Source organism: Rutidosis leptorrhynchoides, unplaced genomic scaffold, assembly GCF_046630445.1.
Source record: "Rutidosis leptorrhynchoides isolate AG116_Rl617_1_P2 unplaced genomic scaffold, CSIRO_AGI_Rlap_v1 contig154, whole genome shotgun sequence".
Lineage (NCBI taxonomy): Eukaryota > Viridiplantae > Streptophyta > Magnoliopsida > Asterales > Asteraceae > Rutidosis > Rutidosis leptorrhynchoides.
The window spans coordinates 29,069-92,497 of NW_027266405.1; the positions used below are offsets into that span (position 1 = coordinate 29,069).

General features: G+C 35.2%; 6 protein-coding genes across 6 annotated transcripts; 1 reads left to right on the forward strand and 5 right to left on the reverse strand.

Moving 5' to 3' along the window:
* The first annotated feature begins 19,316 nt into the window (after positions 1 to 19,316).
* On the forward strand, positions 19,317 to 21,546 carry LOC139881433 (cytochrome P450 71A1-like). The gene is made up of 3 exons (XM_071865903.1): positions 19,317 to 20,306; positions 20,530 to 21,116; positions 21,207 to 21,546. Exons 1-3 carry the CDS (start codon positions 19,317 to 19,319, stop codon positions 21,544 to 21,546), a joined length of 1,917 nt encoding a protein of 638 aa, XP_071722004.1.
* A 5,034-nt stretch (positions 21,547 to 26,580) lies between these two features.
* On the reverse strand, positions 26,581 to 27,910 carry LOC139881434 (COMPASS-like H3K4 histone methylase component WDR5B). The gene is made up of 2 exons (XM_071865904.1): positions 27,260 to 27,910; positions 26,581 to 26,871 (listed from the first exon to the last, which is right to left on the reverse strand). The coding sequence occupies exons 1-2, from the start codon at positions 27,908 to 27,910 to the stop codon at positions 26,581 to 26,583; spliced, it is 942 nt and encodes a 313-aa protein (XP_071722005.1).
* Positions 27,911 to 29,879: 1,969 nt separating this feature from the next.
* LOC139881435 (F-box protein SKIP17-like) lies at positions 29,880 to 38,665 on the reverse strand. Its single transcript, XM_071865905.1, has 14 exons — positions 38,454 to 38,665; positions 34,968 to 35,063; positions 33,083 to 33,467; positions 32,828 to 33,003; positions 32,166 to 32,360; positions 31,967 to 32,077; positions 31,412 to 31,497; positions 31,212 to 31,333; positions 30,819 to 30,883; positions 30,629 to 30,701; positions 30,480 to 30,542; positions 30,320 to 30,384; positions 30,167 to 30,241; positions 29,880 to 30,087 (listed from the first exon to the last, which is right to left on the reverse strand). The coding sequence occupies exons 1-14, from the start codon at positions 38,663 to 38,665 to the stop codon at positions 29,880 to 29,882; spliced, it is 1,932 nt and encodes a 643-aa protein (XP_071722006.1).
* A 621-nt stretch (positions 38,666 to 39,286) lies between these two features.
* Positions 39,287 to 41,373, reverse strand: LOC139881431 (uncharacterized). The gene is made up of 2 exons (XM_071865902.1): positions 40,519 to 41,373; positions 39,287 to 39,715 (listed from the first exon to the last, which is right to left on the reverse strand). The coding sequence occupies exons 1-2, from the start codon at positions 41,371 to 41,373 to the stop codon at positions 39,287 to 39,289; spliced, it is 1,284 nt and encodes a 427-aa protein (XP_071722003.1).
* A 3,568-nt stretch (positions 41,374 to 44,941) lies between these two features.
* Positions 44,942 to 45,412, reverse strand: LOC139881436 (putative lipid-binding protein AIR1). The gene has a single exon (XM_071865906.1). It carries the CDS (start codon positions 45,410 to 45,412, stop codon positions 44,942 to 44,944), a length of 471 nt encoding a protein of 156 aa, XP_071722007.1.
* A 7,796-nt stretch (positions 45,413 to 53,208) lies between these two features.
* Positions 53,209 to 60,115, reverse strand: LOC139881437 ((-)-kolavenyl diphosphate synthase TPS28, chloroplastic-like). The gene is given in 16 exon segments (XM_071865907.1): positions 53,209 to 53,259; positions 53,261 to 53,419; positions 54,346 to 54,513; positions 54,882 to 55,008; positions 55,737 to 55,991; positions 56,195 to 56,293; positions 56,422 to 56,537; positions 57,133 to 57,359; positions 57,449 to 57,491; positions 57,493 to 57,562; positions 57,863 to 57,983; positions 58,223 to 58,449; positions 59,125 to 59,308; positions 59,439 to 59,742; positions 59,838 to 59,929; positions 60,046 to 60,115. Coding segments are annotated over 14 exon segments (2,115 nt in total). The 5' UTR covers positions 59,707 to 59,742; positions 59,838 to 59,929; positions 60,046 to 60,115.
* Positions 60,116 to 63,429: the final 3,314 nt, after the last annotated feature.

Sequence of the window (63,429 nt, forward strand, 5' to 3'; positions counted from 1 at the left end):
CAGAACTTAATTTTTGTAGGGAATAAACGCCTTGCTAGAACTTAGTGCAAGCAATTATACAAAAGAATCTCTCTCTAGTCTCTTGCTTTGTGCCCTCTTTTGGTGTGCAGAATGTTCAGCTTCTTCTTAATTTTATATTAAAGTTTGTCTCGGTGTACCAAATCCTTGCATGCCTAATTAATAAGTCCATGCTCATGGACAATACCAAATCCAACTTAGTATTTTCATTAATTAATTATATTATATTAACTTTAGAATATTCGACAATATATATGTTGAAATATACACGAGGATCATGAAGGGCCTTCTCTAGCTAGCTAAGCTATAGGTTAGTGACTAATATGGAAATTAATATGTGGAGTGGGATGCAATAATAAAGCACACAAAATTAAATTTCGGATCTGGTGCCCCCCCAAATTTCATTTTTCCTTTCTTTTGTTGTTTTCATATTTTGCATGAAAAACTAGTTTTCTCTTAATTAACAACCCTCATTATGGCTAGACAAGTGATAAATCGGTGATTATGAGTTAATGGATAAAATATATATTTTTTCATGCAAGCCATGTGGATCCATACATATAGTACTGGTACATATATATATTAATTGATCGTTGTTACTTTTTTTCTTGGCTAGACCAAATTTTCAATTTCGTGAAACTCAGTACTCCTAATGATTTTGTATGATTCAACATGTTTGGCAATCGATCAATACTGGTAGAAAATAATAATAATAAAGAGATGTATGAAGAAATTTAGATAAAAGGTACCATGTCAAAAGAAAACACAGATTAGTTATAAGAGGATTAATTAGCCATGTCATTGATGAAAATTTAGGTATTCATTTTCATGAATAATTATGGTGACTTACTGACCTTATGACTAGTTGTACCTTGTTTTTAGTGGCAAGTCTTCGGGTGGCTATTGGTTAATTAATTTATATACTTATTAGATTGGAAAGTGCGTTACACGCAGAGACTTCTGCAGCAAGCTGGGAGGCCCTGGAATTAGCCAGTCGCTTGCAGGTGCGTCGGGTTGTAGTCGAAGCTACGTGACTGTCAAGTGCTTATTCGGGAGCTGCAGTCGATCGGCATGAGCATGGTTAGGGGTGGTGTTTTAATAGAGGAGTTGAAGTCCTTAGGTCAACATTTCGATTTTTTGCAATTTCATTTTAATAAAAGAATTGATAATAAAGTGGCAGATTGTATTGTCCACTCGTTTTTAGACTGCACTAGCATTTCTTTGGTTCAGAAGAACAACTTACCAGTTGATGTACTGTTTTTCCCGTCCATGTGAGGACGTTTTGCATTAAAGAAATTCCTATGGTTAACATATAAAAAAAATAAGACAAAATATTCTGTCAATCTCACATTGAATATTCATCAAGCAAACCCAATATTTATTAAAATGATCAGTAACTTAATACTCCAATTTCCATCAAATATATAGATATATGTGAAATATTATGAAATTGTATAAAAATTTCAAACTTAAAAGGAGTGGGTCAGAGTAATTCTATTCAAAGGCAGGCCTCTCTAAATTCTTTTCGAGTGGTATAATTAACTCTTTTTTGCGAGAAGGATTACATTCGCTTATACTCCCTCCATTATTAATTAAGTGTCGTTTTTTAATTAAGTGTCGTTTTTCCTATCCAAATTAGATAAGAAAAACGACTCACGGATGGAAGTAGTAGTAGTCTTGAGTTTTCGACAAATTAATCACGTGGATTATTTTGACTAGACATACAATAACAGTTTGGCACTTCATGCAAGTGGTTTCTTGTTCAGTGCAAAGGTTCCAAACATTAATTTGCATCATATTCATATCCTAGTTGTTATTTGACAAAAAAAATAAGCCAAGTTCAATGGCATGAAAAAGGGTCCTACAAAAACCAAAGAAAGAATAGTAGTGGGCTAAGCAGACATGTTCAACCTTTTTGGCCTCGGTGAATAGTGGTGTACTGATGGTCGAGAAAAACGTGTATTAAATTTTGAACAATCCAAAAGCAATTACCATCGTACTTCCTATACATCTAAAATTATAAAAGTATTATTTACTATACTTTCAACTCACACATAATAAAAAAGAATTATTACCATTTTTTTTTACTTTTCTTTACATTACTTTATTACAGTTAACAAACTTCAATTCAAACATGGACCAAGTGTAAAATGAATAGAGTATTTATACAACTTTTTGGAATGGGCTATAAGCTTGCACCAAATTACCTAAGCCTATCAGCTAATTATTGTTAAATGATAATAGTTAAGTCTTAGTACTAAAAGAACTCGATTTCAACTCAACTACCATCATTGATTAAAATACAAACCAACTAATTTTCCATCTCGGTCATTTCGAACTTCAATCATGCCCGACGAAGAACGGGAATTCAGTTGTAAGAGATCAAGCAGCAGCAAAGATTCTCCGCTCACCGAGGGTCCAATCTCACGACCATGAGACCAACCACCGGCAACTATATTGCCTTTGCAGTTACCACCAATCTCGGCCAATACACCATGCTTAATTAACCACCCCCTACATAAATAGTAAAAGATCTATGGTTAACACATGATATGGTCATGTACAATTATAATTGTTTGGACACATGTAACTTTGTTTCCATAATATACACAATCGTAATGTTATAAAAAATTTATCAAAATATATAGACCAATCTATGGTCTGCATCGGTGATCCGATCCAGAACGATACCACTAAGGTTATACAAAAAAATAAAAAATGGAGAAGGACATGTATTAATTCAAGCAAACATAAAAATAGCAAAGTGACTAGTATCGTAAGTCAAACGAAACAAAACAAAAACCTCTTGGTGTCAATCAATTAGTTCTCTCCCTTTATATAGAGCACATGTATAGTATTGCATACCACAATCCCATGGATTATAATGTTGCTTAGTTTCAATTGATTGTCAATATAGAAAGCAATTAATATTGGCATAAGAGGAAGCAAATAAATATTGAAACGGTAAACAGTAAAAATGAAACATTACCTTGTATGGTGAATCGTTGTTGGCTAGTATAGGAAGATTTGTCTCTCTCCGTAATTCAGCTACAGTTTTCATCCCTTGCCAGGTCTTATCACGAGGTTGCAAGGCAGTGGTTAATGGATTGTAAAAACGAGGAACTTTAACTTGAGCCCATATTCTCAGGAAAACAATGTCGCTCATTAGGATTCTGTCCTCGAATGTACACCCTAGAATGTACATCTCACAATTCCTTCCTTGGCTAGACCAGACTTGATTTTTCCAACCTACCAAATGAAATAATGGCACATGGTTAATTTTAAGAACGAAAAAAACAAAAAAACCAATAGAGATATCAACAGCTGAGAACATGCCAATAAAGTTCAAGGAACGTTCAATAAGATGCACATGAACATTCATCACCAAAAATTCCACAACTTCAAAACACAAAGTGAAAATAGAAACAAGGAACACAAATTATACTATGGAAAGCATACCTTTTTCACCTGACCTCAAATACCACTAACAGTACGAATAGCTGCTCCTTGAAATCGTGCAATCTCGAGGTCTGAAGTGAACATGTCCTTGATCAGTGCAGTTTTACCTATGATTTTGTAGGGTAACCAACAAACTTTAGTTTTTTCATTATCCGTGCAACATGATTGAATTGTTCGACATTGCCAGTTCTTGTGATCCTGAATCCTGCCTGATACATAGGAAAGTCACTCGATGATGAAAATAATCATTGGTTGTAGTGCGCCAAACGAAAGAATTATGAACGAAGCATATGCATCAAAGATATATTCAAAATACATGACCCTTAATGGAGACAAGAAAGTATTGTATAGTGTTGGTGGGCTTAGTAGCCACGTTCCACCTTTTTGGCCTTGGTGAATAGTGATGGTCCAAAAAATCTGTTCCAAGGTGAAGATAGTATATACTCCTTCTATCTGAAAATAAAGAGGCATGCATTTCCAAACGGATGTAGTCTTATCATTAAGTCTTGGTACTAAAAGAACTCGATTTCAACTCAACTACGATTCACCATCATTGATTAAAATACAAACCAACTGATTTTCCATCTTGGTCATAAGAAATCAAGTAGCAGTGAAGATTCTCCGTTCACCGGGGGTCCGATCTCACGACCAGAGACCAACCACTGACAACTATATTGCCTTTGCAATTACCACCAATCTCGGCCAATACACCATGCTTAATTAACCACCCCTGCATAACTAGTGAAGGATCTGTGGTTAACACATGATATGGTCATGTACAATTATAATGGTTTGGACACGTGTAACTTTGTTTCCATAATATACACAATCGTAATGTTATAAAAAAATTATCAAGATATATGGACCAATCTATGGTCTGCATCGGTGATCTGATCTTGGACGATACCACTAAGGTTATAAAAAAAACAATGGAGAACGACATGCATTAATTCAAGCAAACATAAAAATAGCAAAGTGACTAGTATCGTAAGTCGAACAAAACAAAACAAAAACTTCTTGGTGTCAATCAATTAGTTCTCTCCCTTTATGTAGAGAACATGTATAGTGTTGCATACCTCAATCCCATGGATTATAAGGGACCGTGTCTACAAAAATTGATGCGTACAATTATAGAATTTTGATCCTCAAAGTTTTACAAGAAAAATGCAAATTGATAACATGTTCAATGAAGAAATGAGCTTGAAGTTATGGGTGAGTCGGTCATTACCTAATGAAGTTTCTAAAGTTGCAGACAATGAACTTCTTTTTTAGAGGAAATGAATAATTAAATTTAATGTCAAAAAAAGATTGTGTTTTATCTATTTTTGAATTAGCCTTAGAATGGTCCGCAGATCATCTAGAGCAAAGGAAGAACATGAGAGATGTTGTTAACATATTGAAGAAAATGAAGCCAAATATTTGAGAGATGTTGGATTAATTAGTTACTAAACCATCAAGGATAAATTCGGAGGAAATAATATTCCAACTAAAGTGATTTTTTTTTTAATAATAACTAAAGTGATTTTTCCATTTGGTTAAAATTGCTTCAAATGTGTGAGTAGTGGATGTTGAAATGAAATCACTTTTTTCCGAACAATTTCGGTAGCTATGGTGCTTTCCTAAAACAAAAACTCGTTTCTTTTTCTCCACCTAATCGAACCCTTACCAATTGCTTAAAGACGTCCTAAATTTGAAATTTGTGAATGTGCAATTAATCTATCATGCACACCTTCAATGCTACACCATGCACGCCTACACCTTGTCCTCCGATCCACTACAATTGTATTCATCTCTGTGAAGATAAGTTCAAAGACAATAGTGATTGATTAATCATTGAGAAAAGTAACATCTTTTGGTAACATTGAGCGACTGCTCGAAAATGCAGCCATTCAATTGACGAATCTTTACAGAAATTTAACGACAAGTACACGTATAAAACTATCAAGCTAGTATTGCCTTTGAATCTTTGATCATGTCAGTCAAAAACTAGAAACACCATACAACAATTTGATCGATCTATTCAAATTTTTCATCACTCTCCTCGGATAGTCTTCTTTGGGTGGCATTGTTGACGAATTTTAAACTTTCTTTACCATGAACCCAGATTCTTGTACAGTCCTATTACCTTGACGTCCAGCAGAAGCAATTTTATTCTCGCTTGGATGGCAGGTGAAGGAAACAACTATATCGGTGGGGCCTTCAAGCTTCTGCAACAATATTGTTTCGGCATGCAAGTCCCAAATGTAAACGCAGTGATCCTTTGAGCCACTAACAATGTATTTCCCATTTGTCACTGAAAATGTAGACGTTCTACAATATGTTTTGTTCATATGGCCTGCATATATCTTCAAGAACTTACCACCGCTATAGTTCCACAATTTATGATTATGCGAAAAACAGAACAAATTGAGCAATCAGATGAAACCAAAACATCTTTCACAACCGTAAAGGAAAATACAACATCACCGACAACAATCAGCCTCTATTCCACCGAATGAAGTTGGATATATGAATCCTTATGTTTAAATCCAAAAATAATATGTAGCTCATATCGTGAATCATACAATAATATTAAGCACATATATAATATAAGTCCTCTTTAAATGCAAAGTTGTGACTAGTATAAACATCACGTCTATTATTTTGATATAGACTTATGATATGTTTTTCAACTGGTTTTTGTTTAGTGCAAAATTTCCAAACATTGACATGGCCACGGTCAGGTTTGGTTTGATCCAGTTCCTATTTAAAATTGACAATTCACGATTCTTAAATTTATGGAATCGAATTGAAACTTCAAATTTTATAGAATCAAATCAGAATCGTAATTTTACGGTTCTGTTCTTAAGAGTTCCAAACCGTCTCGAGAGTAGCTCCTTTGGATCTTTCTCGGGTCGGGCTGGTTTGGTTGCTAACAGATTTAGCTGAATCTATTCTCAACAACTACTCTGGCGTGCTCTCTGATTAAGCGACAATACCCCAACAACTCACAATTTCAAGGCGGTTCATGCAAGATCCGGTTTCGGATCGTCTACTAGAGTCAGAGCACGACCGTTAAAACGACGTGACTCAGAATCAGAGCTCCACAATTGACGTTCTCGGATGGATCTGGAAACTATGGCCATGACACCATAAGTGATGTGAAGCTCTGGTAAGAATGGAGGTACGACAAATCGACACTTTGCCCGCGAATGTAGGGAATACGATGGAGGCGAAGGTGAAGGGGAGGGTGCTGCTGAACAAATCAGCATAAATAAAAGGACAATTTTGTCTATTCACAATAAATAGCTTGTGACCAGCAAAGAATTGGCGTGCTAATAGACACACCCAAAAAACCCCTCTTGATTATAAAAAAAAAAAAAGAAGAAAAATAAGGAAAAGAGTGCAATTATGCTTATATTCTTACATTAGAAAATGCATTTATATTAACCTATCTCTAAGTAATCAAGAGCAACTTACTTGATTAATTGTTATTACATAATACAAACATTGCGGCAATTGCCTATCGCTTCGTACGCCGACAGTTGGAACGAGAGATTAGTCTCGCGGATGTCAGCTGTGAGGATACTCGAGAAAAAAAAAACACAATACAAACATGGCATCACGAGACTAAATTAACTTATATAGATAAAGAGGCATCTGACATAGCTAGCCTTGATAATACATTGAATGCATAACATTAGGATGTAAAAGGAATACAGTAACTAAACATTTAACTTTAATTACACTCAAATGCAACAATATGATTACATAACTAAATTAACATTAAACTCTTAATTAAAGACTCCTCTAGCTAGCTAGCTAGATAAGCTAATTATTTGTGACTTTTTTTTTTTTTTCCTTTTTTGAAGATTATATTTTTTATTTGTGACTTGTAGAATAGAAGTCGTCGATATCAACGTGAGAATCAGAATAATCACAGCTGTGACTGTAGCGGTACCTTTCCAAACATTATTAAAATAGTTGTTCTTCAAGGTTCTCATGCAATAATTCCACCAACCTTTCCTACTGTCACGATAATCATTCAACTCTCGACAAATGCGAGAGAACATATTTAATCCTGGGGAATCCAAACATAATCCTCCTCCATCGGAAATGATATTTTTTTTCGAGATTTTTCAACAAGTCTATCACTGCACGATTGCTACTTAATTTGTTTTCAATGACTTCCCCTCCAACGAGCACTGCCACGTCATCACTGGTTTTCATAAGCGAGTTCAGTAGCAAAATGAACCCGCAAATGTTGTTCTTTTGCAATCCTGGATCACTATTCTCGAAGGCTATCAGGTTGCCAAATATGATTTCCATGGTTTTGTCTACTGTGACTCGTGGCAATGACAACACCTTTTTGTCAAAATTGACTTCATTTAACCTTCCATGTTGAATCCCCTGAAACGTCACGTTTGACTCAAATAATTTATTGGCACCGTACTTTAATGTTATACTACCAGCTTCTATTTTTCTTATTGGCGCCATTTCGCCGCAGTAATAATACCATGTCAAACAAGTGAAATGCCATGTATAATCGACGCATTTTCGGTCGCTAATTAGCAAATGAAGTCGGAGATCTAAATCTTCGAAATACTCGAGGCAAATATCTTGAAACGTACGTGCTTTCTCGGGAATGTCGGCGAAAGCAATTTGATATATTTTGGTGAGAAGTAAGATAGGAAGTTGATTCTCTATCAACAACAAGTCCGTTAGTAAGCCAACCACAGACCATTCTTCGACCAGCGCATTAGATAAGAAGAGCTCTAGTATAAAGAAGGAATCAACCAAAATCATTTCCACATAATCTTTGCTGTCAAGATCAGATGAACATTTGTACTCATAGAAATCACGGATCTTCTTTTCACGCTTCTTAATGAAATGAACAAACAACTCTTTCTTTTTTCCAGTACGCTCTAGGAATTCCTTCGCACAGCACAATTTAATCTCTTGTGCCCTAGCAAATTCTGGCTTGCCGTGGTGCCGAGGCCTATAGATATAAATTGTGGAGTGAAGGCTGAAGGGTTTAAGTCACGCGTTGTCTTAGGAATCTCGGTGATCTTACACTCAGGCCATTCCTCTTCTTCTACTGATAATCCCTCTTCTACTAATGACAATTCCGTATTTTCGAGATCCACGTCATCCTGCAAAATTATTTTCCACAAATTAATTAATTGACATGCAAGATACTCTCACTATTTCGTTAATGAAAGTTGCGAATCTTAAGAAAAATAATTAATTATAAGAAAAATTATATGTTTGTCCATTATTTATTATTCAAAATTATAAATGTTTATTCAAAATAAAATATTTATTGAATAAATGCAAGGGTAAGATTAGAAAAAAGAACTAAAATATCATGAATTTCACAAAACGACACTTGAAGTGGACTAAAACAAATTTCATTACGACACACTTAAAGTGGACCGGAATGAGTATGTACATAATCATCAATTATATTTTCTTTGATTAATTACTATACTTAGCTAGCTACGTATCTCAAATTTCAAAAGCTTAATTAATTAGCTTGAAAATCTTTCTTTTTTTAATATAAAAATTCATCATTGATTGTGATCACCTTCCTTCTCCTTAATTAATACTATGCGATCATTGAACTTAATAACTATATATATTTTCCTAGCAAGTGATCATAGTGAAATTATTTTATAGTGAAATTCCATAAGTTATCATACATCATTCATCTACAACATAAAACTTACGTAGAATACAAGTAGTGCAATTTTTTGGACAAAACAACGAGCGGATCTCACATAAAATTCGGTCAAAATTGCATTGTATAAGCATCAAACATATTCTCATACTTATAAAAATTATGTTGGTCAAATTTGGAATGGAGAGAGTATAATTATGAAAAGTTACGTACCGGGAACTTAAAATCCTCATTCTTATAATCCGGATCATACTCTTTACGTAGGGTTTCCCAAGCTTCCTTGGCTGATGAGTTGGAAATAATTTTTGGGAAAATTAGGAAGTAATTACAGAAACACCGACGAAATCTAAAACGTAGACAAAATATGTGATGGTTTTTTAAAAGGTGGACAGAAATAAAGAGTTCGAGTTTTGAAAACTCGAACTTCAGTCTTAATGGCATGATTAAATAAAAATTAGCGGGAGATTAACAAAACTAAGGTAAAATCGAGTTTTGGAAACTCGATTTTCATCATTTAACCATCATTATCACCATCATTATCACTATGATTGTGTTGATGATTGTGTGGAGATAGTTAAGGAGTATAAAATCGTGTTCTCAGAACTCGATTTTGATGATTGCACCTTCATCACCCCATCATGTCCATGTGTAAGCTTAGGGTGAAAAGCTGGATTGCGTTGAGATAAGACCATCAAAATCAAGTTCCCTAAACTCGATCTTGCTCAAATTCGAGTTCCCAAAACTCGATCTTACTTTTGGATTTCCTGTCACTCTCGGTCTCTCTTCTCATTCTCATTCCTCCGCAACAAAAACTCTCTCTCTAATACCGGAAAAGAAAAACTCTCTCGCTCTCATCTTTCTAAAGAATTCAGGCGAAAAACAAGGTGGTATTTTCCGTCAATTGTAGTCTTCGATTCTTTGTGAACACTCTACAACACTTTGTTCTTCCCCTTCCACGATAAATAAGGTATGATTTTCCTTTTCTTTTATATTCTTATTCGTGATTCGTAAATAGACGGATTCAAAAAATCCGATTACTCGAAAGTAACATTAGATGTTATTATATTTAAGATAAGATAAGATATGAAATTAATTTATTTTGAAATTTTTTTTACCGAATTTTTGGTTTTTGGTGTCCACCTTTAAAAAATTTTAGGGTGCAATTTTTTTTAAATTAATTAATTATTTTTAGTTTAAGGTCGTTTAGAAAAAAGATGAGGGCCGAATTATTATTTATTTGAAGTATAAGGACTGAATTAAATATTGTTTGAAAGTGTGAGGACAATTTATAATTTATATGAAGATTAAGGATTGAATTATAAATATATTAAAGAATGATGTCCGAAATATAATTTAGTAGATACATAAGGACCCGTATAAAATTATGATGAAATTTGAAGACCAAAATGTAATTTTACATTACTATAAGGATCTGATTATAATTTTGTGGAAGTTGAGGACTCGATTGTACTATTGCCGCAACCATGTGGAAAAATTGTAATATTATAGGTCCTTGTATTATTGGTAAAATACAATTGAATCCTTATAGTTCAAAAAGATTCAAATCGGTCTTCGTATATTTTGAAATGCCTTACGTGTGCTGTCCTTATTTATTATATTGTTGTATTTTATGGACCTAATTAAAAATATTTATTCACGTATAGGTTATGGAGGCGTCTATGTCAGGTGGATCCGAGATATCGTCATGGGTTTTGCAGGGATCTGAACAACGCGATCTTTTGTGGATGCATCCGCATCACAGATCCGCTCATATTTTTCATTCCTCGAAGTTGTACGAGAAGGAGTTGGATGCCCGAAGGTACGGAAAATTTATCTTGGAATTCCTGGGAAATGAGCATTACTGTCCAGACAATGCCAAGCGCAAAATAGACACGCTGGGGTTCGGATTGTTCGCGACGATCGGTAAAATCCCCTACGACCTTCATCTAATTACGACATTGGTTGAGGGATGGCAGCCAGAGACGCACACGTTCCACTTCTCCATGGGAGAGGCCACCATAACGTTACAAGACGTGGAGTTCCTATTAGGTCTACGTGTCGATGGTGATCCGGTCATGGGATCGGATAGCATACCCGATGACCCCCATGAATTCTATCACAAAGTATTCGGCTTCTATCCGGAAATAGAAAAGTCGAAAGTGTCCCTAAGGAGCCTCAAGGGACATAGAAACTTTTAACTAGCGGATCCCAGTTACAGAGGTTGAGGCGTTGCAAAGCGCTCGATGTTTTATCGCATACTTGCTAGCCGGATGCTTGTTTTGTGATAAGAGAGGCACCGCAGTAGATATGTTTCTATTGACTGAGCTTGAGAATAAACACGTTTATGGTAGGTTTAGTTAGGGTAGCGCCGTTCTAGCGCATACGCACGCACGTTGTCCGATGCTGCTAATTTTGAGGCTAAAGATATTGTTGCATGCGGGCTCCTTATCTAGACATGGGCTTGGGAGAGGATCCCTAGTATTAGCCCGTCATTTGGTCGTGCGTATGCACCGCCAGCTGCTGGTCTTCCCTTAGCTCAGAGGTAAGTTTATGCCGATATATCATTTAAATTCTGTTTTGGATAAATGTATTTGTTTTAAGTTGTTCGAAATAAAATAGATCGTCAATTTTTTTTATGCAGGTGGAGGGGACCTCTGAAGAAGACACACGTTACAAGAAATAGTCTGGTGGCATTCAGGGATCAGTTGTCATGGTTGGGTCCCGACGAGGTATGTTCCCATCGATGGTCTCGTTTATTCGTCACTTTACTTATTTGTCATATTTTCATAATCGTCATTTTTATCTTCTATTTCATTGTTGTTTTATTCAGTTCAAATGGACGCCCTACAATGATTGGTACCACACACTTTCTAATAGATGTCGTGCAGGGCATGAGATATGGTCGTGTGTCACATATCTCATCTTTTATTTTATTGTTGAGGCACACCAACCAGACAGGGTCATGCGATAGTTCGGCTTAGTGCAGCCTATTCCCTCCTCCCCTCTTCTTAACAGAGATGTGAAAAGTGGTCTTCAAAAGTTGAAACGATCGTGGAAGAACCAGGATTGAGAACAAATGCATGGCTCGTACATCGACCATTAGAACAGGCGGAGGCAGTACGTCGTCCTCGGTATTAATGTTGATGTCCCGATGGTGGTTCCTGAATATTTTGGTTGGTACGGTACGAAGACCGTACACTTTGTATCGGATCCCGATCGTCGACAAGAAACGAGTGGTTACCGGCCTCACACATCTGTTGCACGGTCCTTGGTGCGTATATATTTATTTGCATGAATCCTATACTAAATTTGAAGAGCGTCCAATTATGAATAAATCTTATTTGTTTTTGTATATTGATTTGTAGGTGGGTACGATTAGTCGGATATTTCACAAGACAGTCGACCGGAATGAAGACGATTCCTACTAGATTGTTGAGCAAATTAGGGATGGATGTCAGGCGATTGGTACGCAGATCTCTGACCCTACAGCCGGGACGAGTCAAGGATACGCACATGTCGACCCGTCCCAAGGGTACGACTTGCCCCATGCTAGGGTACGCATGGCCCGCCGTAAGGTACAGCAAGCCGCAATTCCTCCCCAACCGGTCGACTCGCCTTATTCGCCACCACCAGAGGTTCATCCTCACTCACAAGGGGAATATGGCTCCCAAACAGTAGGTGCTACACTCAAGGTTTCTTTACCGAATTTTCATTTGATGTTTTTGCACCCGGTTCTCAGACAGTGCCCGCCTCATTGTAGCATCCGGTCACAAACTCCTTATTTTTTGATCATGCTGCATCCGCAGATATCTCCACGTTCCTAGATGATCCACAGTGTCTATCCCATCCAGTTGAGCGGAAGTTCCTCGATACTAGTCGTCATTCCCCCCACGTCTAGTATGAGTATCAGACTTAGAGCCATCACGATGCACATTACGGGTCCACAACCCATATGGATTCTCCTAATCCGACTTTGAGCCATCACGACTCTCAGTCCCAGACTTCGAGCCATCACGTTGCACATTACGAGTCCTCGAGCCATATGGATTCTCCTTACGGGTTCACGAGCCATCCACACCTTTCTAGCCAGTTTCAGTCATCGATTCTTGATGATACGAACCATGCTGGTTTTGGGGCTTATATGGATTCATCTACCCGTCTAGATTTTGGATTTCATGCGGGTTCATCCACAACCGCATACGTACCACCTCAAGTTCAGTTCGACGAAGGTCCCATAAATGAAAATTCCAGGCATGGTTATAATTTACGTGTAATCAGAGGGAATCCCCCGCACTACCCCGAGAGTTGTAGTGAACTGAGACATGGGGGGAGAGGACATCGACATCATTAATTTTTTTTTTTTCAAACATTTCATTATGTATATCCTTAAAAATTATGCTATGCCCATGACTTGTTTCTGTATGATATTTTTTTTAATCGCATATTTGATTAATGTGGTTGAGGATTACATTCGATGATGTTCTATATCAACTATTTATATTTCTTATGATATGTGTATTGTGTTTTCCACTTGTTGAAATTTTCTTACTACTTTATTATGACTAGGATTTTAAAGTTGTGTAATATATTTTAATGTAATGTTTAGTTCATTTTGGTTGAACATGGTACGCAATGTATTCAACTATTTGATTGGAAATTTCATCACATTTTAAACTAAGTAACACAAACATCAAATAAATGAAAGATGAAATAAAATCTATATGTACTACAAAATTTATTAATTGTATAAACAAAAGTAGGATCAGTCATCATTATCATGATCTTCATCGGAAGACGGATTTCCCTGTAGTCCAAATAGGTCGTAAACCATGTTCGTCGGCACTCTGTATGCTGGCGGGTGACTTTTCTTACAGCCAGTGATGTTATGATCGTAGCTGCCGCATCGATAGCACGCCAGTTGTTTGCGACCTTTCCTGTTGGAGTGGTCCATTACTCCTTTTCGTCTCAGAACTCTCTTCTGATCCGGACCGGAATGGTGAACCATCCGACTATCATCTAGTAATAGCTGCCATGAAATCCGGGGCCATGGTTCGTCCACGGGGTTGAAATCACCGCTAAACTGATGCTTCCATCCCTCCGTTTTGTAGCACGGAGCAACAAAATCCATGGTGTCGTTGTCAATCGTCCCCGCAACGGCCATTGCACGCGAACAAGGGATCCAATATGCCTCCCATTTTCCACATGTGCATTGACACTCTCTGAAGCAAACCGTATGTTTATTACTGCCAGTCTCGGGACGACGTAATGGAGTTGTCACAGAGTATTTAAATTCATCTGATCTGAATTTGTTTACCTTGTGATGTCTGGAACGCATCCTATACTTCTCGTATTTCTCCATAGGTATCGGTGTAAGCACTTTGCCCCGGTATTCACTTTTCGTCCGCTCGTCATCAAAAATCTTAACAACTTTTTCGTGCGTTGTCTGGACGAATGCCCTAATCGGCAACAAACGGTCACACCTCAGCACGTTGTTGTAACTCTATGCATTGTTTGATGTAGTTATGCCCCACCGGTAGAATCCGTCTTCGAACATTGTCCACTTCTCAATTGGCAGTTTTTGAAGCCACTTACAAGCGGCTTAACTTTTATTTTTAAGAGCATTGCATGCATCGCGATACTTACGCTGCTGAATCTCGGTACCCACGACCCAACTTAGAGTTTTCACTCCTCTTGTTTTTTTAATCTTGGACAACAGATTCGCACGAACGTGCAATATACAGTACCTGTGGAAATATAGTAATTAAAAAATAAAATATGAAATTGATATGGCAGTATGAAACAACATTGGTTAGGATTATATCATTACCTGTGAACTCCCCAACCTGAAAAGTTTTCATCTAGCTTTCGACTGCAACTAGGATGCCCTTATGACGATATGAGATGATACATGTGACTCTACGCCTCAAAACATATTTCTTCAGGTGCTTAAGGAACCAGTATCAACTATGTGTAGATTTCTTGTCTATGACGACATATGCGATGGGCACAATCTTGGTGTTGGCTGTCTATACCATCGCAACAATCCCCTTTCCCTTGTATGCACTACGAAGATGCATAGCGTCAACAGTAACTACCGGAGGATTGTGATCGAATGTGGGTCTTGTGGCTCCGAAATACCAAAATACGTACCTGGATAAATATACATGAATAAGTATGTGGTGTAAATTTATTAGCATATGCACAAAAATATCAATGTACGATTCAAACCTGAAAATCTTTTTCGTCATATGTAAGCGTCCGTCCACCTTCTGGAACTTCCACCGAACCTTCGTCCCATCATTAGAGTCTTCAAGCGCTTTCATGTAACTGGGCAACTCCCGGAAATTTGACTCCCAATATCCGTACACCATATTCATCGCTATTCTCTTACCGTCCCAAGCTTTTTTCTTTCTAATTTGAACGTCGAATACTCTTTGGATGTCCCGCTGAATACTCTTTAATTCGTAATTTGGACTATCTTTTATCGCGTCCGCTATGACATGGGCAACAGTACTTTGCGACACATTCATGTCGTTGCCTCCGGTGTTTACTCCGTGACAATTGTGTTCAGCACACCATACAACCACTTGCCACAAATTGGTAGTCCCGACAATTCTTCCTCGTCGCTCTCTACTTCATTGTTGTCCTCATCGTCACAAATGTCTACATGTCCGCCGTGAGACCTACTTGACTCTACTTCGGTATGGTATCCATGTATTTCTCTCCGATTTTGATTTGGAGCGACGGAGATGAAGAGTTCACGACTAATTGTCGGAATTCGATATATCCACGATAATGAATCATCATCATGGATCACTAGAGGAGCTTGTCTTTCACCGTTGCTTTTCGTGTATACAAATTGGAGATACAACTGCACCGACTCTTCCATACGAATACCGACATTATTGTACATTAATTCTAAAATTTCATGGTAACTCATGATACAATCAATTAAACATTGTGAGTCAGCAATATGGTAGCACATTAACTTATTACCCACTAATTGTAAAGAACTCCTCCAATACAAATTCAAATAGAAAAAATACATATCGTGTGTTTTTTCGGAGAAAAAACGCTTTAAAAAAAATTGAATGAAGAAGAAATGGTTTGTGTTTTTTTGAAGACGGTGGGATTTTTATAGAATTAAGAATCGCGTTCTCATTACACGAGTATGATCTCCCAACCACCTGCATCAATAATTCAATTCGCAACCACCATTCAACTCGCAACCACCATAATTAATTTAGACAAAATTGTATTTTCATAACACGATGTCACTTTTTTATCTATAGATTTTGACCGACTTTTTTTTTAATTTCTATTAAAAAAAAATCGAGTTTCTAAAACTCGATTTTTTTATTTTATTTAATGAGCGAAAGGAAAAACGAGTTTTCAAAACTCAATTTTACTAATTTTTATTATACAAAAATCGGGTTTTTAAAACTTGATTTGTTAATTTTTTTTAATCTCCAGCCATCTTTATTAAATTCAGCGGAAGAAAAAAAAACCACAAAACTCTATTTTACTATTTATTTTTTTCAAATTTTTCAGCCAAACCAAACTCGTGTTTTGAAAACTCTGATTTTGCTAATTACAATTACCAGAATCGAGTTTTTAGAAATCGAACTCTCTACTCCATGTCCACCTTTTAGGGTTGATCCACGTATATGTAACGCACTCGGAAAATTAGTGTTGAATGTACAGCTTGTTGAATGTAATGTAATGCTTGTGCATCTTTTCGCACATCTTCTTCTTTTCCTTTAGCACGACCATTTATGACTATGCTCCACAAACCTAGCGATATGAAAAGTGTCCTCATCTTTTGTTGCCAATGCTTGTAGTTTTCTCCATCAAAGAACGGAAGAGGAGCTGAACAAATATTTGATCCGGAACTTGCCATGCTAGAATAGAAAAAGGAATACAAGGATCGCACTGGGTCGATCTCTTTCACTCCTAGCTATGACTAGACTTGCTAGAAATGACTGATGATCGAGAGCTATTGTCTTAGTAGATTTATATGCATCCAAGAGATCTAAACATGCAGCGTTAAAGGAGCATCTCTGTTGAGCACATGGTTAATTAATATATCTTAATTGAGTTTTCTAATGGCTGTCTTAGTGAGAGACACGTGGAAAGAAATAAAAGACGAAAGAAAAAGGAGAAAAAGAAGAAGATAAAGTGAGACAGAGTATGTACGAGAGAAAGTCATGAGAGAAAGAAAAGAAAAGTGAGGAAGAAGATAGAAAAGATAGTGGGAGAGAGGATTAAGCTTAATTAACTTAATTATTATGGTATAAATTTTGGTAAATATCTTAATTTTATGTTAGATTTAAGTTTAATTGTTCATGAAATTTGAATCTTTGATATGTATTATGATTTATGCAATTATTCACTTGTTAAGAAAGTAACATCAAACAAAAAAAAAATGTTAAGAAAGTTGAATAATTTTTGTTGTTTAGATATGTGGTTTCGAAAGTTGGAAGGTTAAGGTGTGGAATTTGGTAAATGCAATGCTTTAAGGTTTATGATGAAGTTATATTGTTTTTTTTTTTTGAATCAGAAGTTATATTGTTGTGTTGATTAATTGAACTGCGTTCATTCCAACCCATATTTTTATGCATGACATCTCATATAAACTATTCATCTTTTTAAGCACCTTAATTAATTATTAATTAGACATAAAAATTTAACTTATTATTATATATACACTCATCATATAATAAAAAGTAAAATTTAATAAAATAATATTGTAATATGTTAGGAATCATTATAACTTTATATTAAAAATTAAATAGATATATGGATAGATGCATCGGCTCTTCGATCGAATCTCTAATGAATTTCCATTCGAGACGAATCTTAATCAAAAGTTAACGACAAGTACACGTACAAAACCTTTAAGCTAGTATATTCCCTTCGAATCTTTGATCATGTCTGTCAAAAACCAGAAACACCACACAACAATATGGTCGAATCTACTCGAATATTTCAACTTTATTTACCCTGTCAGATTCTTACAGTCCTATCACCCTGAAGTACCCAGCAGAAGCTATTTTATTCTTACAGTCTAAGAGCGAAGATACCATCTTTCGACCTTTTTTGATCCTACAGACCTAGAACCCTAACGCGATCCGACGTAAGATCCAACCTTGTATCCCAGATAATTTAAAGACCTCGAGATCTACTGGTTGCTGATGTCAACAGCCCGCCTAGAGAAACGACACCGCGTCCTGGACCTCCTGGTCGAAGACAAATTATCCTTAGAGACAACCCGGCGTACTCTATGGTGTGGATTTTAAAATAGATTTTAGCATGTGATGGATCCAAAAATAAAATACAGTCAAATGAAGTCAATGTAACGGCTGCTAATAGAGATAGAAAACATTTTCTTACCTAGAAATAATTAATATACAATTGTCTTTATATAATTTCTTAATCGCTACCTATAGTTTTTTTTTTTTTTTTTTAAGTTAATCGCTACCTATAGTTGGATCAAGTATTCTTGTCCAATTACTATTAATATTTTCGTCGACTTCCCTTAATTATTGAACTTTTAACTTTTTTTAATTATGCACAAACCGTCATAACAAAAAGAATATTGGAACGACAAAAGCAATTTACCTAAACTTTTGTCTGTTTATTCTGCCACGAAATATTTACAACAACCTTATAATCAAATGGTCGAGGCGCTCGACCATCGTGAATGAAGTCCTAATCTGGCCTTTCGTTGAGTACCCGCGATCCATCTTTTCTTCTTCATAAAAAAATAATTGAGCCGGGATCTTGAACCGGTTTATGGAAATCGATTTTTCTTAACACGTCATACCATACGTGTAACGTTTTTATTGTCCAATTTTTTCACCAATTTTAACGGCATGGTTTATTTTGATTAAAAAACAGAACATTGAGGTTAACGGATATGACAAGACAACGGGCAACTCATCCCAAAGAGTACTTTTTTTTATGTTCACAACTTCAATCTCTCGATGAGAAAGATGATGTTGCGTTAAACACTAGACTGATCGGCATCTTAGAGAGTATGATATTATAATCCAATATAAACTTAATAAAAATATTTTAAGCTTATCTATCCGACCATATTCTTTATTTACAGTACGTAATTGTTATGAACGAATATTCCCATTTAAAAAAAATATATAATAAACAAAATGAACAAATAATGATCAGAACTGGCTTTTTAAGTGAAGAGCTTTTAGGTTGTGAAGGCAGGATAAGCTCTCTCATGGCTCTATCAATAATGTCTATGCTTCAACAAGCAATTCATTCTTCTTCCAATAATCTTTTTGCTTTCATTGTCATATTCTTTTCCTATATATACATTTTATACTCACGAAAGAAAAATAATAATCACATTAATATTAATGTTCCTCCATCCCCACCAAGGCTGCCGATTATCGGAAACCTTCACCAAATCGGTAAACAACAAATCCATCGGAACCTAAAAGCTCTCTCCGACAAGTATGGCCCAATAATAACCGTCCATGCCGGAAGCTCTCCCATTCTCGTGGTTTCATCAATGGAAGCTGTCGATGAGATCATTAAAGACGATGTTATTTTTTCCGATAGGACGAAAACGAGAGGTGTCCGATTACTATGCTCCAGATCCGACGATATGATCTTTTCGGATCACAACGCCTATTGGAAATTCTCTAAGAAGGTTTTTGTCAATCAGCTTTTGAGTTCGAGTAAAGTTCGTGGTCTTCGGTTTGTAAGAGAGCAAGAAACAAGAAAAGTAATGGAGAAGCTAAAGCTTGCTAGCCTCGACAATGTACCGGTCAATCTAGGCGACATATTTGTTGCGATTACCAGCTCTGTAGTTTCCGGATCAGCGTTTGGTCGAGCAATGAACCAAAACCATGAGACTGCTGGGAAACTTGTGAGGGAAGTAGTTCAATATACTTTCCAATTTTGGATGGAAGATCTGTTTCCTTCGTTGGCTTGGATAGATGTTCTGATCGGAAACACGTCACGTTTTAATAATATTTGCAACGAATTACATGATTTTTTCGATCGAGTGATTGAGGACCATCAAGCCTTCAATGGGGAGAAATCTGAGGAGAAAGGTTTCGTTGATATTTTCCTCGATGTTTTGCAGGATAAAACTGCTGATATCCAAATCACAAAAGAAAACATCAAGACACTTCTATTGGTAATTAATTCCTAAACCTTTATATATATATATATATATATATATATCCCTAATACCAACTATCCACTCAAGGTTCGCTTCCCCGGAGTCAAACTCATGACCTCACGATAGAAGAAATTAATCATTGGGCCACGTCCTGGTTGATGATTCCTAGACTTTGATTTCTCCCCATTATTAGTTAAATATATTTTATTCTAATATTTTTACTTAAATGGTAATGTAGGACATGTTTATCGCAGCAATTGATACTAGCGCGGCCGCATTAGAATGGGCAATGGCAGAGCTCGTGAAGAACCCTAGAATAATGAAAAAAGCACAAGAAGAAGTAAGAGCAGTTGTGGGAAAGAAATCGGCTATAGACGAAGATGACCTCAACGAAATGATGTATTTGAAGCTAATTATCAAAGAAACTGTCCGACTATACGCTCCTCTAGTCCCACGAGAAACCTCCAAAGACACCGTGTTAATGGGGTATAATATTCCGGCCAAGACACAAGTCCTGGTCAATACATGGGCAATTCGAAGAGATCCTCTTGTATGGGACAAACCTAACGAGTTCTGTCCTGAACGGTTTGAAGATGACGCTGACTCTAACCGTCAGAGATACTTCATTCCGTTTGGTTTTGGACGACGAGGTTGTCCCGGAATCATGTACGCGAATGCAGTCCTTGAACATGTTCTTGCCAATCTCTTATGCTGGTTTGATTGGAAATTGCCTCATGGCATGAGTTTAGAAGATTTGGACATGGGTGATTGCTATGATCTCATCATTCACAAAAAGATTCCTCTATCTCTTGTGCCAGTTGCTTGGTCACCTTGACTATATGTTCAAGGATTCATCTCTCATAAAACTGGCTATTAATAATGTTTTTTTTTCTTTCCTCATGCTTTGTCTACTAGTTCTTGTACTTGCTTAATTAAGTTGAATTTCAATAAACAAAGAATTGCTTATCCAGGTGGGTCTCATTCTAAATATCGTGGGGTCGATCCTTCATGGATACGAGGAGGACTAACCATTGAAGGTCATGGGATCAATACTCCATCGAGTTTATTATTGGACAAAAATATAGCCATTTTTAATGCAATGAGAACCGATGGAAAGTTGGAGGAAAAGATAAAAACCTTTCAGCCTAACTTTGGCAAAAGTAACCGTTTGGTCCATGTTTCAAACGTTTCTGAACTGTTTCGTCCATTCAAACATAAAGTTTACTTTTTGGTCCCAGCGTTTACGCATTTTTAAACTCTTTGGTCCATCGATCCTAACGGACGTTAATTTTGGCCGAGTTGACACTTACAAGCAATCCTAGCGTGACTCGTGTCACTTGTAAAAAAAAACCACCTAGACTTTGTGATCCTTGTTTAAATCGAACCAAAATTAAACCGACACTTAAACCAAAATCAAAAATTAAATCAGTTTATTAAATAGTAAATCATCAGTTTTGATCAAATATCTATCAAAAAGTAAATGTACTCCGAGCAATAATTCAATCCAAAACATAATCGAAATGTCTATACAAATCGAAACGTCTATCATGATAAGAAATCTTCGATCCAGTAATAGATAAGTGTTTTTGTCACCTTCAAAGCAAAGAAAGATGAAGATGGATCAGATGAAAGAGAGCCGAAAGTAAGAGCAGCTGATGAAGAAGATGACTCGAAGCGAGGACCGAGAAGCCTTCCGTCGCCGCCACCACGACCACCACCAGGTCTCAAGCTCAAAACAGTCTGAACCGCTGTGTTTGTAAATGTAACGACTGCGTCCTAGTCTACTATCGTGGAATTTTTATTCGATTTTACATCTTGAAATATTTTCTCCCATGATAAATTTAAATCGAATAGATTAAGTGTAACGAACCAATTTCGACAAATTTTTACGTTAAGATAAATTTCGTTTTTACGTTGATGACAATTTTAGCCGCTCTTACTTTTACGTCAAGTAATGTCCTAACTATACCGTTAGATGCGATTTGAGACGTACGGATTGAGTAGCAATATACGTTGCTAAGGAAATGTTTCTACACTAAGATTATTACATGAACGTATGTTTATAATGTCCAATTACAATATTAGATCATCCTAATTACAATAGCCAAATAATCATCTCTACAAGTAAATTCAAATACCTACAAGTACTAATTTCTTCCAACCATATTTACTACTTACAATTCTACCAATGCACCTACATCTAACACTTCCTAACCAGCAGCCACATCTCTTCAGAAATGCATTTCATGGCAGCTGTAGTCAAGACACCATCTTCTGACATTACCTATACCAAACAACAACAAAGTCAAGCAAATATTTTCCCACATGGTAGCCTACAATAATGGACATGCATTGCATACTCAACAGAACTTTGGCAGCCTTCACCACTGTCAAAAACACTCAGCTGGCAGAAGCTTTTACCAACCCAACTTTTGATAAAAATATTTTCAAAAAGCCTACAAACCTAGAATCTGTAATTCATAAAACAGCAAACATCGCAGCCTCACTCTTCTGATTTCAAACCGGCAAAATCAACACAGCCAAACCAACCATTTGACAAAAACAGAAACAAGACAAACAATTGCCAAGATTTTCAACAAACCTACTGAAATTTTTCCAAGAACCTACTGCCATTTTTCTAAGCCTATCATTTCTCTATCATATTATAAACCACATCACAGACTCACTCACGCAGCAAACATCAACAGAAACAACAAGCATCATCACAGAATCATCAACACAGAAACTTACAGAACAACCCAAAAATAATTTTTCCCAGAAACCAAAATACTTACCTCAGTCGTACTCCCTGTCGATCACTGGCCACGTTTGTCATCGCCTCCGAGCTAGCAGCCGGCCGGAACCAGCCGAGTCACAGCCGAGTTAGGACTGAGTCGGGACCGAGTCGGCCTATCCAAGCCAAATCGAGCCTCAATTCGGAGTCTACAACCTGTACCAAAGCCAAACCACACCAGAACAAATCAAATTCGGTCAATTAAGGTAAGAACCCAAAACTCCCAATTTCAATTCAGCCCAAATTAGATCGTTTTTAAAGTCTAATTTTGTATAGAAATGATTAGTAGACGGAGTAGAATAACATATGTGATAATTAGGCTAAATCCCCAAATTACCCGATGAACCCTAAGTTTTAGAAATCGAAATTAAAACTTACCGGATCAAAATTGGAGAAAACCGATTGTAGATTCGTGATCCTCGTGTTGAACTCTATCGAGAACGGCCAAGACTTTGGCCGGAGACGATCGTCTCCGGCGAGAATGATGAACGGCAGAGACGAGTCGTGAGAGAATCGTCGACTGTCTCGACGAAGAAGAAGAAGAAATGATTGAACCGATTTGGTTCAATCATTTATATAGTAGAGGATTAAAATCGGTTCAATTAAGTAAAAGACTATAATACCTTACAATTTTATAATAGTTACAAGAATACTAACGTGATATCAGTCGGACAAATAAAAGTCAATGGTTTAATTGTCTTTTTCGGTACAAAAATCGGTTCTTTCGGTTTATTTCGATTCAATTCGGTTTAATTCAATCTGTCACATTGGTTCAATTTTAAATCATCCGCACCTATATTAAAAATCATTTATACCCTTATATTTTTAAACGATTTACAAAATTACCAACGCGTCAGATTTAAGTCAAAGGCTATTCTGGTTATTTCATTAAAACTCGAACCTATTTTACCTTACGAACCTAATAAAATCATTTCTACTGGTTCCGAACCTATTAAATTTTTATAGTAAGTTAAATATATTATTTTGAACATAATATCAAAATTTTGGAATTTTTGGAGATCATATTTATTTTCATTTCTGAGTTAATTAAGGCTATAAGAAATAATTTAAATGTGACAAAGTGTTTTCAAAAATTATTTGAAGTAATATCTCAGTTTAGAAAATTATGTAAAAATGACAGAATATTATTTTCAACTATTGGAACATTATGTAAATTTTTATAACATTTTTCTTTTATATAAATATTTAATTAAATAATTAAACTAAAGAAATGATTTTAAGATAAATACTAATATAGAATAAATTGGATAAATATTTTAAATTGAAATTAGAGTTACTGCGACGAGTGTGACACATAGGATTTAATACGAGTAATTTTCCATTAAGCGTTAGTACGTATGAAATTAATAATCGATATTTCGATAGGTCGATAAATTGTCACGTTAATCGGACGGAACAAATCGAGGAGCTCTATAAGGTGAGTGTTACTTTCATTTTCATTACGAAGAATATATTGATGCTTTATGAAATATATATATTACTATGCCATGGTTTCCGATTATCTCGCTGCTTTAAGTTTTATTTAAACGTATGGCATAGCTACGTATTATACTTTTAAAAACTGGAGAGAACCTTTAAAGACCCTAAAGGCAAAGTTTCCTTTGCTTCTTAATGACGAATTTAAAGTAAGATTGTGCTTTATTATACATAGTATATAAATGCGAACCCAAATAAAATGTTTTATTAATAGAGGATTCGGTCGACTTTGTGGCGACCCAATCCATATAGAGGATTCGGTCGACTTTGTGGCGACCCAATCCATATAGAGGATTCGGTCGACTTTGTGGCGACCCAATCCATATAGAGTACTTGGTCCTTACGTGACCCCATGTTGACGGTCTGATCAGAGGGTACGACTCCCCTAGTTTATCTAGCTGGAGTTTTCATTTGCGCCCATGTTGACGGGTGCCGAGGTTTAGGATACTACAGTGGGTACCCCATAGTAGTTATCCTAATGTTTTTCACTGACGGGGTTCAAAGATTCCTAAAGATGTTTTATGATGAGTTCTAAAGACAAAGTAATTTAAGATGTTTAAGAATTCAAATGTTTATCATTAAAAATGTTTCATAAAATATTTTCAATATAAAACCTCACTAAGCATTATAGCTTACAGATTTCTATAAAATAAAATATTTTCTCCAGGTTAGACAGGTTCAGGGTACGAGGCATCAATAGGGTCCGCTTCCGCAAAGCAATGAAAGGCTACGACGAATAGAGAGTACCAACGGACACCGTTCTCGATCCTCGTTAAGGTGGGGTCGGGAGTGGGCGCCACAGTAAACGCAAATGGCATACCTCAATATTGTTAAATCTCTATAAAGAGAAGCCAAAACAGCTGGTGCTAAGGCAATTCTAGTTCCTAAAGCTAGATAAGTCGCAATAGAGAAAATAGATTGTACAACCCCAACATTTGAGTTTAGAAACACATACCTAGACAGCCAAAGTACAAGGAATGCTTGGTGCTCGATTTCGCTGCCACTGTCCATAAATTTCTCCATCCATGGAAGATACCCAGCCTTCTTGGCAACTATTTTATACAATTCCCTCTTCGCATCAGTAATTTCGCTTCAATTTGTTTCAATTCATCTTTCATTTCTATAGAGATAGATACTGAGGAGCCTAAAATAGAGAAACCCCATGAAATCATAACGTCTTCGAGTGTGATCGTAGCTTCACCCCATGGGAAGATGAAGCTTTTCGTCTCCGGGCACCAATTTTCCGCAAGCCCCAGTAACAAATCATTGTTCCGATTGATTTTCAAAGTAGAATTGAGTATTAGGTCGTAGATTCCAACATTTAATAATCGAAAAGGATGGAAGGAAAGGGGCCGTCATGAACCGCTATATGAAGTCAATCTGTTTGGGTCAGCTAAGACGGCTACCTCTTGAAAGACCTAACAAAACACCTCGAGCGCTGCCTTCTACCGTCATCGCCGTCGACATCTCCATATTCCAAAAATCTTCGTTCGTTACCCATCAGAGCTTCTTCACTTCGCAATTACCTGGTATATCTTTTTCACTTGACAGCTGAAAGCTAGAATTTTTTGGTTTCGATTTAAACAGGGATCACAAAGTCTAGGTGGTTTTTTTTACACGTAAGTGACACGTGTCACGCTAGGATTAGCTGTAAGAGCCAACTCGGGCAAAATTAACGTCCGTTAGAATCGAGGGACCAAAGAGTTTAAAAATACGTAAATATTGGGACCAAAGAGTGAACTTTATGTTTGAAAAGGGACGAAACAGTTCAAAAATATTTGAAACAAAGATCAAACAGTTACTTTTGCCGCCTAACTTTTGTTAAATTGTATTTAGGTCCTTACAAACACATGTATAAAGAAAACTACCGACCTAATATTGTCTTTGATCATGTCCGTCAAAAACCAGAAACACCATACAACAATATGATCGACCAACTCAAATATTTCATCACTCTTCGGACAGTCGTCTCTGGGTCATTATCGACAGTTTCTAACTTTATTTACCCTGAACCCAGATTCTTACAGTCCTATCACCCTGAAGTCCAGCAGAAGCAATTTTGTTTTCGCTTGGATGGCACGTAACGGAAACGACAGTATCGGTGTGGCCTTCAAGCTTCTGCAACATTGTTTTCGCCTGCAAGTCCCAAATGTAAACGCAGTGATCCTCTGAGCCACTCACGATGTATTTCCCATTTGTCACTGAAAATGTTGATGTAATACAATATGTTTTGTTTGTGTGGCCTGCATATATCTTCAAGAACTTGCCACTCGTATAGTTCCACAATTTCTGCGAAAAAAACACATGAACAACATCTTAGCACCCTGCTAAAGGGAAAAAACAGAGATGAAATAATGAGAACAACGAACAATTTTGAGCTACATTTATTCCTATACATGATCATGCCATAATCAAATAAACACCTGGTGATCATTTGACCACCATACTGAGCAAGAACACATAAACTAAACTCGCATAGATCAATATCCTCTCCAATTCTTTAGCAAGTGAAATTTGAACTACTATCCGTTCGTTCTAGGAGGAATCGCCTTGCCTCTCATCATATCGCCGCAGGGACATTAGGCATCTTATCGGGTTAGAAACAATTACATGCACAACATAGCATAGCATATAGGCTAAACAATCATAACAAAAAACAAGCATTAGGGGAGCTTACAAGAGTATTATCAAGAGTGGCAACAAGTATAAACTTGCCATTAGGCGAAAACTTAGCGAACGATACAGCAGGTTCCTTGTTATCTATAAGATTAACCAAACAAGTCCCGTTCTCAGTATCCCAAATCTTGCACGAACCGTCATGGCTAGTCGACACGATCAACGACCCATCACGATTGAAGTGAACTGACGTGACCGGCATCGAATGCGCCTTGATCACTTTCGAGCATTTTCCGGTCTTAACCTCCCATAATCGAATCGACTCGTCGAATGATCCGGAGACTATGAGGCTCGACTGAGGATTGAAATTGACGCAGAAGACGTAATCAGTATGGCCTTTGAGGATTTTGAGGCAATCGAAGGGGGCGCGAGCGTCCCAAATGCGGAGTGTGCAGTCGTCTGAGGCGGAACAGATGTAGTGAGAGTCCGACGACCATGCTAGGTCGGAAATTCCCTCGGAGTGGCCGACGAGGCGGTGGAGGATTGTTAGGTTAGAGGCGGACCAGATAATTAAGGTCTTGTCGAGGGAGGCGGAGGCTAGAAGGTTGCCGTCGTTGGAGAATTTGACGCACGACACGGCGTTTGAGTGGCCGGTCAGAGTTTTCATTAGCCGGTAAGGCTTGTACGCCGGCGATTGACCGCTCGCCGCCATCGCAAAATTCCAGTCTTCCCAATCTAATTGAGAATTGCAAATGTCTGTCATTTTTTATGTGCCCAAAATTAGATATTTAGTCCCTCAAGTTTTACTAATTCGTCCAAAACTTCCGTATAATATTTAAATGTACAATGTCACCCTCAATATTATAAATGGGTATTATCTTGCCCAATTTAATTGAGCTACTATCTATAGACAAGCCACTCAAATGCAATCGTTCATGTGTGTAATTTATATGAGAGCAATCATATTGGCCAAATTATCCATTTACATATAAAGGTTGCTGAAAAAGAATGTAGTTTTTTTGATCAAGTAAAGAGTCTTATTTATAACAAAATTCATGATTTCTAAATGAGGTGTTTATACCAATCAGACACCGCGACGTCAATTAGCGTAATTCACGTGACGTGTCCGTGTATGATTGGTAGGTTCTAATCAAAGAGTCCTATCTGATCCAAATTCAAAATTTCAAAATAGATGCAGACTGATCAAACATCGAGACGTCAATTAGTGTTTTTTTTGGACAAATAGACGTCAATTAGTGTAATTTACATAACGTGGTAATGTGTGATTGGTCTACTATTTAGTAAAAAAAAAAGTCTAAATTTGAGATACAGTCTATAGATTCAATAAATCAAGAAGAGTCTTATTTGTATTAAATTTAGGATTACCAAATGAGGTTAAACCAATCAGACACTACAACGTCAATTAGTGTAATTCATGTGATGTGTCAATGCGTGATTGGTCTACTATTCATTCAGAAATCCCAAAATTGAGATATATATAGTGTCAACGAAACAAGAAGAGTCTCAATTGAGTTACATGTCTCAAATTTGAGTTTTTGAAACGATAACCAAGAAACTCAAATTGGAGACATATAATGTCCATTTGTGTTAATAAAACAATTGTGTATGTATATATTTGTACCTTGATCAACACAGAAGAAGGTTTTCGGTTTTTTTTATCAGGTTCTTATGATCTTTATTTGCAAGAACGATGAGACCAAACGGTCCAAGAGCGACATGCGCGCTCTTAGACTGTTTGGTCTAATTGTCCTTACGGATTAAGATCGGATCAAGCAAACTCGCTTGTTATTCAGCATTAAACACGCCAAAGAATGTGCCCGATATATGATCTTTATATCATGGTATTTTGATGTTTACGTTGTAATATTTGTTGTTAATTGTTGTAACTTGTACTATAATAGCAAAAAGATACAAGCCCTTGTTTAGAATTTGGTTTAACTTACCGCTCTCTCTTCAATTTTACAGATTCATCTTCCTTTTTTCTATTTTTTTAGAATTTGGTTTAATTCCGGCCACGTTTACAGGTAGCGCCGCCGCCATCTCTTCCGGTTTCCGACAAATCCACAGGAACTCGCACTATTCTTGTCGATATTGTCATAATGGTATCGTCGGATTTTCAAAAATCAACTTCATTTCTCCTATATCTAAAGATAAAGTTTCGATTTTAATTTTTCAGACCAATTCCCGACGAACCTACACATGTATACATGTATGGACTCTTTTCATCGAGCTCGTGGTGGTGGTGTCGTAATAATTTCGAATATCAATGTGGATTTTCCTACATCTAAACATTAAGTTTAATTTTTAAATTCTCAGATTAATGTTTAGGTATTCTTTAGTCCCTAAAGTTTCACTGATTCGTCCGAAACCCCGTACAATATTAAGATGTACAGTGTCACCCTCAGTATAAATTTAAAATATATTGCCTACAGGCTACAGTGTTTTTAAATCAGTCATCTTTGGAAATAAACAATCTACAATTTCGACTGTCAACAAATTTACCATCATGCCACATTTTTTTTTTAATGAAAATATCATTATAATATTTTATATTTCCATAAAAAAAACCAAAAAAACCAAGTAGTTTGATACAACAGTTAAAACTCTAAAAAAATCACGAGTTTAGAGATAAATTTGCTCCTAGATCATCTTTTGGTTGCTCAACTAGTCAAAAAATCAACCTCATCGGAGCTTTCCTCGTATACAACGGAACCAGAATCTTGAGCTTCATTGCCGGTACTCTGATCACTATTGTAGCTGCTCTCTGATGTACTCATAAGAGATGGACCATCTGATGTATGACTACTCAGTTGTGAGGGTATGCTAAACTCTAAATCACTGTCGATCATTTGTTCGACATTCGCAAAACTGAGAAATAAATAAATAAATGAAATTCCAAACATTTACAGGCAATGAAATTGCTGGAACCTCATAACAGATAACTAACCTTCCTTCAGATGGAAACTCAGCCAGCAAACAGATGTTGGGCCTCTCTTCCATCACCTGCTTTAGAGGAATGATGCTGGAAAAAAAATATGCACCAAAGAGTTTCAGCTGAATCGGATACAAACATCTCTATGGCACTTAAATCATTCATTACCTTGAGTTGTAACATCTCTCATACCAATCACCTTCAGAGGCTAAACCTTCTCTATTAGATATGTCCTGTTAAGAGACAAAAAAAGAGAAAATTAACAAATAAAACTTAAGCACATGATTAAATGTGGAAAAACATGATCAGCCATTGTCAATCTACTCACAAGATGTCGAAGGGTCTTGTACTCTCCGGCGAGAACGGCAGTTAAAAAGCGAGCAACTTCCACCTGAGGAATGATTCAGCAGCCTTAGAAGCCAAATCAACAGTAAAAACAGTAGAGGGAGGGTTTGTGCAATAGAAATTAGGGGATACCTCTTTAAGATGCATGCAATCGCGAAGATTTAAGACCTCAAGTAGGTTGCCAGGAGCACAATTTCCAAGGTTCCTATTTTATTTATGGAAAATTTAAATCTTAGCATGGCACATCATTGAGTTGTTTCATAAAAGTAGACTTGAAAGTTTCTTGGCAAGTATAGCTATGTGAATCGTGAGAGATACAAACCTCAAAAATAGCCCGGTAATTGAGTATGATGTGGAAAAATCCGCATATTTTAGATGACGAAATCCCTAGACAAGCAACCACAAAAAAACAATTCAGTAGAGTTTGACTGAAAACAATAACCTAGTTTATATACACTCAGACACAGACCATCTCTACCAGACTGTTACACCCGGTTTAAACAAAATAGAGAACAATCGTAAGTGAAACAATTACCAAACTTAGCACTCCCTTTTTCCTAAAACACTGCATACTTAAAACTAGCAGCATAAAACTGTCCACCATTCGATTGCTGATTTATGTTCTCTCAGTTCAACTTTGCAAATATAACAGAATACTTTAAAATCTTGGGTTAATGGAATTCTTTTATACTAGAAATTATGTTCATGATCACACCTTGACAAGTGTTCGAACTTTACAGTCCTGTAGCTTGAAACCACGAAGGGCCAATGAGGTTAGACGTGGACAATTGTTCACAAATTCGATACATGTTGGTGACTTCAAGCTGTCATCTCTTCCTGATTCAGTAATATAGATGGTGAGCCACAGTTTTAGGGTATGAAGAAGGCAGTTCTCTCACGGGAAAGCTAGAGAACCTGTTTTGGAAGACTCGAAGAACAAACGCTCTATCGAGTGACAATTTTCACTTATTGACGTCAAAGTTTGCCTCAGCTCTACATGACTGTCCTCGGAAACATACAATGGAAAAACAGAAGAAAGTATATGTTACCATTAAGAAATATTCATCACGCAGTTGATCAAGTGAAAAGATGAAGAGAAATGCATTTTCTGATAGAAAATACTAACAAGTGACTTCAAGGGCATTGTTGCATAAATATTATTGTTATGCAATGATAACCTTGAACTCTATGAATTTTAACCTTTCATAACGTGACAAAGATATCACTTATTTTCTCCTTGGCTATGAGGAAAGAAAAAACTACTGTGTCATACTTGAACAACGAAAGTCAAAAGTCTCAAGGAATTCCTATATCAGGGCTACTTTCCAACCAAAACAAAGTAATTACGGCAGGACAGTGCCAAAAATGTGCAGAAACAGTAATCCAACATCAAAACCATGCTCATCCACATGTTGTTTCAAGCCTAATCAACAAGATGCATAGAGAAAATAAAAGAACAAAGGATCTTACAGGCCAACAATTTCCAGATCAAGCAGAGTAGGACAGGCTGCTAATGCAACACAAAGTGAGGTGTTATCCATCCTTTCAATGTTGTAAAGGTGCAAACTCCTCAATAAAGACCTAAGGAAGGGAAAAACCCAACATAAGAGTGAAGAAGATCTAAATTGTACAAGGTTATTTCTCCATTAAAAAAGAGAGGCAACCATACCCAGCAGCACCGCTGTGCCCACACAGCGGATTTAAACAGGACCTGGTCAGAATAGATGATTCCTTTCCATGTCTAGTCTTTTTGTCATTCCATGAAAAATTACTGGCATCCCCAGCATTCCTAATAGTATAAGCCAGAGCTTGAGAAGGTCCAGTTGATGTCGTTGGCCCGGGCACTATGCCAAGCTTAAGAGACCTGAATAAAAATATCGGAAACAGGTAATGCCAGGAATAATTGAACAGCAAAAAAATGACTTACAATCAAAGGTATAACCACGCAAGACAAACTCAACTGCCTGTACTGTTACAGAGTCTTTCATGAGTGGAATTATTATATGGGGGGAATGCCTAACAAGGATGCTAATGATACATAACCACTTCCATTCCATGCGTCTGGGCTTTCCTAAAACTACACTCATAAAAAGCAACATATGAACAAAACTAAATGGCACAGAAGTAAGCTGATACGTGATAAACTAATAGGCATTGATTTTAGCTAGTAGCTACTCCCTAACCCCAAAGCAACAACAGAATAGAGACAAGCCAAACAAGTCATGGCGGAATTACAATTCCAAATAGCTCACACTTTAGACGACATTAATTATAAACAATTCCGTTACATCATAGAACATCCACTTCATTTCGGAATTACACGAAACTCACCGAAGTGCTTTTCCAGCTCGTTGGATCATAGTATACACAACAGCATTATTTATTTTCGGAACCACGGTCGTCAAGTCGATGCTCTCATAGCACAAAGGATCCATAGCACATTTCCGAAACAACGTACACGTAGCCGCAGAATAGCACAAGCTCTGCGTATCGAGCATCGAAAACACCTTCCAATCCACACAAAACAAAATCAACATACAAAAAACAAAAAACACAAAAACAAATTGAAAACATTTGAAAATCAACCTTGATAGTGAGATCGGTAGGTAAGGCCCATGCGAGTGAATTGTGCTTAGATGCTCGTCTACGAGCGGAGCGGTTACCGGCTTCTACAAGGAGATTGCCTAATTTGAGAGCACGATCGATGAGGATTGACTGATCTGAATCATCCGGCGAGGCGTCGACGAGGCGTTCGAAAGAGAGGTCGAGAGAGAGAGACGGAGATGAATCGGCGAGAGATAGAAATGTGTCTAACAATTGATCCATCTGAGAGAGAGGTGATGATGATGTTGTAGAAGACGACGACGGACAAGGTCTTTTAGCCATGGATGATGAAAGAAGCTCTGAGAGAGAGAGAGAGAGATAGGGAGAGAGATTATCTCTTCGTTTATGTGATTCTCCATTGTCGCATCTTCTTGGTTGAGGATGAGCTTAGGAGGAGTACGAGACATTTGGATTGACACGTGTCCTCATTTCGCGGGTAAAGTTTTTTTTTTTGTGGGTGGGTGGTTTTTAAAACGCAGATATACTGTCGTTTTGCATGCTAAAGATAAATAAATGTAAAAAATGAATGAATGTACTAGTAGTAACATTTAATGTCCCAGTAGATAATATTTACCATCAATAAAAGTATTACTATTTGATGTAGCGATTTCCGTTGGTTAAATTCAAAAAATACTATCAAAATCGAATAATTCGAACCGAACAACTTTATTCAAAAATCAAATGGATCGATCAAAAGCTATTTTTGTTTGAATTGTAATTTTTATGACAATCCAATTAGCAATTAATTCGATGAGAAAGCATGCCAAGATTGTACCATTGATTAAGATTGTCGGGTTCGTAGAACCTAGCATGACTCAAAAAATTAATTTAGGAACTTAGTACATAGGGAAATGAACGTAAAATTCCTACTTTATGTAATATATATATATAAAAATATTTATATATAATAAAAAAATACATAAAATTTATTAATAATAATATAAGTAAAATCTATTAATATCACGATAAAATAACAAATCGCACTACAACGAGTATCTAAAAGAAAATAATATTATTATAAGTCCACCAAAAATAGCACAACGGCAAGTCTAGTAAAATACTAATATAAATAAAGATGTCGTTTTGATATAGAAAAACGAACATCTAGTTTAAGAACAGCTCTAGTTCCGATCGATTTTATGAGTCGCCATTAGCTTTTATCCGAATCTATCTCTTATTTTGCTTAACCCAAAAATTAACAAAGAACACTTATTTAAAATCGTATGATCCTATAACACGAAGCGTGATGGTGACAACCATTTGCAAGACATCCACGAAGGGAATCTGTGAGTGCCGCTAATATTATTATCGTTAGAGCAACTGGTAATTGTTTGACAGTTCTTAACCCCAAACATCATCATTCTGAAAAAGCAAAAAAGTACAAATGTGAATCTATCTTTCCATTAAAAATTATACTTTACTTTTTCTTGTTAAAGAAGGTACTTATTCTTGTATCGGTTTCACCTAGAGTAGTTCTCATTTGATGCATTATGCGTTTTCTTACTTTCTGCCTCGAGGAATTTCATTTGATTCCAACTTTTGCAAACGTGATTTATGCTATTCTCATGTCTTTAAATACATATTATTTTTTCAATATAAATCGACAGTTAATTAAGGACGGAGTGAGTATATTAATTGAATTACGATCTTATGGAATGTTCTTTCACTATTATGCCATTAGAATAAAAACGATTTTCATTTGTCCTAATCGTATAAAAGATATAGCAATAGCATACAAATTAACAAGTGTTTATTTATTATCGATTACAAATAGACAAGGCAATGTCAAGTCAATTACAATGTTTAGGCGAGGATGACAATATACTAGATCTTCTGCAATTTTAAAACTGATAGGAACTAACTAAACCGATTCGATGAACCACAGTCTATTTCGACTTGCTCAAAATTAATATCGATATCGATGGCTCTACCAGAAACCGAATCAATTCTGAAGTAAGCGTAACTGAAAAAAGAAAAAAGCCAAATCCAATACGTTAAGGCTCCCATTTCAGGAGATATGGGGGGAGGAAGTCGACGCATCCAGTATTTCGTTACAAAGTGGTTGTTTCCGTGACCTCCCGGCGACAAAAAAAAAGCAACCTTAACCGGTTGCGGGCCTGCTCACGGGCCAGTTTGGGCCGGTTCCAGTTCAGTGAACCGACGTGTAACGACCCGAAAATTCGAACTTAGATAATCGTGTATCAATGGTGACGTGCTAATATTTTAGTAACAAAATTTAATCGAGTGATATCGACGCGCGACTATTTTCATTGAAACGATTGGTTTTTCTTCGCGTAGAAAATGAATTTGATATTTTTTTTCGAAAAATCGATTAGCGTTGTAATGTGAGTAAATTGTCGAGTGATGTTTCGACCTAATGTTACAATATCACGACTGGAGATCGAATTGCGGAACGAAAGATTTGCTATTAAGGGACCACTATTGATTTTTTTTTATATATGATAATTAATGTGGTGGGACCCACAAGTATAATTGTGTTTCCCACCACCACCGAATACTCTCTTCTTTCTTTCTAATCCTTTCTTTCCTTTTCATTCCATGCACCACACTTCCTCCGTCTCGCCATTTTTTCTTCCTTTCTTACACACAACTCAGTAAGTAACCACAAGCAAGCAAAGTTTCTTCCAAATCAAACCAATTCAACACAGCAAGTACAGTCCAATACAATTCCAAAAAACAATTCAAAGTGTATCCGTATCAAGCTACGGAAACTAAACAGTATAGTTACACGAAATAGTTCAATTCATTACACTGTCAAAATCCGATCAACCCAGAAAACTCTCAAATCAATCTATGTTATACAAGAGGTTATGAGGAGCAATTTTCACTAAAAGAGCATACCCGTTGGATGGCCGGAAGTCACCGAGTCACGACCGAGTCAAGTGTCGGCCGTGACTGAGTTGATCCGAGTTTGGCCGAGTCATTTGTTCGGAGGTACCAGAAACCGCGTATGAACCTTTCTGAGACAACGCCGATGGAACGTGGTGGCCGGAAACCATTGAGTCACCACCGAGTCAGATTTGACTCGTCACTGTGCCGGACGAGTTCAGGTCGAGTTGAAGGTCCAGAGGACACCTAAAGCTCCGTCGAGTCCCTGCGAACACACGCCGCCGTGTAAGTCGACGAGGATGCCGGTGGCCGGAATTCTTAGAGGTAATTCGACCACCATACACTGTTAAAATTCACAATTAACAGCCTAAGAATGTTTCCCACAAACCATAGATCAATATAGTATGAGATGAGAGTCTAATTCGACTAATTAGAAATTTTTACCCGAAATGAAAAATTGAAATTAAAGGAGAACGAGACGGAATTGAGAAAAACTAACCGGATTTTCGGACTCAACGCGTTGACATCTATCGGAAACGACCTGCGACATGGTCGGAGATGGCCGGAGACGACGGATCGCCGTCGAAGCCGAGAGGATGTCGACGAGAGAGAACGCGACAGCGTTCTGAGGTAGAAGAAGGAAGAAAGAAATTATACTTATATAATAAAAATACTAGTAAATTACTAAACCACCCTCAACTGTTTAAACAATCTACAAAATAACCGAACTGCTGATTCGGTCAACCAATAAGACTAGGGGCATTAGTGTCTTTTCATTATCCGAACCTAGTCCAATGTCAGCTATGCCCTCCCGTTTTCAGAGTATTTACAATTTTACCAACGCGTCAAAATAAAGTCAAAGGCCCTTTCCGGTCATTTGACTAGTCCGAACCTAATTTTATATATTAAAGTAATATATTTGTTTTTCCGAAGCTAATAAAATCATTTTTATTCATCCAAAAATTATTAAATTTTTACAGTAAGTTATAAATATTATTTTGAACGAAATATGTAAATTTCGGGATTTTTGGAAAACAGAATTATTTTATTTGAAATTCTGAGTTAATAAGGATAATATAAATATAATTAAGTATTTTCAAAATTATTTAAAGTGATCTATTAACTTATAAAATTTATAAAATGACAGAATGTTATTTTAGATTATTTGGAATATTATGAAAAATTTAAAAGTATTTTTTTTTATATTATACAAGTATTTAATTAAATTAAGGAAATGATTTTAAGATAAATAGTAAGGAATAAATAAATGTTTTATGAGAGGAATAAATTAAGTATTTATAATTAAATTTTGGGAAAATGTTATTTACTAATGAAATATAAGTTGATAAGTTGTAATTTTTAAATAAATATTTTTCAATAATAACTACCTAATCGACTAAGTCGTGTATAAGAAATTTAACCGAGCAATATGAACTAAAACCAATATTAGTATACCGGTGACAATAATTTGGAATTTATGGTAACAAATTATCGACATCATTAAATCATTAATCCACGTAGATTGAGACGAGATGTATAATTTAACAACGATTTAATATCAAAACTTTGTAAGTATACGAATTATTTTATTTTGTAGAATTCGATAGTTATTAACGTTAGTATCGATTTCAGACAGAATCGCGTAAGTCACCTATGAAGGACAACACGAGACGTAATGAAACTGTGAGTGTACTTTCTTTTTAATTAAGTAAAATATATTCGTACTTTACGAATTATATTTATATATATTACTATGCCGTAAGTTATTAACGTACCGATGTTTATGATTTAATTAAAGGATGCGGCATAGCTATATGATATATTTTTAAAACTGAAGAGAATTACTTTTAAAAGACCCCAAGCAATGTTTAGACGTTTTAATAACGACGAGGTTTAAAGCAAATTGTTGCTTTATATATATATGCGAACCCAAAACTTTTTATTCGAGGTCGAGGGGGATTTGGTCGACTTTGTGGCGACCAATCCAAATTAGTACTTGGTCCTTATGCGGCCCCATGTTTACGGTCTGATCAGAGGGTACGGTTTCATTAGTTTATCTAATGGAATTTATTATTACTTCCATGTTTACGGAAGTCGAGGTTATTAGGATATTATAACAGGTCGCCCCTGTTGTAAATTCTAATGTTTTTCACGGAAAGGGTTCGATAAATGTTTTTCGAGGAAAAATGAAAGTATATAGATGTTTTCGACGGACTTTTCTTGATGAATGTTGTTATGAATATAATTGTTTTCAAGGAATTATTATTACAGTTATTTCGAGGAGTATATATAAGTTTCTATAATGTTTCGAGGAATTAAATAAGTTCTATAAATGTTTTCGAGGAATTATAATTACAAGTGATTATTGATGTTTATGAACTCAAGTTTTACTAAATGATAATTTCAAAGAAAAACTTTTTAAAGAAAAACCTCACTAAGCAATATAGCTTACGTTTTCGAAATATTATTTTCTTTCTCTTCAGGTTAAGCAGGATCAGGTTACGAGGCATGGCTAGGGCCCGATTTCCGCAAAACAATAGAAGTCGACGGATAGAAGGTACCAACGGGCCCCACACTAGGCCCACATAAGGGGGCCGAAGTGCGGGCGTCACACGACGGTTCAGGGTCGAGTTTTTGATGACCCGGCCATAAACTGGTTCTTAAGCGGTTCCGGGCCGGTTCGATAAACCGAATTTTAAGACGGTTCCGGGCCATTTCCGATTCGTGAAATATTTGAACCGTACATGAACCCTTCACATACGGTTCAAGTCTGGTTCAAAACCGGTTCAAAATCGATTCAAGACCGGTTCAATTCAAACTTAATATTTTTTTAGTATTTTTTGTTAAGTTATTTTTTAACATTTTAAATGTATTTAAATAAAATGTATGAAAATATTTATAGATAATTATAAATAATTGATCAAATTAATGATAAAAAAATATTATTTTTAATTTTTATGAACCGATTTTGAACCGATCGAAAATCCGGTTCGTGAACCAGCCCGATTATGAACCGCCGGTTTCAAAATTAACAAACCGACCCTACCCCTGGTGTCACAGGTTTCCAAGCCGCTTCGTTGAACCGGCTAAAGTTGACCGGTCCGGTTCTGGGTTTGACCAGGGCCAGTTCTGATTCGATTCGGTGTCCAAACCGGCCCATGAGCAGGCGGCAAGGCTCAGCCTCAAGCAAGTTTAACTGAAAAGCTTAATTACTCAAACAAATAAAGGTTCAACAAACAACCACATAATACATGTCAAGTAGTATACAAACGTCTTGAATAACAGCCAAAATGTAAATGTTAGCACGGAATAAGTTTACTTTTAGTTTAAATGATACTAGTTGTCCTTTGGAGAAGACATTAGCCGAAGCATTTCATCCGAGGCCTGATTACCTGTGGACTGATTACTGCCAGAATACCTCTCTTCTGCAAGCAATGACTGCAAGTCGCTTCCATTGGCCAAGCTATTAAACTCGACTGCTTTCGACGGAACCGTGGGATAGCGCCGTTGGCAAAACGTCATCAGTCTCTTTATCGATTGGAGGTATTTACGCGTTGTCTCATCGTTCATAATGTGTGCCACACTATTGGTGTAAATCTTCTCACGGGCTGAACGTTCGTGGATACCGACCATAGTGACTCCAATAGGCCAGGGAGCATTACCGATGGCTAGCTTGATGTAGTGGTCCATTGCAGCTAAGTAATCTCGGTCCATGCAGCACTTAACCATGATCATCAATGCTTGACGAATGTCATCCGGAAGAATCTAAAACAAAATAAACCAACACTTTGAATTCAGTGAACATTCAACAGGTATGAAATTCTGAATTGCTATCGAGTATATAGATATGTAATTCTGAACATTCAACTGACATGAAATTCAGAATTGCTATAAAGTATACAGAGATACGATGCAATAAAAGTTGGGGTGTTGATAACACTCTCAATATACAGGTCAAAACACCAATAACTATGTAACATGCCAAATTCACTGACAAAAGAAGTTAATCAAGTCAATTAGAGAGAAAGTGACACATGCAAAGTCTCAAAGTTAGATATTGCAAATCCAGCCTCTAGACTTGATCCTCAGTTTCAAAAGTATATTCAGTTTGTCCAGCACTGCTTGAAGAACATGTGTGTGCCATACATCTTATTAAAGCGTTCCCATAATTTCGACAAACTCAACTACAGAACAATTAGGCCTAAAATCAGTTACAAGGGTCACAGACGCAAAGGAGCTATCCTTACAAAGTTAAACCCTTTATCCCAAAATCGAGTAAGATTTATAAAAGGGACAAAAATCTGACATTGCTAATAAAATCCTAGAGAAACAGAACAACCAACCCTGTTCACTAGATTGTTGAACAAGGAAACTACTGGATTTAAACGCTTGTTCAAGTTATTTCCCAACAAAGGGTTAGTCAGCATATAGCTAGATGAAAATCATATTCACATATTTAAAATCATATTCACGCAATAAAAACTAACTCAATTGGAACCTTAATGACTCGGAGATATACCTATGAAACTAGCTTGTATACTTGGATAAAAGTTCAAAAGGGCACTCACCTTCTTCCTGCAAAACTTGAATAACGGATTCAAGTACCGCTCACATTGCTTAAAAGTAGCAACGGTGGACTTCCCTTTAGCAGTCCTCCTCTCTGAATCAGGCATTGCATCCAATTCCTGCCTCCATTCATTCAGCAGCCTCTTGAAATACACCAAAATCTTATCTTCATCGCACAGCTCATCGAAATTCGATTTCATTCTCTTCGAATCCATATCATTATCGACTCCACTCGATCCTCCATCGCCGCTATGCTCGTCTTCACCACCACCACCTTCCCCGTCGTCTCCACCACCTTTCTTCCAATCCTTCCGCCGCTTCCGATCACTCGAGATTCCAGACTTCTGCCTCTTCTTCAGCTCAACGATATCGCGAAGAAAATCATTCGTCTGCCCTTCCATTATATCACTATCCACTTCGAAAATCCCCGCTTTCAATACATACTTCATCCTCTCCAACCGAGCATCGTCGTCCTCGCCGAAGAGTGTAATCGGTTGTTTAAGGAATCGGAGACGACGGATGACTTCCTGCCTCGGAAGCACTAAATTGTCGATATTACGCTCGTCGGTCAGAGATGAGGATGCGTTGGCAGCGGAAGAACTTCCGGCGGTTGCGGAGACAGCGGTGGCGGTCGCGGAGGAGGATCCGGCGGACGACGCGGAGGCTGAGACGGCGGTTGACGATGAGTTGGCGGCTGCTTGCCGTTGGGCTTTGGCTTCTAGCTCGCGCTTCTCTTGCTCTCTGAGCTTTTGGATTTCCTTCTGCTCGATTTCGGAGCGCTTAAAAAATTTCCGGCCACCGACGTCTTGGGCTAGATTCTTGCGTTTCTTGAGGAGTTCTTGCTTCAGGAGATCCATTCTCAGGTACTCCGATCAAACGATTCAGCAGAGTGTTTAAACAAAATCGATTTTGATTTTTAGGGTTTGAGATTCATTCATTCGTTATCAGAAAAAATTATGGTAAACTACATTGTACCCCTTTATTATTATATAAATATATAATTTACCCCTATACTTTAGAATCATTCGAATTAGACCCTACTTTCATTCAAAAGCGGTCAAAGTAAAACTTAGTAGTATTTCCCAAACTGTAGGCTATGTAAGAAGTATGACCATTTCATAGATAAAAAAGACTTAGAAGATTTCAAGAATGTTCCGGTACAATTGTGGAGTGGTCGGGTTGATTGATTTTTTAGTTTCTCATCTAGGAAAGGAAGGAAAGAGTGGAATCTATCTTACTTTTACGTTGTGTTCAATAAATTCAGGTAAAAGATCTCGATTGTACACATATCTATACGTCTCCCATGTCGACGATACGTTAGTAAAATGTGATGGAAAAATAATACAGGATCTCCAAATCGACTTTTTTAAAATAAAGAGATCCCCAATCTTTTTTTTCTATATAGAAATCTTCGGATATGTTCTTGAGCAACACAAATACTTTGAACTTTTTCTTTTGAACTTAATGGATATGAATATGTCCCTAATTTCTCAAACTACCTGAAGGCATCTCGACAGTTTGCCGAAAAAGGCGGCCGTCTAGGGTCCAAAAATAAATTGCTAAATGTATATATGAAAAAGACCCCAAAAATTGAGTGGAGGAAGTATAGATTCGGGTGGAATCCATTGTAACCCGTTATATCGGAATTATCTTTGTGAACTAATACATCTTCTAATCCCCAGCTTGAAAATTTACCCTAATGGTTGTAAAGATTAGATTTAATGCCCATTACAGCGATACGACAACTCAGACGTTCAATACCAGTGTTGAGTTATGGAAGTTCAATACAATCTACATATCGAGAACAAACATGGGCTCTGATATAATATACGACAATAATAAAAAATATGCTTAATTTTTTTCATCAAATTGATTAAATGTATTTAAATTGTAGATGGTATGATCAAAAGTCATCCTTTATCATATTACTATTTGCACAATTCACATTCATCATTATTTTTCGAGGCCTCATTTTCTCGTTTCGCCTAGAGCCCCACCATCTGTTGAGACACCTCTATCACTGTTTTTGAAAATTCTACGAAAAATTAGAGGAAGCTGGACTCGTTAATGGAGGCGTTGCCGAACCTCAATCGAAACTTGGATCGTAATCCTAAGCTGTAAAGTTTATGCAGCAGGGGGAAAACGAAGGGGACTCTATGCAGCCGCAAGGGGAAAATGAAGGGGGCTGCAAGGGAAAAACAAAGGGGACTCTATGTTGGAGGAGGAAAACGAAGGGGACTTTATGAAGGATGAGCAAAACGAGGAGGAAGTTGTCGTAACCATTCCAATGTTTCTTGATTTCATGCGACAACTAGAGTGGATTTGCGAAATTGACGAAAACGTCTTCGCCACGAGGTCACACATGGAGAGCCACAATTTAGTGATCCACAGGGGAATGCTCTTCCGTTACGATACGTGCCAAAATGCGTTCGCAACGATGGCCGATCGGTTATTTCATGGGTTTCACGTCTGATCGGTTATTTCATGTTTAGGTTTTAATGCGTTTTGTTGTCATTTTAGGACTTCATGCAAGCTTCCTTTTAAGTGTTCTGGTAAATGTTGATGTGTATGTTTAATTAGTTGTGGATGGTCCTAATTCGTCTTGATGCTCATTTAGTTTCCTGTGTCCCTAAGCTGTTTTTCTGTTAGTTGTGGAAGATGTTAGGTTGTTTATTTACTCACAACATATCAAATGAATTATGTCGAAACATTGTTGCCCTGAAAATATAGAATACTCTATAAACCATGTTCTGGTACGCAAACGACTCATATTTGGGACGAAAATGAACTGTATCATTTATTCAATATATGTAATTATTATTGCAATTGAAATGTTGAACAAAGGCTGAAAACTAATTTATCAATTTTTTGATCATGTCCATAAGGAACGAGAGAGGCCTTAATTTCTCATTTCGTCTAGAGCCCCACAATCTGTTGAGACGTCTCTGAAACGACCTATATAATTCAATAACTTAGGTGCGACATATTTACCCATTAATTAAAGATTTTCTAAGCCAGTGTTCATTTTTTTTTAATTGAAAATACCCCTAATGCATCTTAATATATTATGATATTCTTAATATAACATATTTTGTTTTTTAATTAAAAATTACAATTTTATTGATATTTTGAAAGATTAGTACAAGAAATTAGAACTCGATATGAGTTAGCTAAACCAAAACAAAGATATATGTTTAAAAAGGAGTTGCGTAGACTTAATCCATATATAAATGATAAACCACAACTCCTTTTAAAAAAAATCAATGTATGGAAAATTTGCGTCGAATGGAGTCGGCTCCAATAAGATGCGGAAAACCGCACATCAAGCCGGAGATAACTAACATACGGACTAACACAGACCCACAGAATAAAAACAATGCTAATTAAATAGCTTAAAATTTCTAACTAGAGAAGTGAGGACACAAGACCACGACACTCTTACATCAAGGATCCAATCATCGTCATATGAGGAGGGGGTCATATATACAAACACGCAGAGATACATCAGGATGAGCAAAACAAATAAAAAAAATCTAAGGCAAAACATTCACAAACCAGAATCGAACCGATCCCATCGGTAGACAACCAACCATGCCGAGACCTCGATAAAATGAAACATCGTGAGATATCCAACAGACTGCCAAGAAATGAACCACAGAGACACTGCGAGGAAGACATATGCGGCCACCTAGATCGTACATGAACCATAAAGACGTCATGCCAACCAACAAAATCCGAGCTCCGACCAACCACCATCGCCCACCGCTCCATGGCTGCTTCAATGCATCAAAGAGAGGAGGAGAGTTCGGGAATGCCGAGAAAATAGACCCCCAACACTCTCTAGATCATATAGAGAGGCCAGAGATGGCCAAACCCTCTTGCCGCCTCTGGCCGCCACCTGTCCGCCGGAGATGGAGTCGAGAGCCGCCAGAGATGAGGGAAGATGGAGGTACCACCCTACTTCTAGTCCTTAACTCTGTTAAATTTTATTATATATGCCTAATACACCAATCAGATTTTGCCACAAGACAGCTCATTTAGCATAAATGCTAAATCTACATTTGGGTCTTTATATTTAGTATTAAAATTTGAAAATATCCAAAATATTATTACTTAACAAAATTAACCTCAAATATTTTTTTTTCACATAATCCAACACATTTTTTATTAGACATATACGTACATACATATACAGGATGTTTCCGGCATTATATATATGTGCAAACAAACATTCAGAAAACTTAATTGATAAATTGCACAAACTACATGGAATGATAAAGAAAACAAATTAAAAAAGCACACGTACAAAAGTAATTTAAACAAATATAAATGGAAGAAGCAAATCAAAAAGATAATGAATCAAACTCGCATGTAGATGATCACATCACACAATTATAAGGTGGACACATCCGATGGAATTGATAATTATTTATCGGCACATTCGAAGCGATGGACGTTCTTGTGATCACATTGGTCAAGCATCGCGTTAATCTTAAGAGGGATGTTAACGTTAACGATCCCATAAAGAAGGCCGAGCTTAATGTTCATGCAGATACAAGCGGCTACTTCGAGGTCGAGAAGTCCTTTAATAACTGAACAACATGGCACTGTCGGAGGGTTTCCGATCGTGGCGTTAACGAGACCGTTGAGGACGTTAATGCAAACGCCCAACCTGATCATATCCATCGAGCACTTTGTGTTGTTGGAATTAGTAGTGCTGGGAGTTTTACCACTACTACTACTTGAATTGGAGTGAGACTTACTCGGACTAGGACTCTCCGTGCAGTTGGAAGACTTGTTGTTAGAGCTACTGGACTGGACGACTCGAGGAGCCGAGCTGATCAGGGCGAAGAATACAATGTTCAAGGCGAGGAGAAGAGCTGTTTTTGAAGCCATATTACTTTACTATTGCTAGCTAGTAAAATATTGTATGGATATAATTAATTACTAGCTAGTTCTTGTGTTAATTAGCTTGATTTAGAGGAACTGTCCTTGGGTCTTATATAGATAGATATATTCACAAATGATGATCATATACTATTGGTAATGGAATGTGGCATCCACGTTGTGGAATAAAACATCTGGAAAAAATATTTTTGCAGATTTTGAGTATTTCACGTTTGTCATTCATTTGATAGATCTTTTTCTCTTCCAGCCAATTGATTCCTTACCTAGCTAATTTTTTATGTTGCGCGCGGGGAAGACATATATATAAAATAATATATATGCATGTTTTCTCAACCAACCAAATAACTCTTCTGTTGTTGAAGAGGGATCGACTCTCTAATGACGCAATTTTAAAAAATAATTATTCTATTATATTGGGGTTTTGTTCAATTAGTGAATATCAATTTTTCATCCGTGAGATGAGGGGTTCGAATCTTACAATTCGTACACTCGTAATGTAATAAGAAAAATAAAATTCCCTCAGCCACTTTTTATATAGAAAGTCTAAAAATAACATGACTATTGTAATTTTATTTTTTTACAAAATTCATAATACAAACCCAAAATAAGTAGTATAGATTTTGGAAAATTATTAGTTTGAGTGTAGTGTTTTGTAAGAAATTTATTTTGGTGATTAAATATAAAATAAATTATTAGGAATGCATTTTGAATTTTTTTATATATTTTGGAATTTATAAAAAAAATTAGTTCAAGAGTATTTTAAATTGTATGAAATTAAAAAAATATTTATCATGTACAGTAAAACCTCGATAAATGAATACTCTTAGGACCAGAAAAAAATATTCGTTTAGCGAAATTATTTATTTATCGATAAATGAATTTTTATTCATTTAAAGGTTTTTTTTATTATGCATTAGAAGAAGATATCGAAGGATTAACGGATGTCATTTCTAAATTACAATATAGAAATATGATGGACGTCGAACATCTTTTGAACTATCCTAACGAGAATGATGTCGTTATGGAATTGCCTACAGACGATGAAATTATTGAGTGTATTGAATGATGAGAATGATCCAGAACCAGATGATAGTAGCATCACATAAAATGTGTCATCAAAAGAAGCATATCAAGCAGTAATTACCTTACGGAACTACTTTCTACAACACGAGCAGAATAATCCTCAAATTTTGCTGGCGCTAGAAAAAATAAAGAATGAGATGAATTTTGGTGGGAAAAAAAAGCAAAAAAACTATAGACTCATTTTTTGTAAAAGAATGACTTATTGTATGAACATTGTTGCTTGAAAAGAAAAATCAAAAAAAAAAAATTTATATATATATATATATTTTTAAAATGTGATGATTATTCATTTATATTTACCTAGGGTCTTTAAGGATTTCAAGAAAATTATTCAATAATGCATTTAGCGAAATTATTCATTTAGCCTCTTAGCCCAAATCGAGATCGAAAAAAATTATTCATTTGTCGAGGTTATTCATTTATCGAACATTCATTTATCGAGGTTTTGATTTTTTACTCTAAAAAAATTTGGCCTACATATACTTTAATTTTGAAAAAAAAAAAAAAAAAAGTGGAAAATTGGGCATACCAAACACCAGCCCATACCCGTCATGTAATGGGCCTTTCTAAAGATAATGTCTAAAATCCGGCCCCGTCTATTAGGAGTCCATGACCATATACTATAGGGTGTCTTTTTTTTTTTTTTTTTTTTTTTTTTTCTTTCTTTCGAGGATGATCTACTATAGTTGAATCCGTAAAATTTGAGTACACATGAGAATTGCTAGGACCTACTAATCTATCAACAGAAAAATAGGACAAAAAGCTCTACAAGTTGTGCCTTGCTCTTATAAGGACTAGTTGGAAAGTTTCCAAATATGAGGTCTAATACAAAATTGACATCCATGTACATTTGGTGAGTCACATTAATATTCTTTTAAAAATTCTCTCTTCTCAGCTACCATTTATGTATATAGATCAATTATAGCTTGGCAGCATTATAGAAATGGAGAAAGATTTGGAGCTCTAGCTAAAAGAAAGGTAAGTCAGTGTTGGCCCCGCTCCCGACCGTCTCGACCGATCGGAAACGGTGCCTACTATACGTTCGTTAACTTAGCTTAACTTCATTTATTCATTACTTAAAATATAACGTCAAATCGATCACAAAACATAATTATACAAATTAAGTCTTTGCGGAAAATAAATTACATAATTATTTAAAATAACACATTACTTATAAAATATTGAGAAAGAGTCATAATGCCGCAGAGCTCACCTTATTCGCTATCGTATAACGCTGAACGCCACTAGCTTCTCTTTCAGAAACTACCAACTCAACTTGAAGAGAAAAAAACATGGGATTTTCGAAAACGTAAGCTATAATGTTTAGTGAGGTTTTATTGAAAACATTTTCTTGAAATATCTTTATGAAAATCTTTGAATTCATAATCATTATAAAACACTTGTCATTAATAATTCCTCGAAAACATCTGTGGAAACTCATCGAACCCTTTCTGTGAAAAATATTAGGAACTACAACAGAAGCGACCTACTATAGTTTCCTAATAACCTCGACACCCGTCACCATGGGTATAAATAATCAAGCTCCAACTAGGGAGGTCGTACCCTCTGATCAGACCGTCACCATGGGGTCGCAAGGACCAAGTACTATGTGGGCGGATTGGGTCGACCGAATCCTTTGTGAAGAAAACGTTTGTATTGGGTTCGCGTATATATCACTTGCTTTAAACCTCGTCGTTAAGAAGCAATTTAAAACTTTGCTTTAAGGATTTTGAAGGTTCTCTTCAATTTTCTAAAGTATAATACATAACTACGCCGTATATTTTAAATAACTCATAACCTCGATATAATCATAAATTACGGCCTAGTAATATATATATTATAAAGCATCAACATATTTGCATAATGAAAAAGAAAGTAACACTCACCTTATATTGCTCCTCGAATCGATCCGTCCGTTTAGTGTGAAATTTAGTGACCTATCGAATATCGATTATTAATTTCGTAAGTACTAACGCTAAATGGAAAATTACTCGAATTGAATCCTATGCGTCACACTCGTCGCAGTAATCCTAATTTTAAAATTAAATATTATTCCAATTTATTCTATTTTGATAATTATCTTAAAGTCATTTATTTAATTTAATTATTTAATTAAATATTTATGTAATAGAAAAATATTATAAAAATTTACATAATATCTCAAGTAATTGAAAATAATATTATAACATTTCTAAATAATTTCCAAACTGAAATATTACTTTAAATAATTTTAGAAACACTTAGTTATATTTAAACTATTTATTATAATTTTAATTAATTCATAATTTAAAATAAATTAAATTGGAACTCTAAAAATTCTGAATTTTTGATATTATGTTCAAAATAATATTTTTAGTTTACTTTAAAAATTTGATAATTTTTGGACCAGTAGAAATGATTTTATTTGGTTCGGAATATAAGATAGGTTCGGTTTTTTAAAATAACGAGAATAACTTTTGACTTAAAACTGACGCGTTGGTATTTTTGTAAATAATTTAAAAACAGAAGGTATAATTGACTTTGAACGTAGGTGCGGATGATTTAAAATCAAACTGATCTGATCAGGTTGAATCAAACCGAATCGAATCGAGTTAAACCGAAAGAACCGTTTTTTATGCCGTAAAAAGACAATAAAACCATTGACGTTTTATTTGACCGGAAACATTACGTTAATATTTTTGTAAATACGTTAAACTTAAAAGAATAGTTTAGTCTTTTAAAGATAAAATAGATTTTTCTTGATTTGTTATAAAAAGGATTGGACCCATTTCCTACTTCTTCTTCCTCCGTCTCTTCCCCGTCGCCTTTCTCTGCCATTCGGCGAATTCGCCGGAGACGACCGTCTCCGGCCCAAAGCTCTGCCGTTACCTGTAGCTTCCGTCACGGGGAACTCATATCTAAGATTATTTTTCTCTGATTTTGATTCGTTAATCCTTAATTTCGATTATAGTGAATTAGGGTTCTTCGTATAAATTTGGGGATTTTTCCTAATCTTTATATATGTTATTCTACTCCTTCTCTCAATCCTTTCTACATAAACATCGACTTAAATAACGTTCTAATTTGGGCTGAATTGAAATTTAAGGTTTCGGATTACTTACTGTTATACTTGAATTCGATTGTTCTGTTAATGATTGGCTTTGGTACAAGTTGTAGACGTCGAATTGAGGCTCAATTTGGCTGAGAACGGCGACTTAGTCCGTGACTCTGTCTTGACTTGCCGTCGACTGAGTCCCCTCCGGTTGGCTGCTGGCTAAGCGGCGGTTACGGTGGTGTTCAGTGAAGGGTGGAGAACTCGATTGAGGTATGATTTTCTATTTCTGGAAAATTAATATTTTTGGTGTTCTCTGCTTTAACGAATACTTGCTGTGATGTTGAGTTAACGATTATGTAATGATGCTTTGCTGTGAACTAATGCTGTGGTGTGCTTATAATGTGATAGGAAGCCGAAATTTGATTAGATAGGGCTGCTCTAGATGTAGAATATTGGCAGTAGGTTTGTAGAAAAACTTGGTAATTGCTTTGTCTTGTTTTTGTTTTGTCAAATGGTAGGTTTTGGCAGTGATGATTCTACCGGTCTGAATATGAACTTAAGGCTGTCAGGAGTGTTGAAAATGGCTATTAGTAATGTCCAACATTTTTGGCTTGCAGGAAAATCAATTTGACTTATTGTGATTTGTTTAGTGTAGAATTGTCTTGTCAATTGGATGATTTGGTGTGTTTTGATCTTGCCGGATTGAGTCAAACTATGGCTGCCAGGATTTCTGAAATGGCAGTACAGATTTTTCTAATTTGGTAGGCTAGACATGTGGGAAGAGATATGCTTCTTGATTTATTATTTTGTTTAGTGTAAAATTTGTCAAAGGTTGATTTCTTGTCTTGGTTTTGCAGGCTGCCAGGGAAAGTATTGTAAGGCTGCATTGACTTGATAAAAAGCTGCCGGTTGGAAATGTGGTAGTATTTAGTGTAGGTTCTCTTGTAATTGGTAGGTAGTATTAATTGTAGGAAAATGTAGTATTTGTATATAGGAAGTCTCTTGTAAATTGTTGTAATATGGTATTGTAAAATGAGTGATCAAGATGTATAATCGACTTGTATAACTTTCTTGTAGCATTACTTAGTGTAGAAAGAAAATCTAATAATGTATATTAGCTACACAAAACTATACGTCTCAATTCGGAATCTAGCGTTACTTGTCGTAGAAGTAATAACACATAACGTAATTTTCGAAATTAAACTCAACGTAGAAAATCGAAAAAAATGGGTCGTTATAGTCAGAGACCCATGCTCATCGTTTTTTAGGGTTTTTATTTTCCTTTGCATATGGCGCAACCCATCAAGGTTGTTCATTTGAAGCCAAAAGGTCACGAGTTCGAATCACGAAAAATTATCTTGAAAATTGCAAAGAGAAGGTTACATACTACTTCATAATCCCCATACTCCCTTAAAGACGTGGGGTTTATTCTTTTGTAGTTTACTCCCTCCGTATCAAAATATATGCAGTTTTGAGACTTATCTTTTGTATCATAACACTTGACTTTATCATATTTTTATCCTTATTTACTCTCCCTTAAAAGCACATTTCTCAAGACTTGCAAATACTTTTTAGCCTGATCAGCAATTCCTTGTTAAGGCATGTGAAAAAATAGGAACAAAAAGGTGGGAAGCGTTTAGGACAATTGATATATATCTTGTTTGTTTTCAACTATTGTATGCTAATAATTATAGTTGTGTATCTATTGATAGCTAGATACATTGTGGTGGAAGATGAGTTACCCACTTTGATTCATGTTTTGAAGCTAAGAATAATCGATTCGAGCAAGAATTTTTTTCATATATGGAATATTGTCTGCCATTTCTTTATTTCTCTACTTGGAAACCATTAATTATTCCAACATTAATGAGTTCAAAAGATATATAGATGTAGTTATATTCAATACAACTAAATCATGGTGTTTGACTAGTGTTCTGTTGTGTATACCCTACAACTCCATTAACTAGCAATTGTACTGAGTGTTGATCGATCAAACAAATATCTAAAAAGCTCAAACATATTTCTTAATTACAATGGATTTTGTATTAACTAAACTCAAGTTATAACTTCATCAAACTGTGTTAATTAATTGTGTACATATCAGGCATTAGGAAAAATACTAGGTAAAAATTAATAAAGTGAAACCTTAGAGACAAATTAAAGTGGAATGGAACGTAAAATCATGTATAACTAGGATGATGTGGGGGCGGTGCCGTGGATTGAATATTCCACATAGGTGTAGATATTGGTCGTATCGTCCTATATGTCCATATGTATTGTGATAGGACTGATTCAACAAGAGAATAATATACGTATGTATTTTTTTAATTTGGAACGGATGGAATATATGGAACACTCCTCTTTGAGAAAATTTTTATTACCTTAAATTTATCAAATTTTCATGTATTTTAGGACAAATTTTCTAGATTTTTTTACTATTTATATTTAATTCAAACTAATGATAATATTAGCCATTTTTAGTTTGATTTTGCTAAGTTTTTGGCACTAATTTAGTGTTTTTGGAGTGATGATCCAACTCTTTATACATTTTTCAAATCGATACGATATATGATACGTTGGTCACCGATACACGACCTGTGTATTGTGATTTGACAACTATAGTAAGCAATAAGGAGAAAAATGTTGAATGTGTGATAGTGTTATAAGTTGTCCAATTAGTATTGGGCTATTGGATTTCGATTGTCCATTTAGTTTTGGACTAGGATTTTGTCATTAGGAATTACTCAGCTCTTTCTAAGAATAGGAGTCGAACTTTTTATTCAATTTCAATTTCATGATCTTTTTCCTTTTTTATTTTTTGCATTCTTATCACTTCAAAACCAACATATAATTACATTAATGCATTCTTCGTCAAGACAAGGCATGCTAAATTTATGGGACAGGAATATTTATTGGTTTTAATTTGGTATATATCTCTTCCATGTACTCATAATAGTAAAACTTAATATGAAGAGAGAGGGAGGTAATAAAGTAGCTCATACTTTAGTTAAATTGAACTCAATTTCTCCGTGTAATGTTTTTTGGTTTTTGTTTGTAGAACTATTTTTTAAGGTAGTTGAATTTGTCCGTTTAGACGTTATTTATGAATTAATCATGGTTTACTGCCGACCTTCTTTATGCCATTTCTTTTTCATGATCAAGATGAATTTAGCTTGACCTACCAAAAAGAATGACTAGTTATAAGCATGCGCATAATATCTTGGAATCATATTTCTCGTTAGGAGAAAGCAACTAGCTAGATAGCCATTAATATGATCCCGACATAGATTAGTTTCATCGGAAGATGCTAATGAGATATATGCCCGAAAAACCTAAAAAGATAGCTAGCTAGCATGCTTATATATTGCCTAATACTGCTGATGATAGTAACATAATGGAAGTGTTTTGACCTTGTCTCTTATCTTAAACCTGTTTTAATGATCTAATCAGCATTATTGGTGGTGAACAAAGGAAAAAAAAAAGGATTTAAAAGATCGAGATCTTAACAATTTGTTCACAAAATAATTAAAACACCTTTTTCCATAAAGTCTACTTAATCCTTTAGAAATTCAATTGTTTTTTACTTTGCCATTTGCCACTTTAGACTTTGAACTATGGAAACTTTACATTGAATTCATTTTTTTTTCCTTTCAAAAATGAATATTAACTAATTGACTCTCTCAAAGAGTACTTTAGCAATATGCAAATTGATGGTCCTAAAGATCACAATGAGCAGTGTAGTAAGAAGCTTTTGCTACATAAAGAAAAGTTTGCTTCAGATCATAACTTGTCTCGTCGGATGAATCCTGGAGAACTATTTGAGCAAGCTCTTGCATCTCGGAATCAGCTTCCGCCACCTCCTTACCATTTTCTTCAACCTAAAATCGAATTCGGAAAGAAAAATTGTTTGTTAGGATTATACTTTCAATGGATTATAAATGAGTCAAGAATATTACAAAAATAAATTTTTCTGAAAAAAAAAACCTAACCCTAAAAATAGTAAATGAAATGTATGTGCTCTTACTGATCACAAGATGGAGGATTCTAACTCTAGGAAAACCAATTATGATCGACTACATTTTCAATATTCCTCTCATGGTCCACTCAACGAATATTTTCTAAATTATATCCTAATATTATAATAGATAATCACTAATTAACTAACTAGGATTCCGCTTTAATTTCATTTATGGTGGCTAGATAAGCAAATGAAATGGACATTTTCTTCTTCTTTTTTTGGGAATCAAGGGAAATGTAGATCCAAGATATTCATACTTTACAAAAACATAAATAAAAATTAATTGGTTCAGGATGTTTGATGCATGCAAGTTTCCTAATTTCCTATTGGATATGATGGTTTCCACCATTTATTGTTTGTACAAATACTGTAGGTAATCTAGGATTTGATTCTCTTTGAATATCTATTCCATTGGTCACGACTCACGAGTCTATAAGCAGGGACGAAATTTAGACATATCCCAAAAGGCAAATGGGACATAAGTTATCACATAGAGATTTGAGTGACATCTCAAAATGCAAAATGTGTGAACTAGGCTAGAATTTCTTGGGTGGAGGAGCAAATCACTTTGTAGAAGTAACTAACAAAGGAGAACACGACATGATACTTTGACAAAGGAGTCTTCAAATATGGGAAAAGAACAAACACTAGGCTAGGATTTTTTCCATACCTAGCTAGCAAGCATGAATAATGAATAATTTAATTATTAAGATTTGATATGGCAAATTGTATATAGTAAGCTCGTACGTACTACTAACCTTATTGTGTGATTGGAAATTCCCAAGCTTTTGGAATATTCTGTTGGTAAGGTCTAAAAAGTTTTTTGTATAGTGGATGATTCATCGGAATCGAACGCCCGCCGGCGAGATTTATCGTTTGCACCAGCAACTCTCCGGTTGTATTCGGAAGCTTGTTGTCACCCTCCTCTAGCCATCTCATTAGCCAATTTTCCCACTACACAATCAGAAAAATCATTCAGTAATTTACAGATAATTTCCGTATTCTACCTTCGTATTCTAATAGTAGTCATTTTTAGTTGTTTTACACTGCATACCGATGTCACTAAGTTAGACAGAGTGAGTTGATGGTAAATTCAGAAACGATACATTGAAATTCTAAAAATAACTACTATCAAAGACAAAGAAAACTTAAAAAACGATTATTATTCGTATACTAGGAGTATCAAACTAGTTCGAAAGAATCTATTTTATTTAACCGTCGGTAGTTCGAACCTTAGTTAAACCTACCATGCATGAAAAATACTATAACGACCAAATAATCAATTATATATATAGATTAAGTTATATATATAATATACTCACAATATTATAAAGAGAGTGGCTAATGTCATGACCATGAGCCACAAGTGCATCCAATGAGAGATGGTTCAGGTTCCCAAACAAGGTCTTAGAAAGACGTCCGTGGCCTGCTTTGTTCTGCACCATCCACCTGCAATAACAAGAAAAAATAAATAAGAATCAAATCAAATAAAATCAAATGAACTTTTTAGTCTACGAAAAGTTCCAATCAAAGTCGATCACTGAAAATTTTGCAATTTTTAACTTCGAGGATTCAATATCCAATACCCAATAATTGAAATTGGAAGATATGTAGGAATATTCTTGGAACTACAACTTTTGTTGCACCAGCTTTTTTTTTTTATATATAACTAATCAAATACTGTTTCGATGCAGCCAAAAATTACAAGTATTGCATGGCGTTTGTGGTGTACTATTAATTTGATCATTGGTTAAAAAAAAACTTGATCGCAATCTCCACTACTAATTAGAAAAGTTGCGGGCACTTAATTTTAGCATAAGACGTTTTGTGATTCATCACTAATTCACTTTGCGACATAGCTAAAGTTAGGTACAATGCATATGTTAATCCATAAAGAAAAAAAGTATAATCAAGAAAAAACTACTATAGACTATTATATGCACAAAAATTTACGAACACTTAAAAACATGCATTATAAATTCTCAAATTAGTATAGATAATATATATATATATATATATGCTTAACTATTTTTTATTTGAAACTATATAATATATATGTCATTTTCTTCAACTTTTTACCTAAATATCATGGCATAATTTTCCCATTAATTAACTAATACTAATGATACTATGATTAAAATAAATTTGTTTGCAACTGAATAAGAATCATAAATTACCTTCCATTACGGCCATAATCACGAGCACTAATTTTGTTCTTGAAGTCATTAATAAAATCTCGTCTCTGCTCCATGGAAGTTGTTTCCTTGTTGAAAAACCATGAAATAGCTTCAATTAAAGCGGCTGTTTTAGCCCAAGCAAGCCTCTCTTTGGACCTCCCAGGTTCGTAAATGCTGGCTGATGCCACAAAATAATTCAGCAAAAGGTTTCTCTTGCTCAATCCCCAGTCTCCAAGTCTATTTTCTTCATACCACCTGTGTATAAAATTATATACTATTTAAATTAATCACACATCATTAGGTTAATTAAATTGAGAAAGTTTCGTAAGACTGCCTCCGTCCACAAATAAATGTAAGTGGATGACTGTCATTTATTTGGGATGGAAGAAATATTAAATTACTCTCTCCGTCCGAAAATGCATGTCTCTTTATATTTTCGGGCAGAGGTATGTACATACCTATGGATACCCTGCCATTCAACATGGTGCAAAGCTTGGATATTATTGTAATCCATTTTCGCTAGCTCGAGATAAGTATTGTTGTTAACGAATGGCATCCTGCAAAAATTTCACAAATAATATTTTAAAACTTTAAACAAATTGATATAAATCAAGAAAATTAGTATGTTAAACTCGATTTAAACAAAATTAGTTTTAAAATTTTGCTAAAGAGAAATATATAATACCTGTAGAGTGTTTTGCCTATCCAGACGTCATCGTCGCCACCGTACTGGTCGATATAAAACCTAGCCTCAACTCTAGGCAAATTTGCATACCATGGAACATCCAAAGCATAACCCACCTGTGTAAATTGTCATAATTACACTGATTAGGAGTATCATCATTAATTAGGGAAAATTAAAGTAAAGGAGAGAATGAGTACTGTTTAAGTCTTTTCTTCTTTGTTAGCAATTCGTGGCATGATACTCTATACTAAATTAGTACTGTTACTCATAATTGCAACATGGAGTTCCAAGCTATATCCTTTTTAATGGGCATCAAAATCATGGCTTGTCAAAATGATAAATACTTGTGACATGCTTTTGTGGACCATATTGTGTTACAAGTATGTCTCAAATGATTGTTCAAACAATTTTTTTAACTATAGATAAAAAAAGGAAATAATATTTTAATTATAATATATGGTGGGGTATTATGTAACTATAAGGCCCCTACATACATGATCTCTGTGCCCATGACTAAGAATTTGACCTGGGTCCCTGTCTTCTCTAGGAACATTTATATATAATTAAGCAACAAATTAGGAAATATATAGTTTTAGATTTTTCCAGCACCGATAAAGGAATTGTATTGAACTCATCAAATTTATCTGATGACTTGAATGAGCCAATGAAAAAGTGAGTTCAAAAGTTCGGCTTTTAGATTTTGAACCATACCTCGCCAGGCAAGTCCTTGGTTATTATCCATTTATCGAACAATTCATTAGCAACTAGTCTCTCTTTTAGGAATTTTAGTGAGAATTGTTGAGCATCTGCTAGGATTTTTTCTCCAGGGAATTGGAGTTGAGATGCTCTGTACAAGTTGTACATTCCTGTGACTGCCTGGTTTGACTGTCCGACAAAGCAGAAGAAATCGTCGTCTTTCTTGAAGTTCTTAAACACATCTGCAAATTAATTTTAAAACCCAAAAAATGTATTAACTATTTTCTTGAGTAGTTAATGAGATTAGTTATATAATTAGAGATTTAATTACCAGCAGAAACATTATAGCCATGTAATCTTAGCAGCCTGAATCCCCATAGCAGTGTCGTCTATATCCTGAACTCGCGTGTTTCTTGCCCAACATATTCCTACATCAGTCCAATATCTGCAAAGGGTTTTTTTTTTTTTTTTTTTTTGGAACAAAAAATATAGAAACTGTTATGAACAATCAGAAAATTATTTGAAATAATTAAGGACATGTCCCTTTCATAATCTCATTTCCACAATGATCTAAGAAAATGGTAATTGATCGATACTTTAAAGGACTGGGAGAACAGTAGCCCTCCTATTTCCAATATGTTCCATGTATATCTATGAAATTTAATTTCCAAAATGCATGATAAGTACATCGTCTTGAAATGTATCCCGATCAAAGTTATACAATTAATTGACAAGATCATATTACCTGTTAACATAATCCATGCAATCTTTTATCTCAGATTTAAAGTATCTAGAAATTCCTAGCCGTTGCAAGCGATCAACAACCCACATGTGTTCGAACATGTCAACAGGGTGCACATTAGGAACTGAAAAGGAAAAAACATATATTTTATTATATATTATACACTATATGTACAAACTAATAGATAGACCGTTTTAAAAGTTCATCTGCAGAAAAAAGCACCGTCTGTTCATCAATCATTTCCTTATAAAAGTTACTAACAAATATACCTAAACTAAAGTGATACATAAAATAATCAAAGGTAGATTAAATGAATATGTACACATATAGCTAGAAATAGATAAGTTGAGTAATAATGATTACCTCCTCCATGAAACTTATGGACAGCATTATTCAAGTAATTTAAGCAGTTGTCATCTTTAGTTTGCATGAGTGCAAAAGCAGTGGAGGATGGAGAGAATAGGAAAGAGCCATCTTTACACTGCAATTTCAATAGCTTTTCCCAATCAAGTCCGCCTGTAATTGTCGACATTCCTTCTAAGCTATGGAGTAGAGTTGTGGGCACATTATGCATTATCTCTTTTGGTATCCTATCACACATCACACGCACACAAAAACACAATTATTACTCAAAGACACACAATCTAGTTAATCATACTACAAATATCTAAAGCTACTTAACTTTAATTCCATATATATAATTAAAGCTAGCTACTTCACCTTTGTTTATGTTTACTTTATAATCATATCGGGTAATTTTTTAAACTTAATTAATCTAGCTAGCTAGGGCACCAAAAGAAATCATTCACTATTTCGCTTAACTAATAGCATGATGCGTGTCGACATAGAATAGTCTGGTTGTAACGGAATTATATCTTACGTAAAATTACCCATAAATCGTGAGTTCAAATAAAGTAGGTTTATGTCCGTTATCGATAAGTGTCGCCCTATATGGAATCTTTTACAAGATCTTTTAACCAATTTTTGCTAAGATGTAGGAAATCATGTGTACGTACAACAAAATTAGTAATATATCTAACACGATCTAATTATAAATTTCTAAAATTCGTTTTTTAGAAATTGAACTCACATCCTCACACATGCATAACCGTTAGTAAGATATACAGACATAAATGAAAAACTATATATATTTATATATAACCCAAAATTAATACCACCTTCGTATGCAAAATATAAACTCAAATAAGCATATAATTGATACCCTAATTAAGGCGACTTTGTTTGTAAATAAATATAATATGTACCTGGTAAGCTTTAGGTATCTCTTTGCATAAATTTCTTGCAACACAGGAGAATCTTGAGGAACATCTATACTTAGACTTCGAGCTATTTCTAGAAGAGAAGGGAAAGCAACTTCGAAACCAATTGGCATGTGCTCAGAATTCTCTTTTTCAAGCTCACTTATATTCTCATTAAAAAACTTTATTCCTACAGCCAAAACAAATAATAATTATATTAATTAAATACTACTTAAGCTCTGATTAACATGCCCTCAATCATAAGTATAATAATAAATATTTTAGTATCAAAAGAAATATAAAATATTGTTTTTAAATACCTTTTTGGCATTTTTCAGGGTGAATATTCCAAGTTTTTAAAGCAATAACACAAGCTAAAGTATTCATCAAACGGTCATGAGCTGAGTAGATTTCACGGTCACCCCAAGAACCGTCAAGCAGCTGATTGTTAGCTATCCATTGTAAGCTTGACGGGAACTGAGGCTTTCCGTTACCGTCAACGTCTTCCACCATAGCCACCCAAGCTGTGTCGTATGCTGAGATGGTTATCTCCCCGTCCTCCATTGATCCCAAAATGGATTTGATCATAGTTATACGTTCTCTTATCTCATTCGATATCAAAACCTGAAAACGAAATTTAATAGTTAAATTAAGCTGTAAACTGGAAGTCTTAATTAGGATTTAATGTTGTTTGTTAGTGAGTGATCATGGAAAATCACCTCATCAAAACCTTGTCGTTTTATGTCATCAGTCTCAACAATCCCGTGCCATTTTATTTCTGACAAACCACTTTGTAATACATCCACGTAATCTGAATAAAAGTTATTTGAATTGATTTAAATAAAAAAAAAAAAAAAAAAGAAGCGGTTCATATATATTTTTTATATATATGAATAATATCACAAAGTTATCAATTGAGCTTTTTACCTTGAGAAGGAGATTTGGATATCGCAGTGCATCTTGCATCATACCGTTTGTCTTTGACACAAAATGGCCAAACACTAGTACCTATATATATATAATTATAAAGTATATGAATTAATTTAATTTAAATTTGTAATCATTTGTTATAGTGGCAACAATCGATAGCGGTGAAGCCAGTTAAGTATAGGAAAAAAGTGGTTTTGACTCCATTTTCTGGAGAAAGTTAATGTTGGTCATGAAATTTTTTAAAAAAAAAATTAAGTATTTTTTTCTATTTTTAAAAAAGAAAATCAAAAGATTTTTTTTCTTTTTCTGTCTACCAACCACTATTAAACACTGTTACTTAGTGCTATCTATCTTTGCCACTACACGCATTCTTTGTTAAAACCCACTAAAACATTTATGATCTGATCAAATTCTCCCTCTTTTTTTTTAAAAAAAAAAAAAACTCTTTTTTTTAATCCAAAATGCATATAGAAGAATAATCGCACAAAAAAAAAAAAAACCCTTAGAATTATAACACTTAAAAATCAAAACTTTTATATGACATGCAAGTTGGATTTCTGATCGAATCGGATTGGATATCTAAGAATTAACTAAGCTTACCACCTGGGAATTGTTTGGTGGAGAGAGAGGACTGCGTGGCGGCGATGGGGAGGAGAAGAGAAAAGTTGGTTTGAAGAAGAGAAACCATGTTTTTTTTTTTCTTATAAAATGTTTTTTGTGTTGCTATGAAGAGGAAGGAAAAAGTTGTTGGCTTTATATATATAGGGAGACAGAGGAGAGTGAATGAGATGATCTGGTATACGGTGAATACAAAAGAAGAAGACAGAACCGACTTCTCAGAGATTCGTGCTAATAGCTTGCATGGGATCAAACCAAAAGACTTAAGTATATAAGAGATTTCACTAAGTAAAATGAGAGTTACAAATTCTCTCTCTCTCTATCTCTTTATAACTCATGTCCTTTTCCTTCTTCTTTGTTCTTTTCAAGGGGAAAAAATTAATATTGAAAATGGATGGGTAGGATAATTGAATATATATTTGTAATTTTTATTCCAAAATTATAATATTTTTCCTTTTTTTGTGAGACCCACATCAGGATATTGATTCATATTTCTCTATGTATCTGCATAAATAAAATCATATACATAGTAAACAAATATTTAAAAAACAAATTAATAATTTTAATTGGATCTTTTTTCTTCTGATCATAATTATGAGATAAATACATAGAACATGAAAAATAAGGAATATTATCTAAATATTCATTATAGTTAATCACCTAATTGACCAAGTCTAAATAAATGCATTTTCTGACGTTCCTTTTTCTTATTTCATTTTTTATTTTTTAAAAATATATATATTTTTTGAGTATCTTGAAAAATATATTTTGAGAATGTATTTTTGTTCTGTGTTTGACAACTAATAAAATTTATGGAAAGTAGTGGTGTAACGTAAATTGTAGGCCCCAGTGGGCATTGACTCTATGACCCCTCTAAGTTTAGACTTTAAAAAAGTTTTTTTTCTTTTCCACCTCAAATTGATCATACTGAATTTATTTAGTATATTTAATTAGGTTCGCTAAATAATGAAAAAATAAAATAAAAATGTTTATAAGAAAGTGGAATTTGAAAAAATTACTAGTTCAAAATAATATTTTTTTTCTTTTGAAGTACAAACAATTAAGAATTCTTTTAATATAACTTATTAATTGTGTTATTATTTCATCATTTTGTAAGCGTGAATTTATAGTCCACATGCTATAAAAAAGTAATTTCTTTAAGATAAAATAGTATAATTTCATCATTTGGATTTACATATATCAAAAAGTATACATTTAAATCAGTAAATCAAAAGACATATAAAATAAAATGGCGTTACCAACATTATAAAAGATGTAATATAATATTTTATTATGGGAGAAACTATCCAACCTGTTCACCAGTGCTATTCCAAACTTCTATTACATTTACGAACCTCCATAATGTTATGCGTACTTATATTTAAATTTTCTCAAGCCAAATTCCGATCATAAATAGTTATGTCCAAACTCAAATAATTACGTCTAAATCTGAACAGTACCATTACATCCAAAACCTTTTCCGTACCTGTTACTTTTAACATTCAATTTTTTTCTTTAATTACTCACCTGAAGAATATATTTTTAAAAAATAAATATCCAAAATAATTTCTTTAGCTTCGCCCCTGCACCGAAGGCATGCAGATAATATTCATTGTACTTGTTAGTTTACTCGTCGTAAACAAATTTTTATACTCTCCGTATTGTTGAAATGACTTGTTTCGTTAAGCCCGTCTATCAAGACCTCATTGACACATTGTTGAGTTATAAAGACAAGTCAAAGAACAATGATTTTAGAAAGAAGAAGAAATTGCAGAAGAAAAGTTTCAAAATGAAGAAAATGAAGTCACAAGCTATTGTGTTGAGGAATTTTGCTTCAAAAACTTTCATTCATGCATTTCTAAAGAATCTGAACAAGAATAGAATGAAATAGGGTGATGGAAACAAGCTCATAAATCGATTCAGGGTTTGTGTGTGAAGAATTGAAGTTTTCTGCAGAGAAGGATAGAATTGAACATCGTCAAAAGAAGAAGGACCTTGTCGTAGCTGAACAGAAACTTGAGGAAGTCCATGCGATTTTTGAAAATTCTAAAGCCGGAAATGCAATTCACCTCTCACCGGTCGTAGAAGATTTGGTGGACCACTGGAGATAGTCGACTATACTCCGGAAGATGTCGGCATCAAAGACATATTATTCAATTGCACCACAATTTCTCCAAATGAAAAACCCCAAAATCGTCTAGGGTTTTGATCACTGTTCATCAGTCAAGTTATTCTCTCTCTTTCGAATAATTAGGATTTCTCTAGTTTTTACTGTAGTTGATGAAACTTGATGATTCAAAAAGCTCATTTTGAGTCGATTTGATACTCTAAAGCTAATGGTAAAGTCAATTTTATCGTTAAGTAGTGATGAATAAAATGATTGCTGCATTTTCTGGGAAGTGAAGAACATGAGCTAAAATTTGGAGATTTTTGTTGCAGTCAACTTTTCTTAGTTTTTCTAATTCAGAATGATAACGATATGCTTTATAATGATGATACAAAGGTGTGTGTTTGATTCTAGCCTGAGAAGATGAGTTTAGCTATTGAATGACCTATTTCTATTTTTCTTGTCAAACAAGTCTAATGATCAATTTTATTTTCAGTTAAGATATTAAAGAAGTAGTTTTACAGTTGTATTTAGAATAGCTTAGTGGTTCTTGCATGAAAATGGTCGAAGCTTATTTTCATGGTTGGATGAAAAAGTCAACTGAAAATCAATGCTTTAAAGCTTTTTTGATTTTCTGCATATGGAAGAAGAAAGTT

Bases quoted from the DNA above. Each gene is read 5' to 3' on its own strand.
- LOC139881433 (XM_071865903.1), top strand. From the start codon at position 19,317: ATGATCAGAACTGGCTTTTTAAGTGAAGAGCTTTTAGGTTGTGAAGGC. The intron at 20,307-20,529 runs GTAATTAATTCC...ATGGTAATGTAG, and splicing joins ACATCAAGACACTTCTATTG to GACATGTTTATCGCAGCAAT. The intron at 21,117-21,206 runs GTCACCTTGACT...TTTGTCTACTAG, and splicing joins TCTCTTGTGCCAGTTGCTTG to TTCTTGTACTTGCTTAATTA.
- LOC139881434 (XM_071865904.1), bottom strand. From the start codon at position 27,910: ATGGCGGCGAGCGGTCAATCGCCGGCGTACAAGCCTTACCGGCTAATG. The intron at 26,872-27,259 runs GTAAGCTCCCCT...TTTTTTTCGCAG, and splicing joins CCACTCTTGATAATACTCTT to AAATTGTGGAACTATACGAG.
- LOC139881435 (XM_071865905.1), bottom strand. From the start codon at position 38,665: ATGGCCCGGAACCGTCTTAAAATTCGGTTTATCGAACCGGCCCGGAAC. The intron at 31,498-31,966 runs GTAAGATCCTTT...TTCCGAGGACAG, and splicing joins GATCTGGAAATTGTTGGCCT to TCATGTAGAGCTGAGGCAAA. The intron at 30,702-30,818 runs GTTTGTATCTCT...TAAATAAAATAG, and splicing joins ATTACCGGGCTATTTTTGAG to GAACCTTGGAAATTGTGCTC.
- LOC139881431 (XM_071865902.1), bottom strand. From the start codon at position 41,373: ATGGATCTCCTGAAGCAAGAACTCCTCAAGAAACGCAAGAATCTAGCC. The intron at 39,716-40,518 runs GTGAGTGCCCTT...ATTTTGTTTTAG, and splicing joins TCAAGTTTTGCAGGAAGAAG to ATTCTTCCGGATGACATTCG.
- LOC139881436 (XM_071865906.1), bottom strand. From the start codon at position 45,412: ATGGCTTCAAAAACAGCTCTTCTCCTCGCCTTGAACATTGTATTCTTC.